This window comes from Pempheris klunzingeri, chromosome 24 (genome assembly GCF_042242105.1).
Source record: "Pempheris klunzingeri isolate RE-2024b chromosome 24, fPemKlu1.hap1, whole genome shotgun sequence".
Lineage (NCBI taxonomy): Eukaryota > Metazoa > Chordata > Actinopteri > Acropomatiformes > Pempheridae > Pempheris > Pempheris klunzingeri.
The window spans coordinates 6821691-6893779 of NC_092035.1; the positions used below are offsets into that span (position 1 = coordinate 6821691).

At 43.0% G+C, this 72089-nt stretch overlaps 1 protein-coding gene across 1 annotated transcript; it reads right to left on the reverse strand.

The window, feature by feature from the left end:
- Positions 1-2798: 2798 nt before the first annotated feature.
- On the reverse strand, positions 2799-32983 carry prkx (protein kinase X-linked). The gene is made up of 8 exons (XM_070855604.1): positions 32542-32983; positions 25922-26090; positions 20378-20641; positions 16517-16636; positions 12540-12635; positions 9574-9631; positions 5950-6027; positions 2799-5193 (listed from the first exon to the last, which is right to left on the reverse strand). Exons 1-8 carry the CDS (start codon positions 32687-32689, stop codon positions 5068-5070), a joined length of 1059 nt encoding a protein of 352 aa, XP_070711705.1. The 5' UTR covers positions 32690-32983; the 3' UTR covers positions 2799-5067.
- Between the last annotated feature and the right edge of the window lie 39106 nt (positions 32984-72089).

The following is a 72089-nucleotide window of genomic DNA, read 5'->3' on the forward strand; positions in this document are numbered from 1 at the left end:
CTCACCCTGTTGTTTGGCCGGGTGGGGCTTCACAGGGCGTACGACAATACAAGACAGGGTCAAATGATTAACAGTGTGCTACCTTGAAGGTCCGATTATCAGCCACTCAGCTTGCTTCTTCTTCTCTGATGACCAGGGCCGATCAGGAAGCCTGGTGGGATGAGTGGAGAGACAGAACACCAGACATGAGCCTCCCTCGGTGACAAAGAGCTGCTGACTCATATGTATGACTTTCATTAGTTTGGCTTTGGAGACTTTAAGTCCCGACTTGGTTAAATGCTGTTTCAGAGGAAGCCAGCGATGGTTGACACAGAAAAATAGAAGCTATTTGTACACAAAGACCAAGAATCTTTTCTTTCCTCTTTTACCTCAGACTCCAGTGAGCACCATTCATCACAGACTTGAAGGGTTAGTGAAACCTATAAAGTAGCTTTTCTCAACCTTTGCTGGTTCATGGCCCTGTTCTGACCTCTGGCAGGACCCCAGTGAGTCCATCAGACTCATGTTGTTCAAGTGCTGGTCGAACTCACAGAACTTTAACAGGGATTCTAGTGGAAGTGCCAAATCTCTCACAGATGTCTCCTGTGTCTGAGCCAACTTAGGAATGTGAATAAAACTCAGTCACTTTTATTTTCACTTTCACTGCAAAAGAATAAAGTCACAAGTGGAAAGCATATGTTCATTTTATGTCTGTTTCAGGTAAAGCACCTGATGCATGTCATTTCTTTGCTGTAAAGCACTCTGTGCTCTATTTCTTATGTGAAAGGAGCTATACAAACAAACTGTATAATTATGATCATAAGAAGTTGCAGGTTTTAGAATTTCTACAGCCTGTTTCATGCTTTGGTTTGGTTAAGAGGGTAAGATGTGAGGTGGACACCTCACCTTTTACTGGTGTGTACGTACCCCATGATGGCTACAATCAAACTTTCTGACTTGTTGCAGGCTGGTTAATGTGCTCTCTGCAGGCCGCTGCTTGAAGCTTGAGTGGGGTGATATCCATCTGCTTTTGTTGTTGTCCTGGTTATGTCACCATGATCATGCTGGAAAGTGTAGCTTGATCTAAGATGCACAGTCCACAGAAGTTGGCATGAATTATACTCATGTTACCTGATATTCAATTCATCACATATTACAATGGAGTAGAAAAGCGGTCATTTAGTGTAAATGCTGCAGTTTAGGTAGGTGCAGCTGATACTGGGACTTTTCTTACCTCCAGTTGTGAGCGTTTCCTGTCACAGAGGCCTTCTGGGAAGTATCCCCCTGCACTCCCACCGCCTCTCCACCAAATTCACCTTGAAAGCACTTCATAAGGCATTCATTAGCTGACTATTAGAGCTGTGCCGCTCCACCATCCTAACTGTCATCACTTCAAGCAAGACGAGCAGGCACTCCAGACAAAACATGACTCACTTTTCCACTGTAAACATAATAACCCTCCACAAATCACAGCGTTCAGCACATTAACACCAACCCTTCCTCTGGATTTTGCAGATGGAGAGAGGAAATTAAAGCTCATATAATTTACCGTAATCCAAGAAACTGATTATACTGTGATTAGACTTAAAGAGATGCAGATGAGATGAACTACTGGGAATACAGTCACACCTCTACTGGAAACACATGGTAATGGCGGGGAAATGCCACGTCAGGAGTTTTCTCATGAGGCAGTTAGTCAAAGAAAAGCCACCATCACCTTGCTGCGATCACCAAGTTCATTATAACCAAACATCCTTAATGTCAACCATCTGAGCATCAAGATGAGGTCTGAAAACACGAAGCATCAAAAGGGCAAAGTCACACTTTGGCGGCCACACACGGCAGTGCTGAGGAGGACGGCTGTAACGGCAGGGCGGCATCAGGGCTAACTCACTGTGAGCAGCTCACCATTACTCACAAGTTCCTCATCTCACACGCACATGAATTCCGCGGTCAGAGCCATTCCTGAGAGCCTCGCTCAGTGATGAAGTGGCCCCGTAGTCATACTGCAGATGAGAAACAGTCTACAAGTCCTTAACAAGTTTTAGGAAATCTAGTGCAAAATGTCTCATGATTCGTTCCTTTATAGAATTGTATATATTTGACTCTTTAAAGCTCCCCTCCACTCCAAAACCAGTTTTTCTTCTTGTTCCTACAGTCGACTGTTGGAGCTTCAGTGTGCAGTTTGACAACAGAAAGCTGTTTTCACGCTCAGCTGCTCACAGCGGAACATTTCTCTGTGCTCTCAGAGACTCCCATTTGAAGGGGCGGGCCTACAGGCATGATTTGTGACATCACAAATAGTTTGGAAGTCGATACTGGTGCAGTATTAAAGTGTGATGTGGAAAATTGAAACCTTCCATGCACAAACGCTGAGGATGACCTTCAGAGTGAAGTCAGTACAGAACAGATTGTGGAGGGAGGGAGAGGAGGAGATGTCATTCGGACATCTGAACAAGATACTTTTAGTGAGGATGACATGACAGACACTAATTATGCAGAATCATTTCTATACATGTTCAAATGTGTCTGGAGGGGATCTTTAAAGCCACCATGTGGTGAAGATCAGATGTATTTCATGTCAGATTTATTGATAGTAGCTCAAAGGTGGTATCAGATACTTTATAGAGAGGAGAACACTACATTAACCACACTACTGAACCACTAATGAATTACTTTGTACTTTACATCACTGTTGCATGGCCTCCTCACAGCCGGAAGGTGCCCTGTGGACTGCAGTGGGTCTGTGCCCTGTGTGGGGGGTGGGGGGGTGGGGAGCAGGAAGAACCAGGCAGAACAAGAGAAGAAGAGAACATCTTTCTTTCTTATCACATCCAGTTTTATACATTTCAAAAGACTCTTAGTCTTCATACAAACATGTGCCATTGCTTAAAGTTCCATAATTCAAGGTATAAAGGGAGTTACTGTATATTAAAAGGCATTGTTATGTATTGGGTAGAAAATGATGTATGATTGCACTGACAAAGCACATTTTAAAGGCAAAGGTTGAGAAATGGGAAACACATCGCTGTGGGGTACATAATAGGCTAAAGACAACACATGCTTTATACAAAAGCTGCTCTAACTGAAGGAGAAGTCCAGGTTAATGTACTCTGGTGTGTAATATCACAGGCATCGTGAGCAGTGGTTCTTTACAGTGCTAAGAGCTACTGATATGAAGAAGTTTGTCTCAGTGATGTGGAATCAACGCTGACTGTCTGGGTTAAAGACAAATGCAACTGATTTGATATGAAGCTGCCAGAAGTTCAGATTTTAAGCAGATACTCGATTTTCCACTAGAATATCTTTTTGTGTTTGTTGTTATTGACACCAATTTCATTGCCAGTTTACTGTTATATTTCCTATAGTGTTGTTTGAGACAGTCCTTTAATATCCAACTTTAAACGTTCCACATTGAAAACTGTTCACCGTGTGTCATGTGTTTATCTCTAGTCAACAAGTTCAGTATGTACATTACCCTCAGATGTCCGGTACTGACCGGGCTCTATTCAGAGGGGGTCATTCCTTTGGTACAAAACACTTTAGAACAGTTGTGATCTGAAAACAAAGTAAAGTAAGGTGTATCTTTTAGTGTTTTAGTGGTGAGTGTGGACACCTCAAAGTCGTCTTCTGCATTGTGAAGAGAACACACACAACACTTGAGGTGTTTCCTCCTCTACAGTCTCCAGTCTCCATCTCCCTCATCTGACCGCCCACAACGCCATGGTTGAACAATACACAGGAGCCCTGGACGACTTCCAAATCTATCTACAATTAGCAAGCAGTCATAAGTGAAACATGACCACCAATGACAGAGAGACAATCTGTATTGTAACAAACTAATGTTCCTTTCAAAACCATGGGTTTATTCTTCAACCCTCACTGTCTACACAACAGCTCACACTTCACATGTAGGACCATGACCAGAAGCATTCTTGCATGCTTCAACTGCTTGCTTCTGTCTAAGCCACAGGGATGAGCATGTGTGAAGACACTGACTGAGGTCTGAAGCTGCTGCTGTCACCCCTTCCTGAAACATCAGCAACACACTGGAGCTCTTGTTTTTGGTCTGACCACCGACGGGACCCTTTTAGTCAGCAGCAGCAGCAGCAGCTCCTCAATGAAGGTACAAAAATCACGTCACTTGGATTAATGGCAGCAAACTAAATCACGCCAAATTTATTTTCAAGGCCAACATTGAGCCAGATTGACAACAGAAATGCTGATGAATACTGACCACAGGTCAGCTGTAATGTAGCTCTATAGAGTGAGAAGCAGCACCTTTAGTCTCTCATGACTTGGCTTGAAAAACATGACAACAATGATAATGATCACGAAGAGTGAAGCGTCATGAGAGAGCGGACCAGCTGTGACTTTACGGTAATAACAAAGTCCTTTGGCTGTGACTAAAGCTGTTGTAGAGCTGCAAGAGGAAATAACGGAGCTGAAGCCTTCAGGAGGAGACATGGCAGCAGCAGCACCTCACTGCTGCTCCGTCCACCATTTCATTGAGCTTCTTGGAACCGGGACACATCATGGCCGAAAAATTGTGATGTAAGGCACCTTTTACAAGTGCAACTGGTTCAAAGAAAGTGTCTGACTCATGACTACATACAGTCTAATAAGTCTAACTGCACATTAATGAGCACTGGCCAGCTGACAGTTAGAGCACCAGTCTGGAGTCACATTAAACATGACTGCTTGAACATTTTAAAAAGAGAGAAAATATTGAACATGACAATATTAAAAAAAGACCTGACTTTTTGAACTGTCATTTTTTACAGTAACAGTCTTTTGGTTTCAAAGTTTTTTTTGCATGTGAGCAGGCTCAGAGAAAAATAAAAAAAATAACAGCAAAGGTTTGACTAAGTCAGATAAATAAAAGTATAAAACGCAGATAATCTGTGGTATGATACAAGTCACAGTATCACTCATCTGGAGTGCGTCTTCGTGGAGGCCATTATTACAGATAAAATGCGACTTCCCACTTTGATAAATAAGGATTTGCTCCATGGTAGTACCTCTAACAGTAACTTTACAATATGGTTTCTCAGGATGTTCCATCAATAAATAAAGTAGGCTGAGTGATCAGAAGTTTTTGAAGATCTCTAAGTCCTTCTGAGGCACAGGAGGGTCTTTCTTCCAGTCGTCCTCTGGGTAAACATCGAAGTTCGACGTGTCACCCTCATGGGACACTTTAGGAATGATGGGAGGCTGTGGACATAAGAGGACATTTAGGACATGAGCAGCTCTGAAACAACAAAGCTAACGCTAGTACATTTTCCCTTCACTGTCCCATCGTGAGCATTCTCCTTGACAAATAAACTGAAAGTATGTCATGTCCTGTCCTTAATAAGGCTGGTTCATTCTTTGCATGGACCAATTCAGCAGCATTGACATGGAGGAAAAGACAGAGCTGACTGAATCACTGTGGCTTCAGACTTCAGATGAACTCAATGGAATTCTTAAGCATGAACACAAAGAGAGATTCAACTAAACCATAATTGAATGTCTCTTTGTGTTCATGCTGCTGTGGACAACCTAGGTGTCTTTGTCTGGCGTTAGTGGGGCTGCCCACCAACCCCCCTTCATCGTCTGGCCTGCTTCCATTCATAACTGCAGCATGTGGCAGATGCCGTGCTTCGGAGTGTGAAGGTGTGTCAATGGCTGAATGAATGTATAGTAAAAGCACTTTGAGTGACTAGAATGGAGTACAGTATTTACCACTGAATATGCAGACGCTGCTTTAGGGATATCTGTGGCTATTCTAAAGCCAACAGTCCAAAGGTGCAATGATTCCAAAATCTAACCCTAAATAAAAACCAATTAGCAAAAACCAAAGTCACCAAACATAAAAACTGAATTTAATTTTCCAACTTAAAAGTACAGATTGTTTTAGAAGGGGGAGTAAACCTGAGAAGTGTTTCATGGGTCAGTGAAGTCTACCTTCAGATGTCGGGCAGCTCTCACCTTCAGTTTCCTCGAGGGAACGGCCTCCCAGTCCACATTCTTGAACCAGCGATGCTTCTTCACATCATCCGCTCCATTCTGAAAGAGAGAACATGGCTGTATACAGTCGTACTGTACAACACAGATGTGTCTGAACACTCTGGTGAGGACATGCTGAGAGCCACAGAGATCGGATTTCTGGCTTGTAGTGTCACTTCTGAGGGGTGATAGAGATCTCATGTTGATACAGATGGGATGTGTGAGCAGTGTGCTTGAGGTGGCTGTATTCCCTCTGAGACAGCCTGTCAGTGGTCTCCTTCCCCACGATGGTCTAAATAGTGCCTCAGGACCCCCCCCCCCATCCAAATAACAGACATTTTAAACCCCAAAAGGTTCAGATTCAAAGGAAAAACGAAAATTAGTGGTAGACATCATCTGCCAGCATCTTCATGTTAACAACAGCAACAAATAGCACATCTGTATACCTCTGCCCACTGACTTTGGAATTTGTGGATCTCCTGTTTGGGGAATAACAGAGTTTCAACTCACATGTTATTCGTCTCTGTGGTTTACCTCCAGTTTCCTTCATTATAAAGCAAGGTAAGAAAACTTGTCTGTATGGAGTCTGGAATGTGCCACGACAATTTACCGTTTACAAACTAACCAACTGGTCAACTGATCATCATAAAAAAGCTAGTATACATTTTGATTGCTTAAATAACATCTAAATCATTGATAATAAAATAAAATACTCACATTTCTTTGTCTTTAAATGATAAAATGGAGTTTAAATGGACCACCTAAAAATAAAATCAAGTGGAACGTGCGGAGCAGCAGCAGGAGCTCTGATTGGCCAGATCCAAAACTCAATTCCCACTAATATTTAACAGCTGGCCAATCAGAGTCCTGCTGCTGCTGCGCTGTGGGTTGCACATCGTTTTCATTGCAGTCATTGAGTGCTCTGAAGCTCTGGCTTATGTAGACGTGTTGAGATATTATGTGTGGTTGTGAGAACAGAAGCCATGAGAGTGGAGCCAGCAGCTGTGAGACCATGCCAGGCTGAATTCTTGTCAATACAAACAGCAGGAGCACGTCAACTAGTGAGGACTGTCCCTTTGTGCCCCGCCTGGGCTCAAACTGAGAGGTGAGGAGGTATAGCAGCCCGTGGTAACGACAGCTCACAGCCGTATGGGACACCTGTATTTAGAGCAGCCATGCAAGCAGGGCTCTAGGGGTGCTCATGTTGGCGCTCGTCCACCACTTTAGCCTGACTGAAGCCTGCAACCATGACAGGTTCATCCTCATGGTCCCAAGAGGATGAATCCTGATCACTTTAGTGATCCCGACTTCTTCTGTTGTGCCATAATCAGTTCAACATTCTTTATCTAATACTACATTCCCATCAGTCCCAGCTGTGACTAGTGTTCATTAGCATGAAAACTATGATGGTGGATATGTCCCCCCAACTCCAACTACAGCGTCACAGCCGCTGTCACGACTGGAAATGTTCTATTGCACAGTGATTCATATCTTTGGAAGGTGTGGGTCTATTTGCACTATTCAGAAAACAAAATCTATTGCTGGCCACAGTTGTTTGGCCATATTAGCCAGCTCTGAGTATAGTTTCATTTTATAATGGGGTTCTTCCCACAGTGCAGCAAATCATTTGCACTTAACAAAAATAAGCTTTCACAACTGTACAAAACTGTTTGTATTTGCTTGAGACAAAAGGTAACTATATCCAGTTGGATGACTGGATGACTACTCTACATGTCTGAATGCTCTGGCACACTTTATGCTTTCCAAATAGATGTTGTTTAGCCTCAATGGTTTGCCAAAAAATGCTTTGTACATGGAGAACAACATGCTGGACAGTGGTTCCACCAGACTGCAACTGAAAGAGACAAAGATCCGTCTGAGCACCAGTCCAGCAGGAACAGAACTCGTTGGTATTCTCCCCTGTCATGCAGTACTGTGGGGACGTTTTAATCACTTGTTATTCATCTTCAAGGGCAAAACTATTTGGAATGCAAATAGTGCATTTGGTTTCTGAATACAGTTTTTTCTATGTTCAAACAGCCATCTTTGTTCAATCACCAATATTATAAAAGGAGAAACATGAGAGTAACAGGTGATTACAAACCTTTGAACAGTGGTGGGGCTTTTTCCACAATTAAATTCTCAGAAGCACTTAATGAAATAATCACTTTTTTAAACCAGAATTTTTAACCTTTGAATTGAGGGAAAGGACTAATGAATCAAATGTAAATTCTAAAAGAAGATAATAAAGTACCAATAATTAACTGCATGGACTAAACTGCTTCCCCATCTTTCATTAAAAGCCATTTAAGTGGAAGTAGCACATTACGTTTGGGTGGAATAAGGTCGGTGGAAACATGAACAAAGAGTGTATTTTAACATTTTAAAAACTGACTCTAGGACTCTTAACATTTCTTTTGGGCTTTATCAGATATAGACAGTGGACAGAGGGGAGGACACACAGCAGAGGGCCACAGCTGCAGTAATGGTACGTACATTACCCCCACGAGACTTCAATTCAAAACTCAAATATGAACTCATCAATGCAAAGTCATACATTTAGAAAAGCTTTTAAGAATGTTTCAGTTTCTCAGTAGCTTGACATTAAACCCTGTCAAAGATCATCATTATAGTGGGACAGACCCGTCTCTGTACGTCAGCATCGCTGAGCGATGTGGCTGCTCTGCACAGTAATATTGGCAGCCACAAATCAATATCATCTTGTCTGGGATTATGTGGAGTTAATCACTGGGTTTAGAGGAGTATTTGTTTTATTGAGAGCAGCTCTCAGTCTCCTGCTCCTTTCACTAATGTTAATTGAAACGCTCAGTCCTCCAGTTTGAATGGGAATCTACACAGCCCCATTGATGAGTGATGAAGTGGCAGACTCCCAGTAAAATGAAACATGTACACACTATTTTCCACTCTATAATTCCTCCAAGAGATCATTAGAAAACAAATGTCTCTCATATTCCTGAAGCTGCACACAGAGAAATGAGTCTAAATGCGTTTCTCTCACACGTCAGACCTTCTTCTGCGTTCAGCTTCTTTGGTGTAGCTGTTAGAAAGATTTCACATGAAGTTGGAGCTCTAACGCTCGGGGTCAGTATGGGGTCAAATTGCTAAGGGCAGAAATTACTTCTTGCTGAATTGGTTATTTGACAACTAAATCTCAATCAGAGATAGTTGCTGAATGTTGGTTCTGTAAATATGTCCGTTCTCTCAAACTCTGCCTTTGCTGTTGTTTTGCTCTGACTCAATAAGTCATAAAAAACCTTCCATAACACTGCTGCTGAGAGGAGCAGGTATGTGGCTTTCATTGGGGACTAACAGTATGTAGATAGAAGTCAGACATATTACAACATGAAGCACCCACACAGGCATGCATCCTGCTGGAAGTGAAAAACATGAACAAGTCCAAATAAGCCTCCTGTAAATTTCACTTCACAATGACTAATTGGAAGCATGTGTTGCTACAGTTACACTGCGGGCCCTCCGCTGTCCCGGTCGGGCCCTCACACTGCTGACATCAAACTACCTACTGAAGCTATGAAAAATGGTGAGCTGCCATGTGGTTCAGGGAGACAGGAAGTCTAACCAACTCACCTTCATGTTGCCTAGCCGTCTGGCTCGGTCAATGACCAGAAATTTCTTGATGAGGTCTCTGGGGGGAAAAAGAAAGAGTCAGTGAATCCAGAGCTGTACAGTGTGCGTCTCTCTCTCTCCAGGAAAAACTGTCAGAGGCTCCTCCAGCAATGTCAAAATGACAAATGCATCCTCGCCGAAGGTAGCCAGACAGCATCTAAAAGGTGACGATGGTTGGCTAAGTGACCTGTGTCCCTTTGACAGTCCTTTAACTGAACTAAATGAGCACTACTTTGCAGACAGGAACTTTCTGAAACTTTAAACTTGTGTATATGATGTAGACATCAATGAGGGGGGAACGAGGATGATTCACAGGGGTCTTAAAATGGCAGAGTGTAAGCTTTCTGATGAAATGTGATAGCTGCTGACGAACCGAGGGCTTTAGATAAAGGTGCCGTATCTCACATCCGACGAGCTGCTGACGGGCTCATAAATACAGCAGCTGGATGTTGACAAGTCAGCTATTTCTCACTTTTTGTCTAAATCCTTCAAATACTTAAAGACAGGCCTTCGGAGCGATATGTCACAGAGAAATATTTTAATCAGCTAGGAAGGGAAAATATTTGTATTTATGGCTTTTCATGGATTTTGTAAAGGAGAAGTCCAGAGCTGATGGGGACAAAACAAGAAGCAGAGAGAAGGGGGAGGGGGTATGAAGAGATAAAAAAGGCCACTCTATATTTTGTTCCATAATTTATTTCTTTTTTAAGCCTTTCCCTTTTCCAATGACAATTTCCAGCTTGAGGTTTTCCCCTTAAAGCTGCACCAATCACCACTTCTTCATGAACAATGGATTCAATGACTGTGTGTCGCTTGTAGTGCCAAGCACCCAGACAATAGTCAGCACCTTTGAAGTTCCCCCCCAGCTCTAAAAGGTGTTTTAGCCTCTTTTAGCTCATACTTTTGGATTCATGGCCACAGGCTCTCATCTACCAAGTCACTACATACCACCCACTGAGCAGCACACAGCAGACATCTGCTCACTGGCCAATCAAAGCCAGTCTTTGTTGAATGAACTCCAAAAAAACCAAGATGGCGACAACTTCTTATATATGGTCTGGCTTCAGCTCATTCCACTGCCCCCAAGTGGACACAAATATCAACTGATTTCTTCTCAAACTGAGCCTCTCCATGTTAATATCCATTGGCTGTTCTAATGCTGAGAATTATTTTTCATTTACTAGAACATTTAATTATGGCCTGAATATCCTTAGAAGTAGATCAAAACATATTAGACATTCTGTCTTGTGATTTTCTTTCCATCTTAATTAATACTCCATAGACTTGAAGAGTTATTGCACTGCATTATTCATGAAAGACTGGAAACGTCCTTCATTAGGTTTCACACTCTTATGGTGCTTTCAAATACATGTTCACAACAGTTGGTCCTATGGCCACTCCACTGCAGCAGGTCAGAGTGTGGCTGTAGAGAGCACGCTTAGTGTTATTCATTCTCAGCCGCCCAGGGAGCAGAGAACATCCCGGGAATTGGACACACACTTCCCACCACATGTACACAACAGAGGCTGTAAGGTCGGGTCAGCACAGTGTCAACATGTCCATAACAAGTCCTTAACAACCAACTCATTTTATGACTGAAGCCTTTCAGGCCTGTTACTGCTGGGATCACACTGGGACACTCCTCTAGGCTGTTACAGTGTCTCTGCTCAGCAGCAGCTGCTGCTGCTGGACACAGTAGTCTCCCTGCATTCCTCTGCCGTGTCTCACCCTTCTTGATGGATGGGGGCGTGTGACGTGGAACAGTGTGAGTGTGATATAAATGGTGAGAATATTAAAAATCCTTCTGTCTGCTGGCTGCAAGATAGATGGCTTAACAGAGGGAAGCTGAATTATCAGGGGAAGCAGTGTGTGTCTGACCTCTCAGGGGCCACTGTGTCAGGATTGATTGTGTGTGAGAGTGTGTGTGCGGGTGTACACAGTCACTCACACACACACACGTACACACACACACACACGCACACACACACACACACACGTACACACACACACACACACGTACACACACACACACAGACACACACACGCACGTACACACACACGTACACACACACGTACACACACACGTACACACACACACACACAGACACACACACACAGACACACCCTGAGTGCACCGGGCCTGTAATCTTGCACATTCCTGTGCCCTCTAGCTGGTCTAATGGGCGGTGTGAGCAGTGAGGGAACTGGTCCAAATCAGCTGGGTGTGTCATTAGTGACTGCAGGAGCTCCTGCACCTGAAGCCCCTCTTTAGCTCCAGGGAGCTCATTGTCCCAGTATTTAAGGGGCGCTGCAGCACTTGGAGACCCCATCTATGGCCAATATGGTCCCTAAAAGCGTTTGAAGTATAATGCTTTAATAGTCATTGCTATGGTGGGGGAGGGTCGGGTGGAGTGTGTCAGCGACCCTCATTTCCTGTCTGGCCACAGTTGAGGAACATGCCCACCTGCAGGCCAGGTTGTGGTTTGAGATGAGTACCAGTGTGAGTCTTGGCACCAGGGCTGCAGCTACAGGTCAGAACACCACACTCATGGTCTTGGTGGAATTTTCTCTCAGAAGGTATTTAGAGGTTTTACAATCTAAAGTAAAAACTCATGATTCCAGCATTAGGAGAGTCGATGTATTAATCATAAAATACATAAATATAATGCTTTTAATACTTCACCAGATTTCAGCAGCATTTAGACCTTTATGGTGAGAAATACACTATTTACAGTTTACAGTGTGTACAAGACACATCTGTCACAGCGGTGTGTGTGACTCCCTGTGAGAACATATACAATGAAGAAGACTGTGCTGAAGAGTAAAATGATGCTGTGTTCGAAGTCAGACACACACACACACACACACACACACACACACACACACGGCTTGTGTCATTTGATCCTGCTCTAGTGTCCGGAGCTTACTTGACATAGAAATCCAGATGGCGTGGGAATTCCAGTTTTCCGGCCAGGATCTTCTGATAAATTCCGAATGGATTGTCATCAAAGAATGGAGGGTACCTGTGGAGGTAAATACAAGTCATCAACTGCAGCTGCACACACACTGTCACAGTGTGCAAACTCAATTTGTGCTCTGCAAAAACAGCATGATGCAAGGAACAGGTAAAGTAGGTAAGAGCTTACACACATTCACCTGGATGGGTCTAAAGGAAATGGTGAGTGAACATGTGCAGAGGTCACCATTTGGAGTGGGGGTGGGAGGGCATGATGACTTTCTCCTGTAGACAGGGCAGCCTTTGTTCACAGCTATTTGGATGAGTGTGCGTGCGTTAGTATTCCTGCCACCCACAGGCCTTCTGCTGCATGCCACTGAAAGCTTTCCCAGCTCTCCTGTTCTTCCCTCTGCTCTTGCCTGGACAAGTCATTACCCGCAAATTACATAATGGGACTGGCCTCTAAACGCATTACACACAGAGCAGACAGGCGCATAATCGCACCAGTTTGTCACACGCCGCTTGCCTTCCCAATGAAAAGCTCCAGAGTCAAGAGACTGTGGCACGGGGGCGTCTGGGAGCTGGCTGTGCACCACAGACTCCACTTGTGTTTTTTTCTTCACAACTGGTGCTGTCATAGGTGGAAAATCTGGGTCATTGTGGCAGAATGGGAGGAGGATGAAAGTGATGATTTAACAGTCGACAATGTAATCTCTGACATATTCATTAGACAAAAGCAGCATGGGGGCTAAATGGTTTAAAGGTGGAAACGTTTGCCTCTGTTATACAGACAATAAAAGTATTCAAACAACATGACATGAACTAACTGTATCCATGAACCAAAGTAGGATATTACAGTCTGTTGAACACGAGGGAAACAGATTTGGTCTTTTACCAGAGATGTCATTTATATTAGTTATTAAGTAGCTATTAATGGTGATGACTCCTGAATGTTTCTTCTTTATTCCAATTCACAGTCTGGATTGAGTTTTTACATTGACTGAGATGTGGTATGTGGCAGACTGGGTGGTTCTGTAAAATATATGTGGTAGATAATGAATAATGCTTTAATCAGCCCTTTTCAGTGCAGTGTGAAGCACTGGAAACACACACACATGCAGGCAGGATCCAAAAGTTAACATATTGAAGAAAATATCAAGAACTATAGTATTTTTATAGGAGTAGCCCAAACATTGTCAGTTTGAGACGCCAATGAGAAAAAGCCAACATGTGATGCCTCTTGCTTTGTGAGGCTCTGTGAACAGCAGAGCTTCCTCCCAGCTCCCAGGGATGGACGCCTGTCTTTGGACTGATTTATGTTCAAAGGCAGCACAGATGTTAGAGGAGGGAGTCCCACTAGTAACCTGTGTATCCTGAGTCACAACTAGTCCAGCTCCATGACACTTTGACTTTGTGGGCAGAACAGGACACAATGTTTCTCCTCCAGGATCTCAGTGTCTAATCACCAGGCTGACGCTCCACTGAGCTGAGGTGGATGAGAACTGACCGGGGAGCCAAGGAGAGGGAAGGGACAGGAAAGGGGTCAATTTTCATTTTCATGCAGTCAATCCAGAAAATTGAGTCCAGGAATAGACTCGCTTTGATTAAAATTCCAAAGTGGGCTTCGTCTTCACATTAAAATACTTTTTGATGTAGCTTATTTCAATAATAAGCATGAAAGTGACCCTGAGCCAAACTCCCAGGCCACTGGGACTGAGTGAAGCCCAATAAGTTGCCATGGCTTTCCTCCAAAATGAAGCAGGTTTCGTCTGGGAGGTAATGATAAATACAGGAGGCACAGTGTTAGTGTGAGAGGAGTAAGGCTTCATACACAACCACATGAACTACTACACACAGGATGATTGGTTTCCATCAAGACCGGAAATCTGGCCCTGAAGGCAGGATTATGGAGGGACGACCCATTCTTTTTCTTCTGCCTTCTTTTGGCTTTCTCCCTTGGGGGGCCTGACCCTTCACTGTTTTTTCAACTTGTGCTTCTCCCCAGAGGAGGAAGATCTACTGCCGCTTACTTTTCAGAAGCAGTCGCTACATTCTTGGATCCAGACCTCTGATGAACAGCTACACAATACTGCTAGATGAAGAGGGCTGTTTGTGTGGGGGGTCTCACAGTAGTACCTCCTCCCTGAACACGTCTAGTGATGTGCTGAGGCCAGCACAGTACTCAGTCTCAGGACTGAAACACTTCAAAACCCGCCCAGATGAATGCTGGGAGAAGGTCACAGTCTGTCCACAAATTCAAAGCCACTTTTCCTCACAGGATACAAAGATGATGGATGTAGAGCGGAGGGCAAGCCAGCCTCACACACAGGTGACCTTTCAGTCGGACTGGAGAAAGGTGCTCCACATCAGTTACAGCAGTAAGTTTGGACCAACGTATGCTGTTCGTATTCAACATGATGGATAGGTGTCATTTCATTGACTGAACACCCAAATATGAACGAAATCTAAAGGGACAGTTCATCGAAAGACATATTTTCTGTCTTCCCTCTTGTGGTATCCATCATTAGTCCAGGTTTTAAGATTTCTGCACATACCACAATGTAAGTGAGTCTGCACACATGCTAGTGGCCCTGTGAGGGATGATTCTTCAGAGCCACAGCGCTTCGGACTAAATGCTAAACTCTATTCTGTTAGCGTGATTGGTAATATTAAAGCTGCATTATGTGGCACATGATTATGTGAACATGAAAGTTGATACACGTAGTGTTGAACCCACAGAGAAGTACCACCACCTCTGCAGTCTGCTTGGCTCTACAGAGCTTTAACCTTTCTCAGCCAGCTGCTTTACTGGTTTGTTTCAGTCTCATCAACCTACTTTTAGAGGCCAAGCTGTGAGAAAGCCACTGTACTGTAGCTGCTCAGCAGCAGACAGCAGACAGACACAGTCAGAGAGCAGCTGGTGAACATAGTGGAGCCTTTAGCAGAAAGATACTTTTCTCAGGAGTTGGTGAAAAGCAAGACAGGGCTAAAAGAGAGTGAATATTGGACTTAGATTCATATGTGGCACAAAACACAGCTGAAGCTGAAGGAAATGGCAGTTCTGCAGGTATTTAATCACTACTGTGAGCACGTAGAAGAAACTTAGTGCTCTACATGCAGCCAAATTTTGAAAATTAATTGAATATGGGCAAAAGACCAGCCAATATTCAGATAGTGCCATGCTATTGAACTGATTCAATCAATTAACTACTGGATTATAGAATATCACCTGCTGTGTCCCTGAAACAAAGTCCCAATCAATGTTGAAGTCAATCTTAACCTTCAGGCCGGTTCTCTCAGAATGCCAATAAGGCGCAGACATTATTATTCATCACCAATGACGGAGAACATTAGAATAAACCAGGTTGCTTTCTGAAGGGGATCAGCATCATTGTTCTTCATCTACAACAATGATTCCCATTCACAGATTCATTTGTAGCAGCTCTGCTGTGTATAATCACACAATGAATAAACCCACACTGAGACAATAACAGCAAAATGATTAATTGAATAATTCCTCTGTTCCATGTACACAGGCTCCTGCACTGCTCTCTGCTCTCACTCTCTTTTACTTGCAGGGCTGCTGTGTTGGATTGCATCACTAGTGTCCAGGCGTTCATGTTCCTCTGTTATTGCGTATCATTATGAGAGATGATCATCGACTTTATTCCAGTCACGTGGACAGTTGTTCAAAGTGTTCGTTATGTAGGCTTCACAGAGGGATTGTTTCACCTGAGACAGGGCTAACTCCTCAGTGATCCCACCCTGTTACTCTCCACCACATCAGTCTAGATAAACAGCGTCTTTATTTGTCAAACAGCCTTGGGTCTGGAGCTCTGCAACAGAGGTGCTGTTCACTGCTGCTTTAACTCGGGGGCTCCGTAGATGAGAGTGCCCCCTGGTGTTGGGTGTGGGAGCGTGGTGTGTACTGTGCACTGCAGCACTTACCCAGCCAGCATTTCGAAGATGAGGATGCCCAGTGCCCACCAGTCGACCGCTCGGCCGTGACCTTTGCTTTGGATGACTTCAGGAGCCAGGTACTCAGGAGTGCCACACAGAGTCCAGGTCCTGACCACAGGGACACAGGGTATGTAAACACATTTAACACACAGCCAAGTTAAAGGTCCTTCACTGCTCACATGTACTGTGAGAGCATGTGCTGAGCTCCAAGAGGCTTTACCTTTTAGTTATCAGCCACGTGTTTGAGCTTGTGCTTAATCAATTAGTGGATTAAAGCATTGGTCAACTGAGTATTATTTAGTGTTTTTATGATTAATCACTCACACAAACATTCTGTGGTTTCCACTTCTCCAATGCCAGGAATAGCTCCTTTTCTTTGTTTTATATCATTGTAAACTAAACACCTTTGTGCCTTGGACTGTTGGTTGGACAACATCAGCTTGGGCTCTGGGAAACTGTGGCGGACATCGTTTACTGTTTTCTAAAACGATTAATGAATTACAATTAAAAATGACAAATAGCTGATATCACTATGCTCATGTCAGTTTATAATAACACCAACTACAATTATTAGCATTATTGTTACTGTTGTTGTTGTCCTCCATTTGTTCTCCATGTAACTTCATGGAAGTGCTGCACATGAATTGCTCCCCTGTCTGCCAGAGTGAATCCTGCAGGATTCTGAAAAAGTCAAAGCTTGGATCGGTTCTACTCACACAATCAGTACAGTCAGTGTTCATCACAACATCTCTAGCAGGAGAGTACAAACTGTGGCAGACTAATTTCTTATCAATCTACTACCGATTCATTAATTGACAGGATTTCCAGTTTTGGCAGGAGTGTGTTCTTCTTTTCTAATGCAGTAAGATTCTGTCATATTCTGCTCAATATACTGACACTGACATTCAAAACATGGTTTTAAAACATTTTACCTGGTAAAACACTGTCAGGAATATTTAAAAATGAATTAAAATGACTTGGGAAGACAGGCAATCTTCACAGAGCGTCACCACTGTTAAATGCAAGCTGCCCGCTGATTTTGTCTATGTAATATAAGCAACCCCCACATTGTTGGTTATTGCCTGCATGTTGAGTGGCCACACTGTGTGACAGGAGAGAAGTGATCTCTCTGTATACATCTGTACATTACACACTGTGTATAGAAAGGGAGACTCCAGCTGCACATGAAAGACAACACCCATAGGTAAAGTGATCTGCTCGTGTCACCTGACCCAGCTGTGTCATCTTTTCTGGTACTATGAGGACGTGAGACCTCTGTGTGGATACAGCAGGAACAGACTTGAAGGTGCTGTCGGTATGTCTGGGTGACCGCAGGATCAAAGTGGAATGAGGCCAAGCGTCCAAAAACAAGTACTGGGAAATAAGTGAGGGCTACCGGGCTGCCTGAACAATAGCAGGTAGTCCACAGAGGATCACTTGCCTCTGGCTTTCTGTCCTCCCGAATGACAGAGCAGCTGATTGACACTGTGCATGTGTAACGAACATGCACATGTTCCCTGTGAAAGCCACTTGTCCTCTGATGACGAACACTTGGCTCGGCATCAGCCTTCCATCGTCTGTCACTGATATCACCTGGTTAATGACCTCTTTCGGCCAGTTTCCATGGCAACGGTAATTTGTATGGAAATGATGTTGGAGGATGAGGAGGCTGCTGATGTTGGGGGAATAAAGTGCAGGATATGGAGGACAAGTGCCACGTGTTGTCGCTTTTCAGGGCATCATGTGTCATCACCAAGGGCTTCATGTTCAGATGTGTTGATGAGCACGTCTGCCAGTAGGGGACACTGCAGCAGTGTGGGGAGGACCAGGCTGTGATGACGCCCCATCACGTCTTCAGCTATGAAAGTGCAAGAGAGCTAGTGGCAATGAAGCAGTTGTCTTCCTATCCCGGGCAATTCTGCTGCCCTCCATTTCTGTAAGTGAGTCACTTGCACATCAGAGAGGTTTCTACTCCCCATCTGTTTTGCTCTCCCAGTCTGGGGGAAAATGCAATCTTACTCCATTATGTTTACATGTCAGCGGGGGTCAGCGCAGCACTGGGTGAAACGCTTGGGAGAAACACTGCAGTAGTGAGGCTGCAGAGCAGATATAGAGCCGTCTCTTCTCCTCAGTGCATCTTTTCAATTCTGCAGAGGTCACCGGGAGGCCTCGCTCACTGTATATCTAATTCAGACTAAACAACATCATTTGGAGGGAGTTTGTCCTTCGGTGGCCCTGCCGTGGCTTTCTTGGAGTTGGAGGCTACCTTCAAATGGCCACAAGACAATGTGAGCTCTCCAAGGACCGTGGACACACACGACATGAGCAGTGTGGCTGTTCCTCATTCCTATAATGTCAAACACTGTATTTGCCCAGAGTAGTTAGGGTTACCATGTCACCGTTCTCATATGTGAATGAATGCTCGGGTCACTTCGGGTCAATCTGGACTCCTGTCATCTCTGAACAGAAGATAAAGCCAAATGGGACATTCAGTAATGGACACCTCTGTGTGAATGACTAAAGGCTATCACTTTAAAAGAGAAGCTCAGTACTTTAAAACCTGGGCCCTACTTGTATATATTTTATGAATCGCAGGCACTCTTAAGTACAACACTTTTGGACTTGGTCCAGTAGATCGCCTTAGCGACCTGAGAACAGGCACTGAATGGGCTGTAATAATGTAATCCTTTGGGGCAACCGCACCCGATCAAAGTGCGTCCAGTGAAAGTGCTTGTTTTTACCACAGATTGTTATTCTAAGAGAACGGCTGTTGCATTGCACTATTCAAACTCAGAGTACAGAACACGGGAGTCGCTGCTCCACAGCAGCTCCCATTTTCTGAGGTAAGTGGTCAGTGGAGTCTGGTGGCTTCTAAGAGAGCAGTTCAACGGCTGTTTGTGGTCAAACAAAAAGGATCTTACAGCTATATCTCTTCTCAGAAAGGGATCCTTTCTGTAATATTCTCAGTGAGGCATGTAATAAATGTCATCTATGCTTTGATCTAAGAGCCAGTCGCTGTGGTACCCTGTCTGTCAGCTCAGAGCACTGCTGAAACAAGAAGACGCTATTAAACATCCCAGCAGCTAGGTTCACCTTTTGATCCGAGTAAGCCCTATGTAGGGCTGCCAATAATGATTGTTTCATCATCCATAACACTTTTGGTTATGTCTTTGATTGACTGATTAGTTTTATTAGTCTATAAGCTGCCAGAAAATACAGAAAATGCTCATCAGTTCCTCGTGCTACTTTAGTCAAATTTACAATGACAAAACATTTGCTGTATTTCTGTATTTTGAGAGGCTGGAACTAGAAAATGTTTCTCATTTTTTCCCCTAATTAATTACAAAAACCAATGACTTCATTATCAGAACTGGTGCCAAGTGAGCTTAAGTAATCAATGAATTGACTAATTGTTTCTGTTCCAGTCAGATCACAGCCCGATGTCCAGAAACAACCTGCACCTACTGGCTCGTACCAGGTCTGTGTTATGAACACGCTGCTCTTATTGGCTCCTAAAGAGTATGAACAAATGGCTTACATCGACTCCTGCAAATCCTTAACACAAACAAGTCCGGACTTCACACTAAAGCTGACACCTGTTTTCAGTCAGGCCCCTCAGACTTTGGACTAAACTGTCTGAGCTCAGACTGAAAATCAATATCATCTGTTAAATCTCTTCCCAAACTCTGTGGTTGGAGACCATTTATTAACTGATTTTCATGACCCTTTTTATCTTTTCCCAAACAAACTGTTCAACTGATTTGTTTCAGGAGATTTTAACCTCTTTATAAATCACTCTGTCAGTGGGTCGGTGGCTGACTAAATGGATGCTGATATTATTTGTGTCACCTGTCGGAGAGCTTCTTAGCGAAGCCGAAGTCAGTCAGGCGGATGTGTCCTTCACTGTCCAGCAGAATGTTCTCGGGCTTCAAGTCGCGGTAGACGATTTCTTTGGAGTGGAGGTACTCAATAGCACATACGATCTCCGAGGTATAGAAGAGGCCGGTGGCGTTGCTGAAGCGGCCGCGGCTGCGCAGGTAGCTGAACAGCTCACCACCTGGAACATAGTCCATCAGCATGTAGAGGAAGCGCTCATCGTGATGGGTCCAAAACCTGACGGACAACACAAACACAGATCGGAAAACATAAAGATGGTACAATCAGATAAAATGACTGTATCACTCTCTGGCTCTTTTATCCCACAGTGTGGTTTTGAGCGGTGTGCAACAACTTTCAGCTCAAAGGACACTTCAGAGGAATAAAAAGCAGACAGCACTGTCACTGATAAAAATGGAGGAGGCTCCAGTGTTTTCCATAAGTGCTGGCTGCTGGTCACCAAGACGACCACTCACTCTTTCCTGCACTCTTATGTTATCTCCACACTTCCTTCATGTTTTCTCAAGCTACAGATACCTCATCTAGAGCACGTAAAACCATGTGCATCGTGTTATGTACTGTGCAAAATCAACTGATGATCAAAGCACCACAGTTTAGTCTGACTTTTTTTATGATGCTTTCTTCATCTTTCTTTACAATAGATTAGTAGATTAGATGAGCAGGCCATCCAATAGGAGGTTGTTGTAGATAAACTTTCTGTACTACAATAATGTCAAAGATATGTTTGAGGTCATCTGGAAACAGTGTCTCCATTACATAGCTTGTTCAGAGCACTAACAAGTTGATGTTACACCGTAAAATGTCTCTGTCACAACATATCTCATTCATCATTCTTGAATAACTAAGTTTAGGCAATCCTTATCTAAAATGTTTTCTGTGTCTTCTGTCAGTATCAGTCTGAAAACCAAATGAGCCCCGCTTTAAAATCAACTATCAACTGCACAAATTTCATTGTTTTACAAATTTTATCTTCATCATTTCCTGAAACAGAATAGCGCCTCCCCCCACAGTAAATTACATTACATGGTGTGAGATATGTAACAAGATTTAGATCAGTGGCATCAATGTGACAGTGACATTTTGTATTTGTACCTGGCCACTGTGGCCACGAGTGGCGATGACACGGGGACAGCACATTGAACATATTGTTGTCCTCCAGAATAGATTATTTCAAGATACATACAGTTGACAGACACAGGGGAGAAAACTGTATTGTTCGGGAAACTGAATTGTGGGATCACAGTGCGCTTTAGCTCAGCATGTATCTGAACAGGAGGCATAAAATGCAACGTGGAACTTACCACGGGATTAAAAACAACTGGAACTTAAATGCTGTCGTGTTTAATAATCAGGAAGTAGAAGAGGAAGTCAAAAAGAAATAAGAAACTGTGTTTAAAAGAGCAAAGATTGCACAGTAGATTCCACTACAGCGCGGGATACAGTTAAATTGGTTATGAGGGGGAGGTTCATATCAAGGGCAGAATACCAAAAAAAGATGAGATGGGAAAGTACTAGGACAACAACTAAGATTCAATAAGCAAATCAGATTCTAAAGCAACTAAATATCTAGCGAGGCATCTCGGGGTGCAGCAAGCCTCTCTAATATACAAGATCACAGACCCCATACAAAACAATTAATCAGTAATGTACGTTTTTCGCAAAAATGACTTAAATTTGCATTCACAGCTACAACAAAGAAGAACACAAGATAAAAGATTCAATTCGTTGGGCTTACCAAGAACAAAACAGGCCAAGGACAAAAGAAAAAGCTCATTTCCAACTTTACCCAAAAGGAACTAGACAAACTGAATATATGGGGCAAAATTATAAAAGAGCGTAATACAATGGGAGACATCAAAATATGAAATTGGCCTGCCCTAGATCCCAAATTTATCCCAGGAATCAGTGATGCTGGACTCAGACAGTGGGGGAGAGCAATAACAGCAGCATGCACACTAACAGGGGAAGAAAAATTGCAAAGGGAATTTAACCTAGAAAACTAACATTTCTGAAGATACTTACAAGTCAGAGATTACTGTGAAAAAAGATAAAACCAGAAATATTTGAGGGGGTAATGCAGTGATAGATATTCTGACTCAAGCAATTTCCATTTCTAGACTACCAGGTTCCCCATGAGGCGAAAAGGAATAATACCAGATACATTGAGGCAAAATGGGAAAAAAAGATGTAGACATAGAAATATCACTGGGGGATTGCCGTTCTAACATTTGATCTGTGGAGGCAGAGATGTGCGGACACGTGGACGCCAACCACCCCCATATCTTTTGGACATGTCTAAGGAGTCAAATATTTTAGGGAAAATATATATTGAACCCAAAGAAAAATTAGGATATAGAATGAAGAATGATGTGACAGGTCTTGTGTCTTGGTGTAGTAAGAGAGGATGTGATCAAAAGACTGTTATGTGTGACAAATACAGTTGACTGCTGGTAAAGTGACTACAAAGAATTGGTAGAAAATCAGAGCATTTAAGCCTCCTTCAGGGACAATGGAGATGACTTTCTCTCCAAGATCTAGAGGGACACCTTCCAGAAAAAAGGAGAAATGGCATGAGCCCCTTCTCCCCCTTCCCTCCCCTGTGTTCTTTGTTTGGTTTTTGTTTTTAAGTGCATTCGTTCTATTTTCCTGCATGTTCTTCAAGCAAATATTAAAATTCATTTCATAAAAAGTATGCTGCTATGATGCAGACAAGGGGTGGCTGTGGGCCGTCCACCAATCAGAAGAAACTTGTCCAAGTGTCCTTGAGCAAGACACTCAACCCTGAAGCTGGGCCTTCGGTGTGTGTTTGTGCATGTGAGCGGTTAGTTTCCTCCTGATGATGGATTGGCCTGTCGTCAGTGTATGAATGCTGTGTGAATGTAGTGTCACAGTGCTTCGAGTGGTCAAAAAGATTAGAAAGGTGCTCCACAAACACAGCAATGTCTATCTAAAGCCTGCTAACATTGGGGTATCCTCTCAGCACTGCCATGTCTGACTTGTTCTATGGGCGTTTGTGACCATCTTCATAGCACTGAGGGTGAAAACTGTTCATATGCATTCTATCATCTGAAAACATTTTGGGAGCCACTCAATGTGACAGTGACGTTTTTTAATTTGAAAATTCCTGGGTGACAAAAGAGCACAGTGGCCACTGTAGCCAAAGGAGACAATTACAGAGTAACAGCACGCTGAACATATTGTTATGTCAGCTGGCAGCCTCCCAGTGTATGAACAGTGGCACAGAAGGAAAGACTTGAGCACACAGCTGAACACCGAGGTGCCTCTTTAGCATGAAAAGTGGCCGGACGAAAAGCTGCAGCTGAAACATTTACCAATGTTAATGAGGTCTGAATGTGGCTTTGTATCTTCACTACAGCTGACAATCTTTCTTCCCGGGAAAAGAACCTCTGGCTGAGCTTTAGTGGACCTGCTTTACGTCATCTGCACTAAACTGATTCAACACAATGACCTGATGAAAACACTGAGCACAGCCTGCTTTGGTTATGTGTGTACTTCAGGCAGAACAATTGAGATGGATTAAGTGGGTATTATTTTAACAAAGCCAACAAGCTGTTAAACATTGCAATTCTGTTGTGAGATTCATGGAATGTTTCTACTGCAACAGTCCTTTTGCACAGTTTAACATTATGCAAGCTGCTATTCAACTCAGCTCTAACAAGTTGATTAATGAGCAGTCACACACCACAGACTAAAGGACTCAAGACACAGACTCAAGGATAAAACTGCTTCCCACGTCAGTAAAGAATATGCTCGGGATCTACAGTTGCAGTCATTTATGAGACCAAATTAAGTCCAGTATGACTGACCTGTGCCATCCTGGTGCTGGGGGGGAACAAGGAGAGAATGATGACTTCATTTGTGTTAGTGTGGAGCTGGAGACCGGACGTGGATAGCTTAGCTTAGCCTCTTATTGTCACAATGAGGTTGCTAGATTTTGTACAGAGCTGTTGCACATAGTCAGCTCTATAGGGGACACTATACAGTGGCATGCAAAAGGATGGACCAGGATAGCCTAGCTCAGCATGGAAACAGCTAGCCTGGCTCAGTTCAGCTCGTCTGACTGTTGATTAATTAACATGTATCTCATTTAACCCAAATGAGAGACATGTAAAAATGATCTTGTGTGGTTTTAGGAGGGGTTATGGGCTGAATCTCAGTACTTCTACTACTACTACAGTGGCATGCAAAAGTTAGGGCACCCCTGGTCAAAATTTCTGTTAATGTGAACAGTTAAGCAAGTGGAAGATGAAATGATCTCCAAAAGGCATAAAGTTAAACATGAAACACTCTTTTCAATATTTTAAGCGATGCCAGTGTATTATTTTTGAGTGCTAGGCAACTGCTGAGAGGAACCCATGGCTGCTGATTGTGGGGACAAGGTTAGAGGAGTCTGGGTATTTATAAAGCTTTGAAATTTGCATCACCTGACCTTGTGAACAAGCCATGACCCTAACGGGCTAATTAAGGTCTGATACCTTGGTCAAAGTTATCGGAGAGCTCAAATCTCCTGGGGTTCCCATTCTTTTGCAGGGTGCTGCTTTCCCTTTTTCACTCTAAAATTGTACAAAACAAAAATAATACACTGACATTGCTTCAAATATTGAAAAGAGTGTTTCATGTTTAACTTTATGCCTTTTGGAGATCATTTCATCTTCCACTTGCTTAACTGTTCACATTAACAGAAATTTTGACCAGGGGTGCCCTAACTTTTGCATGCCACTGTAGTAGTAGTAGAAGTACTGAGATTCAGCCCATAACCCCTCCTAAAACCACACAAGATCATTTTTACATGTCTCTCATTTGGGTTAAATGAGATACATGTTAATTAATCAACAGTCAGACGAGCTGAACTGAGCCAGGCTAGCTGTTTCCATGCTGAGCTAGGCTATCCTGGTCCATCCTAAAACATTTCTATGCCTTTATTCCTATAAATACATGACAAGAGGGTAGATTTGACAACTTCAGTTTATAGGCGACAATTCTGTGTTTATTTGCATATCTGTATAAATGTAAGGGGTAATGCCTGACGAGGTGTCCATTATCAAAAATGAATGGACAACGGGGAGGCAGAGAACCATCCCACGCACAGCGGCCTCAGCCACCTCCACTGAGTCCATTAATTCCTGATTATAGACAGCCTGAAGGGCATTATCCAGCTTATACCAGGGTCACATTAATACCATTCATTTAATGCCTTTTGCAGTCAAAGTTTATCACAGGCCATAACACCGTTTCCCTGGTAACACCTGAGGGTTTGACTAATACCTGGAGCTACGGAGTTCTGATACTCTGGCCTGGAGATAAAACGGTCAGAACTACTCTGTAGTGTAGATCTGGATTTCTAATTGGAATCAATGTGTCAGAATGCAGAAGCAGACACTGAACTTTGACCTCCATGAGAAACGTCCACCCAGTGGACCACGAGCCCCGCCTCCCTCCGGTGTGCTAGTGGGTAAGACAGGGGAGCAGACTCACAGGCGGATGAGGAAGGGGTGGCTGACCTCTGTCAGCACCTCCTTCTCGTTGTGGACGTGCTGCTCCTGCTTCAGGCGGATCACATCAGGAATCTTCATCTGCTTCAGGGCGTAGAAGGCCCTGCTCTTTTTGTCCTTGACCAGGAAGACTCTGCCAAAAGTCCCCGTGCCTGGAGACAGGGAGAGGAGGGTGTGAGGATTAATCACCGTGACAGGAATCCACAGCACACTGGGGAACCAGACCATGACAAATAACTGCTTATCTGACAATGTGCATTCATTGATTATGTTTGTGTGCTGTACTACATAGATGTTCAAAGCTGTCATTTATCATGAATGCACGTTCAAGAAATATTCTGACATATCAGCCAGTACTCCATGCAAACAACTCAATCAAGTCTTCCATTGCACTCTTCTGAAAAAACTGCTGATGCATTTACATCTACAGCCACAGCTGGTGATTCTTTTCATCATCTGCTTCTCTGTTTAAGTCATCAGTACCAAATCATGTAATTATGATGTCAATTGAGCCCACTTTAAAATTTGTGAATCAATTTTAAAAAGTGTGACAGCTGACTCGCTCAGCAGTAACATCAACGTCCATTCCACTGAAGATTTGTTCTTGTTTTAAAAACTGGTATCAACTTTGTTTGTGATGACTCGCTCATGCTACCAGCAGCTATGTTTGCAGGCTCAGTCTGGGCCTTCAGCCAGCAAGTGTTGTGCTATTTATACTTGGTAAGATAGCTAACAGACCAAATAGGACTCAGAGTCTTGCCTAGTTTGTCCCATTTTTGGAGAGGTCAAAGACTTTGGCTGAACATTCAGATTGAAGTTCATTTTGAGCAGAAAAACCAGTTTTTACACACAATGGTAGGTTTTGTTGTGAAAAACCACCTGTACTACCATATATGCCATAAAGAATCTAAAATCTAAAATGACCATACCCTACCCAACCATTAACGGCTCTGACATCAGCAAAAGCCTGAAATGTAAGTTGGAAAAATTAATCAAAACCAAAAGCATGTTCCAAGACACATGGTTACATTCAGAACTCTCTTTTGTATTGCTCGAAAAGTTTTGAAAAGTTTGAAATTATGGGGGGATAAGGCATTCACCTGATAAAGACAGCGTGCTACTGTTTTTTGTGTTGCCATGGCAACCCCAAAAGGCCCAACACAAAGTTTCATTGTTGGTAAAGCAGAGCGACGAGACACGCAGCATTTCATTAGGAACAGTTTCTTATGACTCAGAGCAGCTGTTCTATTACATATTGTCATCAGCCATCAATCATCTCCCTTACTGCTCATCGGCACTGCAGGAATGAAATGCCAAATGCTTCTCTTCGTCTTCAGGAGGAAAACAAGAGAGCTCAGGGTATTATGGGGCCACAGAAACTAGTCTGTCTGCCTCAGGCTGAGTCATTTTTCTGTCCTGGACCTGCCTGCTCCTGCAGCATTTTCCCATCGTTACTGCCTACTCCACTGCATCGCCTTCCCACTCTGACCTTGTTCCAACTGTTATCTTCAACATCCTACGGAGACAAAGAGTATTAGGATTTGTTTCCATAAAATACCTGCACAATTGTGATTATTTCTACTAAAGGTGTTCGTTGCATAAGGCTTACAGTCAAAGCTTTTTTATAAGCAAAACTGAAACTCAAGAGTAAAAAAAGAAAAGAAAGTAGAAGATGTGTGTTTTTCTTAGTGACAGATGTAAACCAGATGTTTCAGAGCATCAATGATGCTGTCAGTCTATTCTCATCTCATCACTGATGTGCACAAAAGTCATGGACAGGAGGAGAATCTGCTGGAGCCACTACTGGCACTGTTGCCTTTACTCCCCACATCTTTTCTAGCTCCTCTTTCAGGTCTTGTTCCTTCTTCCTGATGCTGCTGTCATGTGGGACTGCTACATCTATCACCATTGTTTTCTTCTGTTGTTTGCCAATCAGCATGATGTCAGGTTGGTTAGCCATCACCACTTTGTCAGTCTGGTTCTGGACACTATGATGCATGTCAGGCACACTGTGATGTGTAAAATTGGACAGGTCTGTCTTTTTGCTCTGGACACCATGAGATCACATTTGTACTCACCTGGCCCATTATGAGGTGTGTGCCATTGTTTTGTGGAGGTATAAAAGGTTAGCTGTCTCAGTTGTGGGGACATAAGGTGTGGGAAGAGGGGGCTGCAGATGCCCTCAGACCATCAGTCACTGTGTTGGAAGCATGCTGCCAAAGTCAAAGGGTGGCAGAGGTCTTCACGTCCAAGTGAAAATAATGCGTGATGATTAGATAGGAGGGGCTGTCAGGTATCACACCACACTGCTTCTCTGCATAACAATGTGCTAAACCAAAGTAACATTTCACCTTGGTGGCAGCCCCCTCGCTGTACAAAGCCTGCTTTGTGTGAGTGTGTTTTCTCTCCCCTTCATGCAGAAAAGGAGAGAAAACACACTCACAAGATAAGCTCTTCTCTCTGCACACTTAGTAAAGTTATAAATCATGGGGCTGCTTCTTTGGTATTTCCTGAGCCTGGGTTGTTATCAGAAACCAAGCTGGGACAAATGCTGACAATGAGTCTCAGCCTAGAAATGTTTCAGTCGGTTGTGTCCTGTAACTGATATTTACTCATCTGGAAACTAGGTCATCCCTGACTCCTTTTCCACCTGCGCTCTTTTGGGGGCTGAGGAAAACAAATGCACTGCAAGCAACTCTTGCAATTCCTGTTGTACTGGCAGGATGCAACTTTTATGAGTAGCAGAATGACACAAGCCAGAGCAACAAATCCCTAAATATCATGTTGGGGATGTTGCTTATGAATTAATTTGCTCTGCCAGGACTGCAGCTAGTGTTACCATCAAGTCATATTCTTTGGGTCATATAGGCTACCACAGCATGAGGCAGCAGCAAATAAATGTAATGGCGCAAGAGAGCAGCCTCATGATTTCAATGACAATTGAACAACAGCAGGCAGATAAAGAGCTTTAGCTGATTTGTTTTAGGCAGCAAATCCCTCTCATCAGACAAAATGGCTTGGCAAATTGGATTTTTATGCAGGGCTCATAAGCTTGGAGCTTTCTCCCAACAGCCCAGGATGAATGCCATTCCCTGCTGCACACCTCCCTAGCAGGCATTAGGCTGAGGCTTTGTTGCCCTCATGTAGCTTAATGCCTATTATTGAGCTAGATGTCTTTCACCATGCACGTTAAATCTGCCTGTAGAATCAAACTACGGGGGATGCAACATCTTCACTCTGTGGTATTTGCTATCAGCTCCATCACCATCTGGCTTTTCTTGATCAGTCTGCACCACTGTTAAACTGTCAACTACAAAACACAGAAGACCTAAGACTGGACTGGGACCTGGGCTAGCCTACGATCTATGCTTCAGGGGTGAACTATTCAAATAATCTTTGAGTGAACTATTCAAATAATCTTTGAATAGTTCACTGTGACTATCAAATAGTATTTTGGCTTGAAATGCACATCCCTTGAAAATATGTGGCTTAAAGGACATTGTGAAAACAAAGCAAAATTCAGCTGCTACTGAATCAATATAAATCATGGCCCATATCAAAATAAGAAACAAAAAAACCATCAGCGGATAAAGAAGTCATTAAAGCAAACATCCAACTACACAAATCAGACATCACAATCAGGAAGAACAACTCCACTTTTCATTCAATTCAAACTGTGGGTATACATTACAAGTTAAAATCAAATCTGTGCATTCAGAAATTTCATGAACGAAGCCCAGTGTGCTCCACTGCTGGAGGGGGCAGCGTCTCTTGCAGTGGTCATCGGCACTGATAAACTGTGCCTTCATCTATTGATTGCCGTGTCCAGCAAGTAAAATTCCCTTCGGACAGCCACTGTGTCTAGGCAACTGAGAGCCAGCTGGGGTCCTTCGCTTCATGTCAGACCCCTCTCACTTTCTCCCCAGTCCTAACGACAATCTGACTTGAATCCTACGAGGATGCAACTTAAATGAGATGTGACTGTACACAAGCAGCCAGCTTTTAGGCTACATGGAATTGCCTTCAGTGAGTAAAACTAACTGGTGTTCAAAGAGACAAAAGATGTAACAAATACATGACACTGCAAGTCATTGCATTCTAACAATTATTCCATTCATCCATGACCAATTAAAGGGTTATGTAAAGGGAGATTACAGGAAGATTTACAAAAGGATGGTCAAAATGAAGAAAGTAGTGGACGAAATAGTCCTGACTTCATGTTTGGCAAACACTGGAGCCTACACTTCCCATAATTCAACTTGATAACATCATTCATTAGACCACGCCTGCCTGGTTAACACTCACTTCTTTAAAACTCCAATTGAAGGTTGGGCAATCAACACAGAAGGACCTGAAACCAACTTTGTGACTCCAGCCAACCTAATGTTATATGTTCCATAAATTCATTCCCTCATATTGGCTGCCAGCTACCCCAGACGTACAGCAGAGAATCTTACTCCAGTTTGTTGTGTGGGCTCATTTCATGTAGTCAGTCTGCACTTGTAAGCCATTTAATGAACCATGCATGGCCAATGGAACTTGAATAGACAGAAACACTGAAAAGTTGGAGAGATGCAGCTAGGTGTGGTTGCAGATGAGAAACAGCTGGTGCAGAAAAAGATGTCAGATGTATGATCACACCTTTTCCTCCACTAATGCATTCATTCAAATACATAGATAATGTTAAGTATTTTTAGAGTCTAAGCAGATATGAAATATTCAGCAAGTATTTAAAAGTGTCAAATAAATACAAAATCTGTTTTGTTTTTTTGTGTATTATTATTATTTTGTGTATAAGAGCTCCAGTGAGAGCAGCCTGGCGTTGTTTCTTAAGAATTCCAAATTATTTGTGCTCTTACCTTTCTTGCAAAGTTTTTTCATTGGGGCAGATGACTCTTACAAGGTCATACGAGGTCCTCCCTGAGTATGTTTTCGTGAACGCCCATGATACCGGCGTGATTCAAACTTTAAACAAGTCAAGCTGTAATGACTAAGTTCCTGATGGGCAGGCTGGTGCCTGTACACGGACTAACCTTGGCATGTCAGGTTCTCTGACTGACAGTGAACATACCTCTGACTGATGGAACATGACTTTCGGCTGTCTCTGAACGCTCACTGTCTTTCTGACCTATTGAGCACCCAGTCTGGAGAAAATCTTAAGTGGTTCACTGCTGTTGGCTCAGGTTGTTTCTGTTGTGGGTCCCGCTGATTGCTGATTTAAGAATGACACTCAACAGAACATATACAAACCTGAGCTTGATTGAGGCTGTTATGTAGTTTAGACCAACCAAATGTTAAACCCTCAATTTGAGGGTAAATGGTAAATAGTCTGTATTTGTACAGCACCTTTCTAGTCATTTCAACCCATTCACACATCATTCATTCAGGAGGAATCTAAGTTGGAGGAGACTGTTCTTTCACACACATTCACACACTGAAGCTGCTTCAGGAGCAAGAGGCGGTTCAGTGTCTTGCCCATGGACACTTCGACTTAAGCTGAGTATCCTCCCTTTTTGCCCTACAGTATTTCTGTCATAGCACAGTATGTACAGTTTCCCACACAACAAATCTATGTGCTGGTTGGACAGATTGCGGTGGAGCAACCTCAGCCAGCAGGAGTGTGCATACAAAGAGAGATAAACCAGAAAGTAGGTCAGACGTGACTAGGTGACATATTAATAAAGTAATGATGTCCTGATATCAGTTCAGATTTGTGCTATGGCAGCAGGGCTGGACGATATGATGCAAAATCTGTATCACAATGTAGCTGCCACATTCATCTCAATATCAGCCAATGAAAAAATATTTTCCATATGTGTATGCATGATGTTTGTCTGAAATCATTTCAGTATGACCCTGCTTACCTCTGGACTTCTGGACTAGACCTCCAGCTGATTGGCTGGTTAAATGTCTGGTCAGATGTAAGTAAAGCCAAGGCGTTATTGAACACTTTGCTAAGAGTGAAATAAGGTATAGATTGCATGGTGTCTCTTCTTGGTTCATAGTGATCCTGGCTTCTGAAACTAATGACCTCATAGACCAGTGTGAAATACTACTTCCTTGTACAGGAACAAATAAACCCCAAATATCAGCCATAATCAGCTAGCTCGACATTCACTTTTCTTCTCTTTCTTCCTCTGCGCAAAACTTTGACACTAGTTGTGTCAAGAACTGCTTCTGCAGAATTCAGACTCAATCCCAGATGTAAAGAGCACTGCTCATGCACTGTACGAGGCATTATTTCAGGTTCACACTGCAGCACCAGGACAATATCACAGTTTAAGTGCATGAATGTGATCACTATTCTATAGAAAAACCTTTTTGTCATTTAATAACATATTTAAAGCAGAAACAGCATTATTGTCTTTAGACAAGCAACTGAATGTTCCTTCATTTGTACAAATCTGACCAAGCATTCAATCTCAGCAACTTAACATAACAAACCCTGTCATTAGGTGCAGTCCTGCCTGACAGCTGTTTAGTACAGAGCCTTACTGATTTACTAAGTAATGCTTGTAATGCTAAGTAATGTCCTGGACTCTGGGAACTAGTGGAAGTCACATCCCTGGGACCTCAGTCACCAGACATGTCCTGCTTACTCACCCACTGTGGCAATGGTCTCCAGGTCATCGAGGCAATATATCCGGTTGTGTGCTGCAGCCTCTCCAGCTGAACCGCTGGCGTTGCTTTTGCTTTCTTTCAGGGAGTTGGTCTCACAGTTAGCTCCGACCTTTGCTTTGGAGGACGCCATTTCTTGTATTCGTGACGAGCTGGCTGTTTGGGTTCAGAAGTGTCCAGCGGGACGCAGACAGAGTGTCATGTCTGGAGGGGGGCTCTCCTCACTTCATCTTCTTTGTCTAGCTTTGGCAGGGCAGCTGGTTCTCGGACAGTGGAGCCTTCCTCATTGGAGAGAGTGAGCGGAAAGAAGTAGCCACCGTTTGTGTGAACAGACTCAGTCTCTAAGTTAGCAAACAAAAGGAAAGGTAACCGCCGACATGAGTGAGACAAAGAAGCCGGTGACAGGTGCGGTGCACTGGCTCTGACAGTTAGCGCTAGCAGCTAACAACCATGGTGAGCTAATGGGAGACGCAGGGATCCTGTGGAGGGATGTCAGGGAAGCGGAACAAACGTTACTCCGGAATAAAAACACCTCTCAAAGCTCACAGGCTCGATCAATCTTAGCGCTTTTCTGACTCAAATGTACTGTTTTCCTCCATTACTTTCTCAGCAACGACAACAAACCTCTCCCAGCAGCTCTTCCTAGTGTCCACATCAACCAGGAAGAGCTTCAGTATCAGCGTCCGCATGGTTTCCGGTCAGGACTTTCGAAATAAAAGAGGTTAACCAGTATGGAGAAGTTTATTGAGTAAAGCACGCTCTTTGAGAGAATGCCGTGATTTTCTGTTTGGTTGATTGTGATCGTGTTGAAAATCAGTTCATACAGTTGTTGTAAAAAAGTTAGTGAGCTGGAGATTTTTTGCTAAAATTACATATGCGTTTTGTGCTGAACTGTTCCACTTCCTGTATTCCTGTATCCAGTCCATGTGACTGTAAGGACTTTGACACATAGATGTACAAAGATATGTTTTTACTTTTCTGTACTTAAACTTACTTGTAATTGTACTTTAAAGTTTTAAGTTGATAACAGGGCTACATTAACCAATAATGTGTGAGGATGGGTGTGGTGACAAGGAAAGGTTTGATTAAGTTGGGAAAAAAAGATCCAAATCAAATATAAATTAAAAGATGTTAAATATCAAAGAAATCTACAAAGAACATTTTGCTCTAAATATACGTATACCTGCCCATCCAACACTTCAGAAACAGATCTCTAAAAGTAGTAGCCAACCATAACAGGTCCTTGAAATTTGGTGTAAATATGCATAGTCCTTAGACATTGATCCCCTTAGTATTTGGTAACCCCATGTCAACATGTCTTCCACAGTGGGTTTATCAGAGCGTTTTCACTGAAACCAGCTGCCTGCTGCTGTTGGGATCCAGGCTGACAAGAGCACTGAGACTGAGCCAAAACACTAAAGTTGTGGTTTTTGTAAAGTTAAAACTATTGAGCTGAAGAGGCCTAGAGAGCTCTGCAGGGTGGGTTTGACACTATCACCAAAACCTCTTAAGACAAAATATATGTTAGTGCAGCTTTAAACATTGACATTTATGTTGATTTCAATGCAATATTGCTTTTCAAATACCCAAATGAGTGTAAGTGTCCTTTAAAAAGCCTATGGCTGGGAGGACTATACTTGAATGAGGGTTGTCAGGGGGGAGAGGAAACTCAAGACATGTGTGTCACTAACATGGACTTAAAATACTCCACACTGAGTCAGCTGTCTCAGCACTCACTTCACTTCTTCAAGTCAGACTTGGCAGAAGAGAACTGAAGTTCTGGTTGGATGCTTTAATTTCTGGGACATTTTGATTTGAATATGGCTTAAGGTGTAGTTACCCTGCTGGCTTTGAAGTCCTGTCTGTCCTGTTAATATATAGGCAACTGACAGAAGACATATCTCTCAGTCAGTGTGGCATTAGCCTGCTGCATATATCAGCACAATTCTTCACGTCAGAGCTATTTAAAAATACAGAAAGTATAACATGGGCACATTCATTTTAATCAAACATGCTTCAGATTTCCTGATTTGCACATTCAGTTATTTCATAGTTTTAAGTTTTGTGTCACATTAGCAATGCAAAGCAGAGAGGATCCCATCAGTATTCATGCTGCAGCCTGTTTTTTTTCCCAGACTGTCTGCAGCATGAATGGAATAAAGATGCATTTGATTTAGACAGAGGTGGCCTAACATTTGCACTTGTGTCCTCAAGCTGTGAAACTATTTGGCACTCCACTATTATACAGCAGCAGCCTCTCTGAGGCCGCCTGTCAACCACAGAAAGGGAGAGGGGATTTTAGGAGGATTTCAGTGTGACAGATAAGGTTTTGTGGAGTGCTTCAGATTCCTGATGTGCTTGAAAGAGTTATCTTGATGAGTTAGACTTTAAGTAATTATGTTAACAAAGAAAGTCGTATCAGCTCATGATCTGCTGTCATGGACTAAGTTTATTAAAATGACTTCAGTGATCAGGAGAAAAGAAAGAATTCTAAAACTTAATTCTGGCATGTCATTCATGAGGAAACCTCTCCAAATCTGACACTTAGCAAATGTCAACTTAAAATAAAAAGGGGGAGAGACCTAAATGAACCCGCACACTACATAATGAATTGAAATCTACTTAAGTATCTGAAATACTCTGGAACTTAAAAAAGACAATGCAGACATTCTTAGATAAGCAAACAGATTAACCACATTAAGTCCCCTGAATCTACAATGTTAATTACACCTCACAATACTAAACAGAGATTCTAAAGCTCACGGCACCACAATAGAGCTTTACATACATTTGTCCTAAAGGCAGTTACAGAGGAAAGATCAAATTAAAACGGTTTATCCAGTGGAGAGCACACAAGTTCAGTTCAGTGGTAATGTGGCCCTCAGATCCTGTGACATGTTGGACAAAGTAAAGATTGTAACCACAAGGGGTGAACGTATAACATAATATTAGTTTTTACTGATCACAATCCCCTTGTGTTTTCGAATCGCATGTACAACAGTATGTAAGTAAGTGTGTGTCTTTCACTGTGTTCTGTGTTCAAGGTGCAGCTGGAGGTGTGGGCAGTCTATATAAGCAGTTCTTCCCCCCCACTCTCTTGCTCTCTCTCAGCTCCCTGCATGTTGGTTGTGTTCTTTTGGCTAAATAAGTGATATGCGTTTGCATGTAATTCAGTGTTGTGTTGCTCCGTGTGTTGCGCCTCAGAGGCGGTCGTAACAGTATAGAAGATATATGACTGATAACTCACAGGACAGTTTTGGTGGCCATCGTCGTCTGTTTTCTACTCTAAATAACGGCAGGAAAAACAAATTTATGACTAGAACACAAGTGTTTATTCAAGTATTACTGTCAAGTGTAGGTCAAGACAAAATGGTGGCACTAGATTAAAGGTCATGATGTCACTAAAATCATTAGGACTCCTCCTGCAGTGGTTGTGAATATCTTACCTAAGGCAAATTAATTTGTATGGCACATTTCAACAAGGCAATTCAAAGCGCTTTACGTAGAACATAGGGACATTACTGCAGGAGAAACACACTATAAAATGACATTTAAATTCAATAAAGAGTCAAGATCAGAGAAAATAAAAAAGCAAGCTAAAATAGAATAAGTAGTTTGCAGTTCCATACTGCAGTACAAAGCTCCACCCAGTTTTATACACTGAATATAACAGTGAATTTCATATTCTGATCGTGTCACTATTATTAATAACGCAGTGTGTTATTCTATTCATTAGGCTAAATGTTTCAGGGAAATTTGAAATGGTGTAATCTAATGCTGAGGGATGATCAGTCTCACATGTGACTGGATGGAAAGTGTTTCCTGCTGACAACCACACTCTCCAACTCTCTCTGACCTTGGCTGTGTGCATCAAAAAAAGACACCGATTTTTAACTAGATGGTGAATCAGGAAAGAGATAAAACATAGAAAACTTGGGGATGACACGCATCTGTCTTCACTCTGGTGTGAAACTCCCTGGTACTTGGAATGCAGCCATTGAGACAGACATCGTGCCACCATCTGTCTTCAGGTGAGTGTCGATTAAGGCTTTAACAAGTGTCGTCTGCTTCGGTGTGGTCAAAATCCTGACTGGAGGACATCAAAACATTGATAAATAGATTTATTTTTTAATTCATTTTATAAACTTGCACAATAGGTTGAGTGCCTCTGTGATCGTGATGATTGTGTGAAGAGTGGATGAGGACTTGAGGCCAAAGGTGGAGAAGGACACCTTGGGAGGAAGAGATGGGGGCATAGGTTTAGTCTCAGCAGTGACCAACTCTTTCATCTGATCAGTGAGCTCCAAGAGGGGGGTGGCTGGATGGATTCTCACTGGGGGTTATTGGTGACGGAGGAGGCGGTGAGCTCTCTACAGGCGGGGGCTGAGGCGGCTCTCGTTCAGGGTTTCTGCTGTGTTGTAGCTCATCTTCCTGCTCTGATTCCTCTTGTCTCATATCCTCGGCAGAGGGAAGGAATGTGTGACACGGGGAATAAAATGGTTAGAGATGAATAGTTCTACTTATAACCTGTGAAGGCACCCATCTGTCTGAAGAAGTCCATCTGCCTTGAAAAGATGTCTGCAGTCCCAGAGAAAGTTGAAATGTTCAGTAAAATGAACCGAGTGGATGTAGCATGCAGTTGCAAGCCATGTGTTCAGATTCACCAGTCTGCTGAATCTCTGGAGTCCTCTTCTGACTGGTGGGAGGGGGGGGGGTGTTCATTCAGCAGATCAGTACCTCTCTTCAAACAATAAGCAATTTTGTTGGGCCAACTCAATATACTAAAGTTAGAGCAAGTTAATTCAAAATGGTTGGATCAACCTTGTTAAATTGTGTTAACCCAACCAGAGTAAATTAAGTTGAATATAACCCTTGAATAGATGTAAGTAAATTAAGTTAAACCAACCCGAGTAAATTAAGTTGGACCAAATAAAATGTTTAATGTTTAATTGAAGAAATTTAATAATGTGGAAATACTTTCCATGATTTTTTTAAGTTCATCCAAAGAGTACATTTTTTGAGTGTAGAAAACAATACAAATAATGAATATTATAGTGGTATTAAATGGACACAATGTCTAGGTTTCATTTATGCTCCCCATGGGTGCTCTGATGTGTGAGGCAGGTTGTTCTGAGTGTCATTCTGTTAGTCATCCACCCATACAGTGATATGGCTGACACAGAGGCCCTTTATTAACATGTATCGTCTGGTCATGGGATATGTAGCCAGATGAGGAAAAAAAGTACAGAAAAACCGATAAAAATAAAAAATAGGCGAGATATAGAATGCAGATTAGCTGCATTCCACCAGTCATGCACTGAAGATCGCCGACTGATGAACAGTGATTTGGGGTAGATTCACATTCACACACACTCATCCTCAACACAGACAGGAAGCAAACCGAGCTCGACTTCTGCCAACATAGAGAGGAAGTGTTGTTAATTAACATGCTAATTGAATGTTGATACTGATCAGTTAAATGTTCACTGACACGGGGGGAGTGGCAGTGGGTGCGGATGGTGAACTGGAGGGAACAAGCTGGCAGGTGCTGACTGGACTGCCAGACTTGAATATCAGTTCCAGTGGAAAGTTTGGCGTGACTGGGAATGATCTAACTAAACAGTCTGACCCAACCGAGTCACCTCAAAACAAAAAGGAAATATTGGAACGAAACCACAAAATCACAAAGTACATTAGAATTCTGTTTGGCCCTAAACGGAGAGTAGCTGGTGGCAGTGTGTGTGGTATATGTGACTGTGGCCGTGACTGACACACTGAGTGGACACAGAGCAGGCTGTGTTCACGCCATCATAAGAGAGAGACTGAGAGAGACTGCACTGTGACAAATATAGGCATATGAGAAAAAAAAATTGCACATATCCTGAGATAATGCATCTCCCTGATCCTCAGGAAGTGCCCTGTCTATGTGGGGGGGGGGGAAGTGCATCCACTCTTAGCACACAGCTCTGTAGTAAATTTCATTCCATCTCTAAAATATTTACATTCCATCATTAATGTCTTCTATTATATATTTGTCCTCATCATCTATCTAAGTTAATAACTTTCTGTGCTGCCGCAGCAGTATAGATTTCTGATCTGTCGTGCCAATAAAGCTGATTTAAATTTGGGGTGACAGGTGTGAATATGTAGAACATATACATTTTCCAAGTATTGATTTTATATTGGGAGGAAATTATGATTAATCACATGCCCACTGAAGTGTGGAAGTGAAGATTTCAACTACTGGACATGTAAATATATCTTTAATAAAAACACTTGAGGTTATCATAATTCATGCATGAAAGGGTGCAGAGTACAGTATAATGCTAATTGTAATAGCATAAGAATAGTTGAAATCACTTCATTTCTTGGATTGTGAGAAGCTGGTGTACTTGATTCTATGAGGGTGGTTCTGTGTTTACAGTGTCAGCGATGAACCATGAGATTAGAGTGAATTAGGATAATAACTGCTCTTTGCATTCACTGATTCATGAGTTAATTGCTATATTTGTATTATCATTATGAATTAATGGTGAGTCAGTTCCTGCGAATGCTTTCTCAATTGTATGCTTTCATTACATAATCATTGACTCATTTTGCAACCTTGCATGACTTTACTGAGGGGGCACATCACCAGTAATCCAGCAACAAGAAGTGCTTAATTATTGCTCAGTGATGCCTACTCATGTATGCACAGTATAAGACAGAATTACATTTGAATGTGTTACACCAGCAGTGTGGTATAAAATAAAATGCAGCTAATAAACCTGAAAGTGCCTCCTGCCTGGGGTGGTTGTGAACAGAAGGATACGACCCAAATGTCTCTGTGGAGTTGCAGACTCTGTGGACTTTCTGTCTGAGAGTCTGCGTGTGTGACAACGTCTGGATATGTGGTCTTTTTCCAGTGCTTGACTGGGACTAACCCATAAGCTGAGCTTGTAAAAGCTGTGTGAGGCTTTGGTATGAGGGTTATGTGTTTTCACTGTATTTCAGATAAACTTAAGGCAACTATGAGACTGACCTCATCATTTCCATGTGCTGTTTGATCAGCCAGTGGGATAGGCATTTGTGGAACTTTTTCTTTTTGCTGCTTCCTGCTGGGGTTCTCTGGTTCCTGTGGATCCTGGTCCTGGTTCTCTGGCTTCATGAATCACTGCTGTGGATTGTCAGCCACCGACACTTTTTATCAATATAGGTCCTGTTATTATTATTCATATATTAACTATTCCCATGAATCAATGCTACCATATTGCTAATTATTAGTCATGCTCCTGTTGTCAGTGCTGGTATTTTGGTTGCTATTTGCTTTGCCTCTCTCTCTCTCTCTCTCTCTCTCTCTCTCTTTAACAGGGAGAAACCTTGAGAAGAGGTGAGAGAGAGACAGACAGAGAGAGTTGACTTTCTAGCCTGTAATAAAATCTGGCTGTATAAGGCCTGGGTTACATATGCAGTATCTAAAGACGAAGCTTTGGCAGCTGTCTTTTGGAATTGTCAGAATAACAGCACAGTTTTTTGGAACACCTTACTGTTTGTGTGGGTGGTGGCAAACTGCTCTGTGCTCATTTACATAGCCTACACCATTAAACTCATTGACAGCAGCATGTAGATTTCTGAGGGCAGCATCAATAATAACCTTCTGTATCTGAACAGAAAATGAAACAGCGAGCATAATGTCAGTATTTTCAGTGCCATCAAACACACGCAGGTGTAACACTAGCTGGTGCTCTGAGCCGACTTGAGCTGGAATGACTGTGCTTGATCTCCAACAAAACCAATTTGGTGTTCTTGCTCTCACATCTCCAGCAGCAAACGCAGCAGGACACAGTTGTCAGGGCAGCAGAAGAAAAGAGCAGCCCTGACAGCTGAGGGATCCAGACTGACAGAGCCTGAGGCCAGCAACTCTCATTATCCATCTGCCTCAATTTGCCCAGAAAACAACACTTCTGTAATTCTTTTGGCCTTTTTACAAACAGAAGTGAAATAGGAGATGTAAGTCACTGTGGTGATGCCTAAATCATTGGGAGTTTTTGTGGGTGTGGCCCTGAGGTTGTCCTTTGATGCTGGAACGACGGGATGATTCACAAACCTGTGTTTAAAAAGTGGGATGTTATTTAAAGTAAAATTCCAAACTTTATAGTTTTGGCCATTGCTTGTTTTATAGTTTGCATCAAAACTTTTGATTGTTCATAAATCTTCAGTACACAATATGGCTCATGTAAAGTGATCCATCTGTGCTTTTTCCACTCTCTGACCTACTTACCTGGCCGCACCTTCCAATCAGTGGCAGTCGCCCTTACCTGGTTCTCCAGCTGCACTCACCTGCAATCACCTGCCTGTTTAAGGTTCAGCCTGTCTTAGCTTCATGTCTGACCTTCCAGCATCAGTTTGGACTGATTTCCTGGTTCAGACTCTGTTTGCCCCTGACTACCGCTCCTCGTCTCTGCCCTGGTAACTACCTCAGCCTTCTGTTCCTGACCACCTGTGTCCTTCCTGGCTTCACTGTCTGCCTGCCTGTTGCCGACCCCGGTTCTGGATTTGGCTACGAGCCTAGCCTGTCCCACATAAGGCTTTTCTCAATACCTAGTACGCCAAGTTGGAACTTGCGTACTTGGTAGTTCGGACTCGGCAAGTTTGACACTAGAGTCCAGACTCCAGGACGCAGGACGGTCACTCTGCACTTGGAACTGCAGCGACTTGATGACGTGCCCATCTTGGCTTTTAATACGTATCTAGTCCTGATGCATCCTGGATAAAATGGGCAGAGCAAGAACACATCCGGGCATTTGGAGTGTATTTGGCTTGACTTTGAATTGGAACAGTAGTTGGGCTGCGAATGATGACGTTTCACAAAAACACAAGAACATAAGTACGGACAAGAATGCAGATTGAGAAAGGCCCATAGTTGAGATAGATTGCATTATCAAATATTCAGAGGAAGAAAAAGGAAAGAAAACATGAGGTAAAACTTCAATGACATACTGTTTGCTATTCTTCAGTCAATACCTTAATGCATATGGTCTTACATAGATCAACATCCCAGTTATGACAGACACATTAGTGCCAGTCTCTGTTTTTTCCCACGGAGTCACACCAGCATATACTGCAGCTCTGACACATGCATAGGGAAATGAATAGGTTACTCCATTTAAAGCCAGAAGGAATGGCATACCTCTACAGTATCAAGTGGCACTTCTTAATGTGGAGCTACTTTAGGGAGAGTCAACCAGGCCAGGAGAAGGGAAATATCCACTCACACGTCACTGTGAGGGATTCATGCACCGAACATTTTAAAACCTTTCATACGAACATGCATGAAAGACAAAAATTGTGATTCTTCTGTGAACAAAATGTTTCATTCTTGAACGGTGAAATCTTCCTCTTAGCTTTGTGTCTCACATTTATACTGGTCTTCATATGTGTTGAGTCTGACCACTCGAACTTGGAACAAGGAAAATGACTTGTATGTTGTATGCATGTTGTCCTGAGACAGGAGGCCAAAACCCCTCGCATCACTGCAAAAGACCTGCAGCAAGACTTGGTTGGAGCAGGCACTGAGGTTTCAGTTTCCACAGGAAAGAGCAGACTAAGTGCTGAAGGCCTTCCAGTACAGTAATAGAATTAACTGTCACAGTTATATGTATATGTCATGTATCACAGAAATACATGATATATCCATTAACGCTTTATTCTGCGGTGGTGGCACGTAGTGTTAAAATGACGTGCCATCATGGTCCAAAATGTGTCCTTTATAAGTCAAATCATGTTTTTTGTCAGTGGAAGTGGCTGGATCGTTTGTATGGAAGTGAAGACACTCTGCTTTTCCTCACTGACATCACTTCCTGTTACATTTTTTCAACATAAAAAATAGAACTACCATTAAGGCCATCCGTTTGAATTATGTCCTCCTTGATTCCAAAAACAATCAAGTATTTTTCATAACAGGAGTGGTGTCGTAATCCAGCACCTCATCAGCTGCTGCTATGCAAAACCTTTACTATTAGTATGATACTAATATATCACTTACATACTACATTTATTCATAGATCATCTAGACGCGGTTATTACTAATTCTGTTACTGTAAGAACTGTAAAACATTATTTTCTAAAATACTAGCTAAAATATCCATCTAAACCATGATATTTCATTTTTTTGAACATAGATCATCTAGATGCAGTGTAATTGCATGTTCGGGTGTATAGATGTGATATATTCAGTAGATGTATCTTTTTATGACCTAATTTGTAACCATAAACTGAGAACTACAAATGTGTTTCAGAGAGCACTTCAAAGACATAAAATGAAGTAAATAAAGTGGGCCCAGTATTGAAATGTATTTGCAGAGTGGAATAGTTATGAAAGAGAGAAACTTCAAATGAAATATTGACCATACAAAATCAGAATCAGAATCAGAATTCGTTGAATAATCCCCAGGGGGAAATTGCTTTTTAAAAAGAAATATAGACTGTGCTATGGATAAATAAATTAAGTTTATTGTGAAATATATGAAGGTAACAAAAGCACAAATTTAATGCAGTAATGGCTGGGGGGGGCAGGCTACACCCTGGACTGCTCACCAGTCAATCGTAGGGCCAACACAGAGAGACAGACAATCAATCACACTCACATCTACGGCCAATTGAACCTGGATGTCTTTGGACAGGAGGAAGCTGGACAAACCAAAGAAAAGCCATGCAAGCACGGGAAGAACTACATACAGAAAAGTTCAAGGATCAAACCACAAATTTGCATCTGGAACCTTCTTGCTGTGAGGCAACAGTGCTAACCACTGCACCACCATGCTGCCCATACAGAAAGGAGTGAAAAAGAGAAAACGAGTGGAGGAACATTGATAAATAGTTACTCCTACAGGACACAGGGGGGCGCTGTCTACTCAAAAATGCAAAACACCTGAACCCAAACTTCTACCTGCTCTGTGGAATGACCTCCCTAAAAAGAATTGATTACATTTTGTTTATGATGAACACATCTATAGAGTTATTGCTAAACTTTCCTGGCTGGTTGTGTCACTACGCTGCCACGTTTAGGAGCCTACAACAAGTCACAGTAAAACATCAACATTTTTTTGGATAGACAGTTTTAACTTGACAACATTAACAACCGATAACGACCAAAAAGAGACAATAGAAAAAACTGTCCATGGCAATGAGAGAAAATGATGGCAACCAGTCTGGCCCTAATTCAGGTTCACAGTTTGGTTGTTTCAGACCCCCCACAAACACACGCTGTGCTGGCTCACAGAAAGAGCAGGTCATCTTCACTTTGGTCAAGGCTTTCTACGGCAGGTTCATCAACTGAGGGAGCTGACTTAAATGAGGAAGCAGCTGATGTGCCAAAAAGCTGCAAAACATTATCAGGCAGCTTGTGCTCATAGCAAGCCTCAGCAGACAACTTCAGACCAAACCTGACATACAGGATGGAGTTCAGGGTCTGAAGTTTGCTTTTTACCAAACTCATCTGGCTGAATAATCTCTCCACTTCAGCCATGGCAAGTTCCTGACACTTGATATCAGCTGCATCCCTGAACTTCCAAATCTCACCCCAGAAGCCCACGCCATTGCTGGACAATCTTGTCGATCTCTGCAGGAGAGTAGCCAAGGAGCTTGGCTAATTTTCCTCTGTGAACACATGGGTGGCTGTGGCTCAGTGGTAGAGTGGGTCTTCCCTCAATCTGAAGGTTGGGGGTTCGATCCCCAGCTCCTTTGGGTCAACATGGCAGCATGGAACAGTGTTCAGCAGCAGCTAATGCTGTGGTGGCTTCAGTCAGTGTTTTTCCTCATTAATGGCAGCTTGCTTTGGGTGGAACTGTTGTAAGGTTTTGTCTTTTCAGTATGTTTTAGAGTTGTCATGTGTTTTTTTATATCACAAAGTTTGGTGTAGAAATCAGCCTTACAATCCAGGCAGTATGCCTGTGTATGGTCTCCAATAAACACCTTCAACCTGCTTTTGAATTCAGGGTTCTCCTTTCTCTATGGGCAGCATGGTGGTGCAGTGGTTAGCACTGTTGCCTCACAGTAAGAAGGTTCCAGGTTCAAATCCCAGTTTTAAACTGGAGTTTTGCATGCTAGTGTGGGTTCTCTCCAGGTACTCTGGCTTCCTCCCACAATCCAAAAGACATGCAAGCTGGGTTAATTGGTGACTCTAAATTGCCTGTAGGTGTGAGTGTGAGAGTGAGTGTTTGTCTGTCTCTGTATGTGGCCCTGTGATTGACTGGCGACCACTTCAGGGTGACCCCGCCTCTTACCCAAAGTCAGCTGGGAACAGAGTAGGATCATACCATTATGTGAAAGTAGGAAGGGAGACACTCAGAAGACAGGTAGTGAGGTGGTACAGTCCAGGTACAGAGCCACAGAGAGACTTAAATACATAACACCTGACTTTGAGTTCAAGAAATGAGCGAAAACCGTAAAAGAAGCAGCAATGTAACGAAATTGTTCTTATTGTTCCAGGAATCATTCCAGCTGTGTCATAAACACTGATTTATTGTATGTTGATGGATATAAGAATAAATGCAGGATGTCAACATACAAGAATGATGACAACTGAGATATTTGGTGGGATTATTTGACCTCTGCTCTCCAGAAACCTCATAAGGACCTTTGCTTCTTACATATCACTGCCAATGACCACATATATTAAAACAATGAACATAGTCTGCACATTATCACACAACGTTCTGAGACTCCATTGATGTATGTAAATAGAGATGTGATGGATGTAATGGAAAGAATAATTCAATGAAGTATGTTGCTACTAGATATAAAGCTATTATTCTTCCACCACTCATTGTAAACCAGTTCACTTGACCTACATTGTACCTTTGAGACTGCTTTTACCATAAATCTGGTAACATTTACATATACACTGTTTTTCCATCCATGTCATTCCATTCCTTCATTCCTTCATTCCTGTCCATACCTGTACATTTCCGAACCAAGTGTAAATATCCCATAGTGTAAATATTTATTTCATCACAGCCATATATTTATATTTATTTGCTATTGCTATTTTTTCTTCTACTATTGCTTCTTTTCACTCTCCCTGTTCAATTGTTGCTGCTGTAACATGAAAATTTCCCCCTATGGGGGATCAAATAAAGAAAAGTCTAAGTCTAAGTTTAAGTCTATTCATTACTATCACCTGTCCTTGTACACAGTTCTTACATTGGGTACGATAACTATCCAGAAAATGTGGAGTGGACATATGGAGCAGCATAAAGTCCTGCAGCCTGCTCAGATGGCAGCTGCACATGCAGTATCTATTCTCTGTGAATAGATTTAGATATTAGATGAACAAAAATGTCGACAGTTACCTGTGTAACCACAGCTATTTATGTGTATTGTCAGCATGGCTACTCTGCTGCATTTTACCCTCAGTACTAAGTCATTTTAAGGGCAATTTGAGTTGGCCTATTTCTGACAAGCACCATTTGGTCGCTCTGCAGAAAAATGGCCATTGTTTCAGTAACACAGTGATCGTCTGGCCATCTGTCGCAGCAAAGGAGTCTGAGGTGGCACCCTCAGTGTTTAATAAATAGGCCCTGTTCTCTTGCAGGGACTGAGCTGAATGCTGAGCTGAATGTACCTCCCCTCTCCTGAGCAGTCAAAGAGGCAGGATGGCTCTGGGGCCAGACGTGCTCTTCAGAGCGTGCGCGCTATCCGACCACCTCTCGAGACGAGCGTCTCAGATAAGCCCAGAGTGTTTGATGGGAAAAACTCTCTCCCTTCCTTTATCAATCTCAAACAGAGAGCTTCTTTGCACCATTATTCTGTGCTCTAACTGATAAGGTGTGGAGAGCCCAGAGTGGCGTGAAAGACATATTGTGCAGGCCTGTGGTTTGCAAAGATAAAGTGAGACTGAACCACAAAGGTCAAAGGCACCCTGGAACACGCTGAATGAGTCTGTCTCGTGTTCAGGCTGCTCACTGGAACATCCAAAGATCATGTTTAATTCTAAACCTGTATCAGTGAAACGTGTTTGTGGGGTAATACATTACAGCGACGTTGTTAGTACCTGAGTGCTATTTTAGTTTCAGTGATAATGTTACATTCAGGGAACAGAAACTCAATCAACCCAAACAGCTCTGATGTCCAAACAGTGGACAGAACCGGCATTTACATAATTCAACTTAGATTTGAACCTTTGCAATAATTTGAAACAATAACACTTAAGCACATGATACCACATTAATGTAGCCAGGACGGCCTTTGTAACGTAAATCCATGTGGGCTGTTTGTGCCCATGAATGTGGGAATATATCAGTCTGTGAGTGTACAGTCACCTGATATAGTATCAGAGTAACACAACGTCTCCTTTGGATATATGAGGGTTCAGTATGCTTGAAATGATCTGGTACGACATGTTGTCTGAGCATAAGTCAAAGTGTTTCTATACCCGCTCACCCCCACTGAGGGGGGGTGGAAGCCTCTCTCCTTTTGTGTGTCTCTGATAATTCCTACAAATGGCGATAATAGCACAGTCTCTCCTCAAAGACTAAATGAATCCAAATTGGCATTTCAAAAGAAGTTAGACTAAAAGCAGCTGCCCACTTTTTAAAGGGAAATTCTAGGTTTTAGAGAGAGTAAGCGAGAGAGTGAGAAGCATTTTCTTTGTCATGTCTCGTGTAAAGTTATATGTATTTGCAATTGTGGAACCTGCAGGTCCACAATCCAAAATAATTCCAGGGCTGTAGTCAAACAAACAGTTTAAGCCGGGGGAGGCAGTTCTCTGGAAAAGGATTTGGAAGATGAGAATTTGAAAAATGCCAGTCTGCTGCTGCAGCTCTGTCCTCTCTGTCCTAAGCCCCCCACCCCCACCAGACAACTTTATGCACGCACCTCACACGTGCAGGAAAATAAGGTTCGCAGCTTCAAACAATCGTCTTTGTGATCCCAACGCAGTTATAGTGTATAACAGTTATTCATTTATTTTTCATTTCACCTTAGTCATCAACACCCACATCAATATGCTGCACACCGTGTGTGTTTCCACTAAGAGTGAAAGGTGTACACAGTGTAAATATCTATTATTATTACAATATTCTTCTACTATTGCTTATTTTTCCTATTGTTGCTTATCTTGCCCCTGCATTTGGTGCTGCTGTAACATGCACATTTCCAAATCAGTGAAGTCCATCTTATCTTATCTTCTTATCTTATCTTGTCTTATCTTATCTTATCAGTAATGACAATTACCGTCTTTGCAAATGTATGGATCCGTAAAGCCCTTTTAAATAATGTACTGTGATTTAATGTCAGCCAGCTAATAAAGTGCAACTAGCCACAGCCTTTGGCTACGGTTAGCAGAAGGTTAAACTATACTGTACTATAATACTCAACTCATCGCCTATTTTCCTGCTAAAGCACTGCAACACATTTAGATGATACAGGACATACAACAACATTCCACATGGCCACTCGTCTGCTTTCAAGGTAAACGTATACATACATGTGTATTATAAACTGTCTCATGAGAATGGTACATCTATGACACAATCTGACGACCCACTGCAACACATGTAGCTGCAACTTTAATCCACTACAGCTGATGTATATCTCCTCACCTCTAGTGGATTAAAGTTGGCAAAATTAATCAAATGTAGGTAAATGCTGCTTGATAACTGAATATGATTCAAGAAAAAAAAAAACAGCCTTTCCATCAGTGGGCTTTCATTTATTAGCTGTGGTACAAACTGGTCTTTGCCTTGTAGGCTCTTGTTCAGTGTGTTCAGCCCCCCCCCCCCAGCACCAGCACCAGCACCAGCATCAGCACCAGCACCAGCATCAGCATCAGCATCAGCACCAGCACCAGCACCAGCATCAGCATCAGCATCAGCACCAGCACCAGCATCAGCATCAGCATCAGCATCAGCACCAGCATCAGCATCAGCATCAGCACCAGCATCAGCATCAGCACCAGCACCAGCACCAGCATCAGCATCAGCATCAGCATCAGCACCAGCACCAGCACCAGCATCAGCATCAGCATCAGCACCAGCATCAGCATCAGCACCAGCACCAGCATCAGCACCAGCATCAGCACCAGCATCAGAGAGGGAAGCTTGAAATAGTCTGTACCTCCACACAGCTCGTCCCATTTAACTCACCCGTCGTGATGCTCTTTAGCCTGCTAACATCCAGCAGCTCCTCCGTAATGTAAAGTGATCTTCATTAGTTATTAGCTGTGCTCTCATCGCACACCGCGTCTGAAACTTTCTACACTCACTTGCTCTCTTAGGTTTTCTTATTTCTGCCATTTTGGGTCACCTGTAGCACATTTCTTCTTCTATTACTCATTTTATAGAGAAGCTGCCTCCTTTAAGACCTTTACTCCACCTAGCGGTGAGACTAAGAAGTACACTACAGTCCAGTGCAGGTTCCATGTGTGGGCCGCATTCCAATACATTTTTAGAATTTCCTGCGGGCTGCAGTTGGCCTGCAGGCCGTAGTTTGGACACCCCTGATGTAGGTATTATCAGGTTAGCAGCATCGATATCGACTTGTATTGCGTTTATTGTCGCCTCTTCAGACTTTATCTGCCATTGAATCAGGCTTTCACCAGCATCTGAAGAAACGTGCATCTGCGTTTGTAGAACAGCCAATAGGAACACGCTCTGTCTGAGAGGTCCTGTGAGTGGCACAAAGTCTCCCGTCATAGACTTCTAGGCTTAAAGATAGTCTAAAGCCTGAAATCAGCCACGAGGAGGAGCAGACGTCTAATGTTCTCTCAGACCACTTGAATTACAACATGATGAAAAGTCGACTCCACGTTTATTCCAGACGACTTGTGGAGGGGAATACATCTGAAATGTCATCAATAACAATGCTACAGTATCATAACCGATGGCCAGGGGTACAGAACTAGGAAAAGAAAACGTTATGTGACACTAGATTTGTGTAACTGTACTGCTGTATTCAATCAATAACATCAGAGCTGTGGAGATGCCATCAGCTACAGCTGAAGTACACAAGAGCAAGTCTCCATGTTGCTCTGCTGTTATCCGGGCCCTGGCTCACTCTGGCAGCAGCCTCAGTGATGTATCCCACATTTCCTCCTCTCCAGCTATGTGCTACAGCTCTTCTTGGGGCTAACTGTCAAATTGGTCCCACGTGAGGAGGCAGACTAACTTTGGTTTCAAAACCAAGTTGCTGCAGTGACCTCACCTGGATAAAGGAAACTTGGCTGTGCTCCCAGGGAGGGAGGGAGCTCCCAGTGGCCAGGCCTGGACTTTGGGACTTGAATAAGAACAATATGGGAACTGGGAACCACCTCCCACAAGGAAAGGAGTAGTGGCAACATGTAACACAGTAAACATTGAGCTAGCAGTGCATCACTGTGAATGTGAGCTCAGTCACCTGAAACATATCAGAGGGGAGACACAGCAGCATCAGCTCCTGTCAGTGCTCGACGCTCTGACTGATGTGGATGCTGACATGAGGCAGAGCAGGAGCACAGCGACTGGTGCCACTGCTAAACAAGCTTTGCTCATTTACAGTGTCTCCCCAGGAGAGCAGAGGGGCTGCCGGCTGCCTGACCTGAATCTGCCGTCTGATGGCATCTGATGCCCCCAGCTACACTGTGGGAGAAACACACGTCAAAAACTGTTTTTTATTCTTTTTTTAAAAAAAATGGTTATTTTAAAATCAGCTCGCTGCTTCTGTCTGACAACTGGAACGATGTGACAGTGGAGTTTCTCAGGTCAGAATCCTGTCAGCTCAGACTGCTTCAGTCAGCTGTCATCACCTCTGATACGATACACATAACTTATAACTCAATGATTCGCCCCTCAGACTTAGGTATGGAGAGTAAGACTGTATGCAGGACAGCTGTTTGTTTAGAATATTTTGAATGAAAAAACCTACAAAAGACTCACAAGAAATCAAACTATATATCTCTATGTCTTCAGTAGGGACCAGTGGGCTCAGAGCTGAGAGCCACAGACATGGGAGGGAAGTCAGGACTAACACAGTGATGCTTTTGGCCAAACACTTTGGTCCAACAGTCATTTCTTGATATGCATTTCCACTGCACATCCAGAGCTCTGAAGGTTAGGCAAACACCAATTACACCAATTCCAGGTTAATAAACCAGAGCAGAGTAACTGCTGTACAACTGTGTGGTGTTTGGATGGTTTGTGTGACAGGAGATGTGACAAGGTGGAAATTGAGATTGAAAACAACTGAAACTTTATTTCAAGGTGTACAGCAGAGTGGTGGAAATGACACGAGAAACAGGGGAATGACATGCAACACAGACCCCGACTGGAAGTGAACCCTGGGATGTAGCGAGCGCAGTGTCTGACATGCTTCTTACCCACCATGCCACCATGATGCCAACTGCTGGATACTACTGGATGTTTTCAGCATTCTGTATGTCAACAGTGAAAAAAGTTATTGCTTATTTCTGAATGAACGCTGTGCACATGTTGCATTGTTTGTCTTGTTAATGAGACATTCAGTTTTGCAAAATTCACCTGGAATTCTGTGTGATAATTGTGCTGGACAACAGCAGTACTTTGGTGGACTACAGTACTGGACTGCTGTTGAGGTTCCTCCTGTGGACATGCAGGACGAGCTCTTTAGTCCCTGAGTGCTGTCAAAAGGTGGAATAGTTCCTGAGGTTAAAAATGACTGAGGTGAGATTAAACACAGAGCCATGCATCTAATTTGGGCTATAAAAGGCCACAGCACAGATGAGAGCACCCTCTAATAGATTGGTACTTTGTGCTTTTCTGCAAAAGTAAGCCCAGTGTCCCAACCCCCCCGCAGACAAGACCTGCTAATGATGCAAATATTCTGTTCTGTACAAAGTGGCTCAAAAAGAGACACAAGAGGAGTACCAGCGTGGTGAGAGCTGGAGATAAAGATATCCAAGTGTTCTTTGGGAAAATGAGTTAATCTGCTGCAGCGTGGCTCCATGCAGGAAGCTGTCAGAGTCTGCAGCCGATGATTAAGATAGGGAGCTGCTGCTTGGATGTGTTTTTACCCACTTTTCTCCTGCTGCTACACAATAACAACATGATAAATGTGCAACTCTTTATGGAGCAGGTTTTGCTCGGTGGTTGCAGTTTCAAATTAAGATCATTGACGCCATGTCTTGCAATTATTTATCAGTGTAGTTAAAATCATATAGTTTCTGTTATTTCCATCTTTTTCATGTGGTATACACTGAACATCCCAGAGGTCACTGGCTTGTCTTCCTCTGGAGATGAATTTGAGGTTTTATGTGAGGCAGCAGAATTCAATTTATGGGAAACAAATTTTATTTGTGAACAATAAATAAAGTATGTATGAAAAAATATTAGAAAAAACATGTGAAATGTGTTTATTTATGCAGTTTTGTGCAGGGATGTGCAGGGGTACCGTCGAGGTCCTGGGCCGTGTCAGTGAGGCAGGCTACAGGCAGGAAAACTGTTCTTGTGGCGTGAGGTTGTGGACCTGATGGACGGGGTTGACAGTGGAGGAAGCGGGCTGGCACATAGCATGTCTCTGGTGAGGTGTTAAAGATTAAAAAAAAAGGCATCTGTTACAGGATTTGGCTAGCTAAAGTTATTCCTACGTGAGTTCTTTCATACTTTATTCAACCAGGTTATTCCCATAGAGATAGAGTGCAGCAGTATGCTCTCAGTAAACATGCAGGCTGCTGCTGTGTGGCACTGCAAACAGCAGCACTCTCACTGAGGTTTCACATGTTTGTTTAATATCCCTGCCAGATGAGGGAGTAGGGGAGATAATTTGCAAGTAAAGGAAAGCAGAAGAGAAGCGCCAACGTGTTTAATCCTGTGGAAACAGACCCAAAGTGTGCAGCCTGCAGCCAATCGTTTGCTGACCATCTGATGGTGATGGTGTATTGGAGTGCACTGAATGAGGCTCTTAACAGGATTTTGACATAATCTGCTCTCCTCGCCTTCACACTGAAGCAACCAAAGCCAACTCTGCCACTTTTCTCTAGTTGTGAACCCACCATTTCACCAGCAAAGGCTTGGCAAAGAAAGGCACATCAAGACCAACAGGCCAAAAACACACAGGGAAGCCAAGAATATAACATGTCCCAATATTCAGCCAGACTAAAATATACTCATGTCCTACTCATTTTCTTTGTTTTGGAGTAACTGCCTTGATTATGTTCTCTGCCTGTGTGTTTCCACTCCAGGAAATATTACCTCCTGTGCTATAGATGTAGATTGCTCAGTAGTTTGACATCAGGCTCACATCCTGCTGACCACGTGCATTTAGGTTTAAGCAGCTACATCAAGCTTTTGATGGCAGTTTTAGACAAATCGTAAAAAGTGAGCATGTCCCACGTGTTGCTTCAATCCAGTTTTCACTTCAGTGTTTTGAAAGGCTGTACCTGACCGTGTGGATACATAGAGCAGCACAGTGGTGCAGTGGTTAGCACTGTTGCCTCACAGCACGGAGGCTCCAGAGCCGAGCCTGCTACTGTGGTGCTGTGTGGAGTTCTCCAGCTTCCTCCCACTGTCCACAGACATGCAGGTTAACTGGTGACTCTAAACTGCCTGTAGGTGTGAGTGTCTGTCTGTCTCTGTGTGTTGGCCCTGTGATTGGCTGGCAACCAGTCCATGGTGTACCTGCCTCTCACCCAGTGTCAGCTGGGATTGGGCCCAGCCCCCCCTGCGACCCTTGAAGATAAGCAGTGTAGACAGTCGATGGATGGGTATATATATATATATACATGTACAACCATTGGGATCGCTGTTCAACCAAATCTTTCTTTCCTTTTCTTACATTACTAATTCTTTGTTAGCAGGAGTAAGCAGACAGCAACACTGTCATTTGAAGTCATTGCGTGTCCAATATTCATTTGGCTTTCAGCTCTGTTTTTACTCTCCACCAGCTCCTGAGAAAAATATCTGTCTCTTTAGCTGCTAAATGCTCCTCTTTGTTCACCAGCTGCTCTCTGACGGTGTATTCTGCTGCTTGCTGCGGAGCAGAGAGAGTACAGTGGCTTTATCAGAGCTTTTACATCAACAGCAGCTGCCTGCCGCTGCTGGCCAGACAACCAAAACAATGACCTTAAAGACAGCAAATAGCTGCACTGAGCTGAGGGGGGCTGCAGAGTTCACCTTTAACATTCCGCATAATGATCTGAACCTGTATTAATAGAAAAACTACTGATCAGCGCAGCTTTAATTAATGACGTATTCCTGAGTCTGCCCCCATATGAAGGACTGTCAGTTCCACCTCGCTCAGAGAGAGTGATGCAGCACTAACAATGATGTTGTCATAGAGAGAGGATGAAAGAATCCATCCAGGATCAGCTGGGTGGCGTGTCCCTGTCAGCCCCAGCCTTCACTGCAGAGGCCTCAGTATCTGTCTAATCACACCGCTGACGCCCCCCACCCCGCCCCCTCTGCTCTGTCTATCCGAGAATGTGGGGCGGAGGGGGGGGTTGTACGTAATGACAACTTACAGAGTGGCTTCCTGACTAAACATAGCAAAGCCCCTCTGGCTGTGGCTGAACTGCGCCTGCTGAGTCTTACACCTCCTTAGCAAACAGGAGGCTTGTCTCTTTTCCACGTCTGGCCACAGGGGACGGGACATCCCCTTCATCACCATGTGGGGGCGCTGTGGAACTTTGCCTGCTGCAGGTGTGACACATGCTTGTTGATTCTGCTCTGCAATGGAGGTTTAAATTAAACATTAAACACTGAGGAAAATGAGAAGAGGGGAGCGGCAGGATGAGTGAAATGGAGGGAAATAAGGGAAGGAGAGAGAGATTCTATTCATGAAATGTCTACAAATTCTGACATAACATGGTGGGTGGATGATTCATTGCTCATGAGGGACGTTCTATTTCGGCAGAGGATGAATATGTTGGCATCTTGAGACCTTTTACTAACAGACCTGTTGTAAATATATGCGCTTCACCTATCGTTACATTTCACCTATCAACCTATGCACAAGAGCGAGAGGAGTGGTTCGGGGTCGGAGTTTGGTTTTTAGGGATATGAAAGTTTAGCGTCAGGCAGGATTTTGTCTTCAGACTTTTTTAGAGTGGCTAGGGTTAATCTGAAAAGGTTGCCACTTATGACAAATACAGCAACATTCAAGCTTTCTTTCCCATTTGAGGCCCAGATGTGATGTAATCGAGTGGCTGAAATGTCAAAAGTGGGCGCAAGCAGACAGAGTGAGAGGATTAATGCAGTGGCTCTGAGCCATGCAGCCAGTTTTGCGATCATGACCTTGTCGACTAACTGCCAGTCAACTCAGACCTCCGAGGGTTGCTGCTTCCTTAGCTGAGGCCGACGCCATGTCTGTCACGCCACAAATCCTCCTTGCGGCCCCCCTGGAGACGCCACATGGCAGGTAGGAGACTTTTTTCTGTGAACTCAAAGAGGCAACCGCCCCCCAACTCCCACCCACACTGAAAGCAGAGACAGATTAGAGACCCAACTCAATCAACCTTGGCTGGAGTTCCCTCTGAATTAAGAAATCTGGTGGGGACAATTGGAGGACTTACTCAAAGACACACACAAAAAAGTGATTTTCTCATAGTGTAGCCAGGGGTTTTTGTGTCTAGAAGAAAGTGAATAAATTAAATCACATTAGCTAGCTCCTAAGTACTTGACACCGGTGCCCAATTAAGATCTGTAAGGCCTGCAGCACAGAGCACAGAAGGAGCCTATAGCTTTTTAATAGCAAATATGTGACAAAAGCGCTATGCTTTTGACTTTGATAACCTTGTTTTAATTACGCTGTTACATGGCCGTCTTCTAACCCTACTCTCTTTGGTGCATTTAAAAGCAGCCTCCACAGTCAGGGACATTTGTTCAGCATAACGACAGCTTTGAACTTGCGGGAAAAAGTATGCAAAAATCTCTCCTTTGATGCAGAGCAAAGTGCGCTAATTAAACAATTACCATAGATGTTCTGCTGGTAATCATCCAGAGAGAATGCAAATCGGCAGGAGAGGTTAAAAATAGTCCTGTTTGAAAATGATGTGCTGAGTGTTTAATACCTGACAGCGTGCCCTGGGGCAAACATTGCTACTGTGTCTCCAGTGAATGTAAAATACAGATATACGTTCTTAAAGGCAACAATAGAATGTATGTCTTCAGTGTTTCCTCTCACTATTCTGTCATGAAAGCTTATTAATGTTGCGCAGAGCCATGTTTCCAGCCACGGGAGCAGAGCTGTGAGGAGGAAGGCATGACAGCAGCAGCTCGCTCTCATTTGATTTGGGATAAAATACTGATGAGGCAAGAGCTTTTATTACCTTGAGATGCTCCAGTGATTGGAGTGTTTTAACCAACATCCCACTTGCACAACATGAAAGCGCTTGTCCTTGAGATCACTGGTTTTCTTTTCAGTGTGTCTCCATCTGTGGCGCTAAGATCCTGTTGCTTTGGTGTTCCGATGCTGTGCATCTTAGACATCCCCTGTCCGTCAAAGGGGTTGTTTGAACACTTGAAGTGCAAACTCCAAATGGATTCAAAGATTCAAAGGATTTTTATTGTCAATTTTCCTGTATGTTCGAGGACAAACAGAAGATCGAAATGCTTTTTCTCTCTCACCTTAACATATATATAAATAAAAAAAAGGAAAAAAAAGAAAGAAGATAAAATATAAAGAATACAGAATAAATAAGAATCGACCTATGTACAACAGGAACTTGGTACTGCTCACCCTCTCCACAGCAGCACCGTTGATAGCTAGTGGTGGGTTTGCTTTTTTATTTTCTTCAAGAAAATGTGGTGATGTGCTCCACAGAGAGGTAGAAAGGACTGTCTAAGATTTGCTGCATGTCACAGTTTTATCTAACATACACAGATTGTATTAAATTCAACGGTCAGCTATGTTATGTCTGTGTTTCCTGTTTTGGACTGGTTGAATGGAACTTTGTGTTTCCTGTTTCAACATGACAGCGCCCTAGTGCACAAAGACAGCTCCATAAAGAAGTGGTGGAATGGAAGAACTTGACTGATCCAAAACCTTTAGGAGGAACTGGAACCCTGACTAAGCGGGGCCCTGTCCCCTAGCAGCGGTGTTGGACCTCAATAATTCCCTTGTGTCTGAATGGGAGAAGCACTGAGTTCTTAAATATTTAACCAAATATTACCTAACTGTAACCAAGGACCAAATAGAACCAGAAAAAACCTTCAGTGTTGTAGTTGCCACATGTACATACTGGAGGAAAAGTACTGAAATACATTAGTTGTATATAATGTAGGACTTTTAGTAGACAGGGCTGGACCATGGCCTAGTATGGAAAGGATATCCTCCACTGGGTCTCTTCTCCTGAGCAGCACAACGTTGATGTTGTTAATGATGATGTTATCACCTCCACACCATTTCTTTTTTAATACGGCATACATTCAAATTGGCAGATTTTTGTTTATCAACTGTAAAAGTAACATACACACACATAGCATCCATGCAATTATCACAGTAAGTAAAGTAATACACCTTGAATTCAGTGTTTTAGGACGATACTGAAGCATATGGCTCTCCAGCATATCATGTCAGTATGTGTGCACTCTGCAGGCTGGAGCTGGAGGTGAAAGTTTCAGGCCTGGAACTGTGGTAAGGTGAGAGGTGTGAGAGTGAGAGAGCAGTGGGGGAGCTCTGGTTTTGTTGACCTGAGGTTGTAGAGTCATGTGCCATATATTGGCCAATGGTGGCTGTAGATCTGGATCCAGGGGTGTGTTTAGCACATATGTGTGAAAGTAAAGGACTCTGAGTTCAGAGAGGGAGCCCTCACCACATGTAGTCCTCACCATTTTCTGGCCCAACACAACATAATACACCTCCTGGCACTATCTGAAGACAAGTCTGCTGACCTACTTTACATACGACGTCATTACACAGACACAGAATGCTAATGCCTTCAAATAATTCTGAAAGCTGGAATCATACCCACCATAATCTCACTGCATTGTGATCTGTCCTCTAATAAACATACAGTAGTGTGCAAAAGGTTTAGACAGTGGTGAAGAAATGCTGTAAAGTAAGAATGCTTTTCAAAATATAACATTTAATTGTTCATTTTTTAGCAATTCCCAAAATAGCAAACACTAAAAGGTGGGACCACCCTTTGCCACCCATTTTTTGAAGGAACTCAGAAGGTAGGTTGTTCCAAAAATCTTGGAGACCTGACCACAGATCTTCTGTGGTTCTTCATGTGATCCCAGACAGACTGATGATGTCTGATAAGTATATTTCTCAGTATTCAGGACACCATTAATCCTGACCAGTCTTGAGGGTTAGGGTTACAGTTAGCAGAGTTTGGCTGTTCCTCACCCAGTTTTGAACTGTTTCTGTTTCAGTTAATGACTGTGTTTCAAACTACATATGAAATTGATGATGAATTGGTTAATTATACACCTGAATATGGTCCTACAAAATCCCTGACTTTGTGCAAGTATACATAGAAGAACTGATGGTGTTTGAAGGCAAAGGGTGGTTTTATGACTCCTGAGCATTAGCTCAGTGTAGACCACTGTGCCAGGGGGGAAAGATGAGATGAGGAAGATTAAACAGCAAGGATATTGGTTGCCTTATATGCAAGCCATGGTGGATGAGGTGTTGAGTCAGTGTGAAATATGTGTCCAGAACAATGTGAGAAAGAGCATAAAAACACCTGTGGGACATATTCCGGTACCAGAGGGTCCATTTTAACACCTGGTCATTGATGATGTGGACATGATAAAATCAGTGCAAGAGATACATGCTTGTGGTGATCGATTGGTTCAGTTGTTGGGTTGAAGCCACCCCATCAAAGGACCTGAGTGCTGACACTTTTGTCAAATTTCTGGTGAGAGAAGTAATCCCTCGGTTTGGCATTCCATCAGAAATCAGCTCAGATAATGGGGCTCTGCCTTTGTGCAGAACACACACACACACACACACACACACAGTGGGACACACCAGTCATTACCACACTCATTGATTTTCCTGCTGCATTGTAGTTAATTTAATCTGGTATATTTATATTCCTCGCGATCTATTCAAGAGTCCTATTCTGTCTCAGTTACCCACCACGTTGTTTGTGTCGTCATTCAGATTCTGTTACTGATGCATTTGTGTCGCAGCCCGTCATCCCGATGTACTTATTTTTATCTGGAGATGCTTCTGTAAGTCCATTGTAACTTTTTTTAATTTAACTTGCTCACATGATCGATTTCATCTCTTCCCCCTCTTGTTTTCCCACCCTATCATTTTATTAACTGTATTTACTTTGTCAGCTGCTGTTTTATCACTGCACAAACAAACTCAAATGTGTTTTGTTTGTGCAGCTAACACATGTTTTCTGCTGCCACGTCTCAGGATAATGATTAAATCCTTTGGCTTATTCTTCTTCAACATCATAACCCATTTGGGTGAGATGGAAAAATTACCACCTGTCTCACACACACAGGAAAATGTGTAGCAGTAGCCCTGTTCAGCTGCACATCTGTTTTGTTTTCATCTTGTTTGCTCTGCCCTGGTGTTGTTGCCCACCTCCTTGACCTAGTGTCTTGTTCTTGTAATTATTTGTCTTCAGTGTATGGGTGGTTTTGGTTCTTGTAAATTGCACGAGTGGATCTTCTGGTACCTGTACCCTGGATTGACAGGGTACTAGGTTTGTTTGTTTGGAATTTTCTTATTAAAATACCTGAATATCTGCCTGCATCTGTGTCTGGGTCCTTTTCTCTTGTTCGCTGGAGCAGCTGTGGCTCAGAAGGGGAACAGGTTGATGACAATCTAAAGAATGGTGGTTCAATCCCTGGCTCCTCCAGTCCTCACTTCAAAGTGCCCAAAAATGAACCCCAAAATTGCTCCTGAAGCGTAGCATCGGTGTGTGAGTGTGTGTGACTGAATTTGTATCTCCTGTAACTTAGATTCCTCCTGTATGAATGAATTATGAATGATTGATAGTGTAAACATGCTTTGAGTGGTTGAAAACACTGAAAGGCCACTATAAAAATATAATCCATTTACTATTCCACTTTGCAAAAGCCATCTCTTGATTCATCCATTTTGAATATCTTCCACCCAACGTCTGAACCTCCCCCTGGTTAGAGTCTTGGGTAAAATAGCTGCTGTGCTGCTTATCAACCATACAAATGGCAACGGGCTCAGGCCAAACATCTGTTTTATTGCTTTAAGATCTTACTGCAGCATTGATACAGTTACTAATATCTGATGCTTTGATGTAAGCGCAGTCCTTCAGGTCAGATATGAATAAGGAGAGCTTAAGAGTTCTCGGAGGGCAGATGGGAGGATCTAGTGGTTCACCGTGTCAGACGCTGCTGAAAGGACCAGTTGATGACAATGGAGAAGAAGAAGAAGCCTGCTTTAGCAGTGTGAAGTTCCTCTGTGACGGATCACAGTATACACAAATGATGTATATCAATATGGATGAAGAGGTGGCTATCGGTGTTAGCAGCTGGGTGGGGAAATGAGGAGTGCATGCATGCATCTTATGTATCTTTGAAGTATTTAACAGTGTTGCTTGGTTGAAACAAGGATGGAGGTGTGGGAGAGGGGGACAAAGAAGGGCAGAGATGATGGTTTTTGGGATTGAAGAAAGATAAAATTGTAGCCCTTTTAGCTGTAGATAAGGGGGAGGCAAGGAGATCCTCAGAGCACTTAGATTTCCACCGTTGTCTTTCAGCTGCCTGTGGAGGGGTTCTATCAGCATGCACTGCCGAGAGCTGAGGGGACAGACAGAGTCCAGAGAAGAAGACGCAGTAGAGAAGAATGTCTATGTCTGTGGTGAGCAGGAGTCAGGTGAGGGGAGAGGAGAGGAGGGACACAGGGAGTGAAGGCTGCCGTGGATAGGGACAGTATATGTGGAAGAGAGGGGAGAGAGTGTGATCTGAAGAAGTGGTCTGAGACATGAGGAGGTTGCTGATAGAGCAGTTCTTGGTGAACATAAGGTGTGAGATCCACAGCTGAAACAGATGTTCTCCTGCACGTGGAGAGGCTTGTCAAACCTTTCATTAAATGGTATCTTTTGCTGAACGCACTGTGGACACACGAGGTAAAGGATGACACTGAATTTCCTTTCTCAACATCTTGATGAGTCATTGTTATAAATACATCATTATCAGCAAACCTGAGTGCAGTGGGGAAGTCTGGGCATCTCTCCTGAAACTGCTGCATCCGCAACTCCACTCCGGATAAGCGGTTGAAGATGGATGGATGGATGAGTGAAAGCAATTGGAATTTGACCATAAGATGCATGGACAAGGCTCACAGGATGGAGCTGAGGAAACAGTTGTGGCTGTTGTGTGAGGTCACACAGGGAAAACACAGCACGTGTATTCATGCGTTCCACACTCTGATGCTTTTCCTTGTGTGTCAGTGGCAGCAGGCTGAGTATGTTAAATGTTAGCACAGGTGCCTCTCTCCCTTGCTACATCCTCCACCAGCTTACCTTTCTAACCTTTCGGCTGCCACTGTCCTAAGGTGTATACGGTATGTCATTCTTTTGGTCACTACCCACAGGTCACGAACATAAATGAGTGTCGATTACTTAGCGAAACTGATTACTTACATGGGATGTAATATCTGTTTCCCAATGTCTGCACCAGAGAGAACCGTCATGGAACCGTCTGGGTTAATATTTTTTCTGACGTCTTGTTCACCCACTCATCCACCTAACCACCTCCCCACCTGGATGCTCTGGAGCAATGCCACCTGGCTTCTTTCCGTGCCCATGTTGTAATTAACATGGCCAATAGAGGGCTTTATCACCTAAATGTAAACTTGACAGCATGTCAACTACATAACACTTGAAATGATGTGCTTTATTACATGGTAAAAACACATTAGGTAGATTATTAAGAAAATATTTTCTCTGATTCAAAAATGGTGCCAAATATCATCTCAGTCATCTCAAATCCAGCGTGTTCATGTGTCACTCTTTTGTGTTTGAGACCATCAGCAACAGCGACACAGAAGTATTGACAAAGACAGAAAACTTGTGAAACATTGGAAGTCGTCACTGTGATGTGAGCTCATGCATTCCCCCTCTAGCAGGTAGTGAGGACTGCAGCAGTGAAGTCATGTTGTGTGACTCTGAGTCGGGACTTTCACACTGACAGAGAGACACATCAGTTATTGATTGCAGCCGTTACCAAACCTCAAATGGGTTATTTCTGAAATCAACATAGGATAAACAGGCTCCAGAAGAGCCCTGATGAGCAGCTGCCTTTGTTTTCCACGGCTCCAGCTCTGCAGATGGAGCTCCAGGGTGCAGCCAACACCTGCGTGCTGATTGATTAGCACCTTGAAACAACAGTCTGCTTTAAATAAACAGGCTGTGATGCTGTTCAGGTGATGTTTCCAAACTGCCCTTTCATGATACACATGTGCCATTTCAATGTCAGAAGGACTTTTCTTCAACTTCATTGCTTTTTATTGGAGCTTTCAACCGCATCACATGGTCATCATTGGATGGGGTGATGACCGAGGCGGCTAAACATCACAGAAAAAGATTCAACTTGGAACTTGAGTTAAGATTTTTTTTCAAACTACTACTTCTACTTTTTCAATCAGGAAAACTTGAGTATAAGGTTCATTCAGTGTAGCTTCATTAGCAGCTAATGACCAGTTCATTGTAGGTATTCAAAACTCCCATTTATTCGGACCACTTTAAGGATCACATGAAGAATGATCTTTTCAAACCCATGTTGAAGAACTGACTAAGAATCTTGTGTTTAAATTATGCTTCTTTGTTTTTTTTTTAGAAACAAGCAGTGCCTGTCTTGTAGCAGTGGACGGCAGATTGTGTACATCTTTCTCAGTACGTGACTAAGCAGATGTAATTTACTTCCATTCCTGCTGCCGGTACCCTCAAGCCTCACTTACCACTCAAAGTCTTTTATTTATCCATATAATCACTTTTAAGACTTGGAATTATAGGATATCATACACACTCACAAGAATGCATTACCTTGGATATCCCATATATGCGTTGCTATGAAGGACAGACTACATTCTCTTATTACAACCACTTAGAGGTGGAATAAGCTTCAGGATCCCTTTTGAACTCTAGAACAATTTTGTTAAGCGATGGTTTATCTGATCTCAAGACGCTTTCCATAAAGAGCAGGTGGAACAGGATGACAGGAGCAGGAACATGATAAATATGTTAACCACGAGTAACACGACAATAATGATTATATGAATAATAATGGACTTATGATGGATAATTATCACTAAGGAAGGTCTTTAGTCTACTCTTTAATGTAGAGAGGGTGTCTGCCCCCCCGAACCCAAACTGGAAGGAGGTTCCACAGGAGAGGAGCCTGATAGCTGAAAGCTCTGGCTCCATCACTACTTTAGAGGACTTTAGGAACCACCAGTAGGCCTGTGTTCTGGGAGCACAGTGCTCTAGTGGGGTAGTACGGTACGATGAGTTCTTAAAGATATGATGGAGCCTGAACATTAAGAACCTTGTAGGTGAGGAGAAGGATGAGAAAACGGAGGATCTGGCGAAGAGCGGAGGACTGAGCTGCTCTTTTAAAGGCTGGGGAGGTGTAGGTGGCTTGATTGGTAATCAGGAACAGGTGTGTGGAGATTGCAGGTGCGTGGGCTGATGACCGGGAGTAACCTCCTCGACTCCCAGACAGACAGACAGGGGGAGACAGGGGGAACAGGGAAAAACACGAGGATCCTAACACCTCTAGAGACTTGTTGGGCAGCCTGAAAATAAATGTTAATAATCCAGCCTGGAAGCAACAAATGTGTGGGACAGTTTTTCTGCATCATCCTGAGACAGGATGGGTCTGATTTCTACAATGCTACATCGATGAAAAAAAGGCAGTCCTGGAAATGTGATTTTTTTGTGGCAGCTAAACAACATAAACATAATTTACAACTATACAGTGTGACAGAGTCTTAAAAATAGTTAAGTACACTTGCTCTTACATTGTGAAATGATCCTCTATAGGTACCATTATAAAACAGAATCTATTCAGAGTCTTCTCAGATTATTTTGACTAACTTTTCATTTTAGTTACAGCTGCTTCAGACAGTGTGAGTCGGCCTTTCTGAACACCATGCACTTTGAATTATTGTAGTGAAGTACACATTAAAATGTGTCTTCGAATAGTTTAGGCTGATCATTCTGAGAGGGAAATATAGAGAATGTCTCTCTCTCTCACACACACACACACACACACACACACACACACTAATCTTCTTCACATTGCTTTAGAAGGGCTCAGAGGCGGGAGAACAGAAAGTTGATTAAATAAAATGCAAATCGGTGTGAGATTTTACACTTGACTTTTAATGTAACTCTGAGACAGTGGGATACAATTTCTCCATATTAGAATTCAGCCAAGCACAGGCTTGTGATTACAATGCTCCTTACTGCATGACCACAGATAAAGCTGGAAAATCATTTCTCAGCAAGACTACACATGGGGGAATATGAGTCAGTGACAGGTCTGTCCAGAGTACTCCGTTTTCTACATCATTATTTACAGTCCACCACTGTAACGTGCTAATATTTGGAATCTTAACAGTACGTACCACAGAGACATCCATTAGTGGATCATCAGCCAACAGGGGTGTCATTATTCTGGGTGGACATCAGCATTGTAGGGGGGGGGCTACATCAAATGAAGTTAATGATTTAACGTAGGCTCGGGAACAGCCACACCTCTAATCCTTCTATTGGAATGATGCTCCGTGCTGTGTGGCAGTTCATCCTTGCAGCTCTTGTAGTTTATTATATTACACAAATTAAGTGTGGGTTTCTTCACGTGTTTTTTCGACCAATGATACGATACACAAGGGAAGCACTCCTTGCATCAGATTAGACATGGAGTCATGATTAGCTGCTGCTGGCTGTTATTACCATGTAAATATTATTACTATTACTACAGTGGTACCCTACCAGGTTGTTGCCACTCATTGTCATTGCTGAGCTGTAGTGTAAACTTCATCTAAGCCAAAGCTAAGGCTAAGATTAAACGTTCCCTTTAACTCTACTTTAACTCTTGACCAACAGGCATTCTTCCCAAACTGTATTTACTGAGTGTGTTTGATCTCCTGTTCATGTAGAGCCCCTGGGTGATGGTGGTATTTTGGGGCTATTGTCAAATCACAATAGATTCCCTCTTTGAGTGCTCTGGCCTGCTGATTTGTTCTTCTGAAGAGACACACTTTCTCTCAGTAATGATCCGCTGTCCTGAAAGAGCAAAAGGCTGAATCGTCTGCAAAGAGTGTGCAGCCCGAGGCCCTCTCGCTCTCCTCACATCACTAAATGATTGATCTCTTTATCCTGAAAGGTAAAGGTAGCCCCTTCAGCTCAGACTCACATTGCTTTCAGGTAGTCAGTGACCAGCTAATTCAAATCTGACATCGTTTGGTCAACAAGCCAATTAAGCTTAAGAAAAAGTTGATTCACCAGCCCAGTTTGGGAGGGGTCACTCCTTACTGAGTCTCATAATGTTCCCACTTTGGATATTGTTATATAGTTCTGTATCCGTCTGATACACTCCAGGACTTTCCTAACCCGAGTCCCGGTTCTGCTGACTGCTCAGCGTTTACAATGGAGCTCCCGGCTGGATGAGTTAACGTGCTCATTTTTCCAGTTTAATTCATGTTATTCGTTCAACTTTATTTATTCAGTTGTATTAAATGCATATTTTCATAATCTACTACTGCACTGCAAACAGACGGAAGTCAAATGATGTCATGATGACATGATGAAATCTGTGGTGTCTACTTGTTTGAGTGGGCTAAAATCCTACTTTTTAAAAAAAATCTAGTTATTACCACTTACACCTGTTTAAGTTTACACCTGGTTTGTCTATTGTTACAGAGAATGTAACTTGAATTCTTGAACTGAATTGACTTTTTTCCTAAATTGACTGTATTTGGATTTGGAGGCCATAGAGAGGGACTTTCTGGTGGCCTCAAGGAAGTTCTGGCAAACCGTGGCTCAGGAAGGGAAAGCAGGGAACTGCTGACCCGGACTGTCGAATATCGTCGGGCAGTGGAAAGAGCACTTTTCAACACGTCCTCTGTGGAGGATGCAGTGTGGAGTCTGAAGACTTGGGGAAGCCTCAGCCATATCCCTGGCAGAGGTCTCCGAGGTAGTTAAGAGGGTCCTCGGCGGCAAGGCACCAGCAGTAATGTGGGGGCTGTACCAATTCATCGTGAGGTTTGATGTTTAACTAGAAATGAAAAAAGAGAAGTCCAGGGCAGACACTTGGCTGGCACCCCGACCCAAAGCAGAACAATATTAAATAAAGACCACTGAACGTCAAAGTGTCACATCATGTTTCCTTTCCGTCAGTAATGCACCAATGCTGTCTGTGTCACACGTACAGGATTCTGGGTGTAGCACACAACAAAGAAAGGAAGAGTTATGTTTTTGTATTTGTGCAGCCAAGCAGTAACCTGGTGCAGAACAGAGAGAAAAGACAGGAGTCGCAGCTCATTCTGGGAGAATGTTGAAAACGTCGCTGTAGCACAACGTGTTCAGCTATGAAGCTGTGTTTGAAGAATAACAATGGTAAATTCTCTACGCTATCATTCACACTAGTTCACTTAAACTGTGAAAAGTGTTGATTTTTAAAACAACAATGAGCTGTGAGGAAATTCAGGGATTTAAGAAAATCTTTCAGCCGTCCACAGGGTGATATTGATGCTGCACTGAGCGGCAGAGTTTGTAAAATAACAGGAAGCTTTGAATGCTGTCTGTCTAACAAGCTGCACAGTGACCAGAGAGACACCTATATGAAAAACACCTCACATCATCTGAGCAGCATCAGCTTCACATAACTGAATATTTATTGCAGGGGAGCATATGAAGGTGAGACTGCTTGTGTGGGCTCTGTATGTCTCATATGCATATTCACTTTGCTTTGTTGGCATGACATTTTGATCAAACATGTTACTAAAGCAAAAAGTCACACAGAGAATCGAGTAGAAATATGTGAGATTTTAAGTGAGTAAGATTTTAGATGGGAAATGAACTGCACTTATGGAGTAATTTGAGGTACAGTGTCATGTCCAGGGACACTTAGACATGCAGGCAGGAGGAGCCGGGGGATTGAACGCCAGTCATCCAATTGGTGGACAACCCACTCTTCCTCTAAGCCACAAACAAGCCAAACAAATTGTATTTATTTCCTTTTCCTTTTGCGATCTGCAATTTGATCCATGAAATGAATCTTATTGAATTCATGACTGTGTATCATTATTACTGAGCCAAGTCAAACACACGAGGATGTCCACCATCCAAGTTCTCCTCAGCCACTGGTGTCTGTGCCTGTCCACTGGTTTGTGTTTGAGTATTGTTTGAGTATTAAATCAATGTAAATAATATAAGCACAATGGAAAAAATAAATCAATAATAAATAAATAAAACTACTCTATGAACTGAAAAAAACCAAAATAAAACCAGATCGACAAATATAGTCTTTTTAGACTTTCCTGCAGGGTTCTTTGTTCGTACATTTTTTTTTACATAACTAATGTTCATATTTGAATGAGATGACCAAATACTGAACAAGTATGAATGCTCATTTTTGACCAATAATTTGAAGGAAAGAACATGGAGAACCTAAATTACATTTATTCCACAACAAGACAGACGGACGGACGGACGGACGGACAGATAGATAGATGTACTTTACTGTGTCGTTACAGCAGCATCCACAACAAATATAGTGCAGTTATATAAAATAACTACACAGAAGGAAAACAGTAATAACACTGGAAGAAGGAATATGTGCATCGATGTAGAATAATTAGCAGGATGGAGTGCACACAGACATCAGGATGAGAGGTCCCTGCTCGGCAGATGTGAGCTGTTGAAAAGAGTTACTGCTTTGGGCAAGATGGTTTCCTGTATGTGCTCCGCTGTCTGTCCAGCTGCTGGTACAGAGGGTGGTCAGGGTTGTCCATGATGGTGAACAGTTTGTCAGAGGCCTCCTCTCTGCTACCTCAGTAAAAGAGTCCGGTTTGCAGCCAGTGACGGAGCCGGCCTTCTCTTCTTAATCAGATTGTTGAGTCTGTTTCCATCTCCGGTTCCAATGCTGCTCCCCCAGCAGACTACAGCAAAGAAAGGTGCACTGGCCACAACAGACTCTTAAAAGATCTCCAACATCTTGCTGCACACGTTGAAGGATCTGAGCTTCCTCAGTCTGCCTACCCCCCTCCTGTACACAGCCTCAGTGTCGTGCCCGTATCAGGTGCTTGTGCTCCTCCACCGTGGTGACATCCTCTCCCAGTGTACACATCAGGTCACAATCGCGACCACAGTTTGTGTCACAGTGGTGAATCCTCTTCTCTGTATTTTTCCACTCTCCTGGCAGCCACTCCCACAATCAGCCGACTCCCATCACCTGTTTCACTCGCCTGCTCATGATCACTCAGTCACTGCCACATTGTTCTTCTCTCCTCGATGCAAGACTGTCCAGCACTCATCCCCAGACTGATGGCCTGTTGCTGATCCAGCCCCTCTCTGACAAACCCGCCTCGCCTCTGTCCCAGTTATCAGCTCAGCCTTCGTCCCTGTCCGTCCTGGATCCTGTCTGCTCGTGGCTTCCTGGCTTCGGCCGCTTTGGTTTCCTGGTCCTCTGCCTGGCTCCAACTCTCATCTCAGTCATAATTCTAAGATTAGGTTATATTAATGGATATTCAGTTAGTGTTGATGGCATCCGTTATCAGTTTACTTTTATCCCTCCTGTCTTAACTTTTTGGATTGTTTTTCCATGCACTCTGAGAGCAGTAAAGTAGGCAGAGGTGAGACCCTGTGATAGATTCTTTCAGGCCCAGGATGGACCTAGGGTTGGCTCTGTAATGCTTCCAGGACAGTGCTGGTGAAGCAGCTGCCCTCTAATGAAGGCTCTTTGAGAGGCATTTGTGGTTGAAAATATCTTTCCTTCCCAAACTGAGCATGGAGTAATTTCTCTGATCCATTACCCTTCACTCCCTTGTGTCTGCTTGGACTGGACTTCTGGCGGCTTGCTCTTAATCTGTTGGATTTGAAACATTAACTCACCCAGTGCCTCCTCCCCAGGGTGTCTCTGATCCTCTCACCCCTGGCCAGGGAACACAAGTAAACACTAAACTGATACTCCCTAACACTCCATCAGCCCCAGGCATTATGTCTTAGTGTGTGTATGTGTTCATATATGATATATGGGAGTTGCTGGTGCGTCACATTGACTATTACTGCAAGTACATACCATGCAGCGAGTGCCACGTCTGATTGTGTGTGAATTTTGAAGTAATGTGTAACAAAGTGATTGATTTTGTAGGATCATGATTGTGTGTAGGATTAACCAGTTATAGGTGGGGGAGGAACAGCCAAACTGTGCTACCAAGGTGAGGCTGTGGAAGACAGTTTCATGTCACAGGTCATCATGACGAGACTGAGACACCAGGTAGTTCTACTGCATCAGCAAGGTCTCTCCCAGGCAAACATTTCAAAGCACACTGGGGTTTCAAGATGTGCTGTTCAGGCTCCTTTGAAGAAGCACAAAGAAACGGGAAGCGCTGAGGACCGTAGACACAGTGGTCGTCCAAGGAAACACATTATGCTCACTTCCCTTAGAAACAGGAAGATGTCCAGCAGTACCATCAGCTCAGAACCATCAGAAACCAGTGGGACCAGGTACACCATCTACTGTCCGGAGAAGTCTGGCCAGAAGTGGTCTTCATGGAAGAATTGCAGCCAAAATGGCATTATCCCAGTGTGGCAACAAGGCCAAGAGGCTCAACTGTGCCTTAAAACACAGGAACTGGGCAGCAGGAGCTCTGGACTGATGAGTCAAAATCTGAAATATTTGGCTGCAGCAGAAGGCAGTTTGTTCACCGTTCGTTCATCTTTATATTCAGTCTATGGTTCTGACAGACATATTTCAGCACCAAGGACAGCGCACATTACTTACACCGTGTCCTAAGAGCAACAACACAAGTTCCTGTTGGACTGTCCAAACTGGTGATACATGCCGGTGCTGGCGGGAGGGAGATTGCATGAAAGCTGATATCGACAATAACATCGTACTGCTGTTAGCTGGATTGTGTCATTTCCACACACCAAAAACATAGAGTGACTGTCCAAAGAAAGCAATGAATGCTGCCACGTTTTGAACATGAGCCCTACTTTGAGAAATCAAACCCTTGAAAGCTATAAACACAGCCTATCATGCCTTTACTATACTGATGTTAACTACACTATAAGGGGTAATTACATTGTGCACACAAGATGAAAAGTATCACCAGTTGGGAATTTGTGGGCTCCATAAAAATGTTTGTGGTACAGCTGACAAGGATTTAAAACTATATCGAAAAGGCTTTACATCTTCATATTGAGAAATAAGTTGCATAGACAATAGAATTGAGAATTTTACTTTATAAATAAATTAGAACAATTCAATTATCTCATTACAGTTTAGGGCCAGGAGGTGGAGCAAGTGTAACAGGACTGTGTTAGACCATCCTTCACCTGACAACTCTGTGTGTCCTGGTTCGAGCACCCAATTGTCAAAAGCAAGATGAAGTGGTTAAACTGGGCAGTGCAATTGCAGGCTACAAACTAAGCCAACTGTCCTATTACCATAGCAAAGCAGTCTTTAGATGACCCCAGCCATCCCCTAAATTACTACTTGCAGCTCCTGCACAGGTGTATGTACAGGTACAAGTCCCCTGTGCAAAAAAAAAAGCAGCTACAGAAAATAGTTTGTCCTTGTTGAAATAAAATGTTAATCAGGAAGGCCAGCTATTTTGTGAAAGACAAAAGTGGAAGCAAAAATTAAGACCTGCGGGCAACAAGGAAAAAGAACTCCTCATCTCACAGTGCCACTTAAGTTTGTGTCAATGATACTAGACCATGTAAAGCCAAAGTAGGAAATGCCCTGGGAGAGCCACCTGCAAGCTATGACTTGTGAACTGTGCAGCCTCAGTAGCTAATGGGCATCATGGGAGGTGTAGTGTCTTCTTCTTAAAGACAAACTACAACCACTGTGAGACAAAATGATCATGAATTGTTGATTGCAGTTATACAAAAGTAGCACAATGATTAACTGATGTTTTAAAACTCACTCAGTCACTGGATGATGTGACTTTGAGCAAAAAGAAATTGAATGGTAAAAAAAAATCATATTCATAGTTTTGCAAAAAGCTCCAACCGTCAGTGTTTCTGTCCACAGGCCTGGAGTGACGGCTTATTCTGTCCTGAATAAACCGTCGTGTTCACAGTCACATTCAGCCCAGTGTCGGCTGTTAAGAGGCACAGTGGTACAGTGAGGCTCCTCAGCGTCCCTCATGCGGGCAGAGTCTGTGATTCAGAGCTTTTGATAGCCCAAATAAAGTTTTCATGTTTACAGTACTCCTGTCACCGTGCCTGCTTCCTGGTTGTCAGCTGGTTTTCAGCTGGCCTCTTTTGACACCACTATAGAGAGGAAAGAATAATGTGGACTTATCAGTTCAGCACGGCGACAAAGAAATCAAAATGTCACAAGGATCTTTCAAGGCGGCCCCCCCCCCCAGGCAGCCTGTCTCAGTTTCCTTCCTGCTTATGTATCCTCAGATGGTGTGATAGCAGAGTGATGAGCCAATAACATCCACCTCCATCACTCACGCCCTCCCCCACCCCACCCCATGTACTCCTGACTGCAGCATCTGATCACTTTCTATTGGTCAAAGGTTAATTTGCCTCTGAACAATCTGTGTTGCTTGGCAACATTTGGACAAAAGTCACTAATTAATCCGAGCTGACACAGATTTGAATGTTAGAAATATTTTCATATCTCTGCTTCACAACAATCACATTCACATTAGCCTCAAATTGCCCTCTGGTGTTTCGTTAAATCAAACTGTATGTAGTATGCATTCTCATTTTGACTGAAGAAATATGTTTTGCACTGTCATTGTGCACTCCACTCACTAATGAACCCAATTTACGGAGTCCAATTAAGTTCAATTGGATGTTGCCAGAATTAATGTATTCCAATTAAAAAGTCTGTGACGTCAGGCCACTTGTCTGAAGAGGTTTATAATTGATTCTGACAATAATGCTTGGTATTATTTTTAAGTGCATGAAAATGTCTACCTCTAAATGCCTTAACAAGATAAATATTCCAGAGCACAAATTGATCTTTGGAGAGCCACATGTGGCAACTATAATGCTAAATTGTTTGAAACCACAGAAGCAGAGACTATCACAAACAGAATCAATTAAAAACAATAATGACTTTTTCAAGCTAATTGTGCTGTCAAGCCTGATTCCCTCATTCCACTGTCAAGGGAAAATAAACCTCTTTTCACTTTAAGGGGAGCTGGGGAAAAGTCCATTATTGATCTTCAAATGTATATCTTTAAATTTAATTTTCATGGGAGCCAGTAGAGTGAGAGACTATAACAGGTAGAAATATTTACTACTACTACTTAGAGTAGTTGAGATGACCAGAAAGCTATACAAATACAGACCATTTAGCATTTAGGAAATAATAGACAAGCTACATGGTAGCTGCTAGATGGTGTACAGAGGTTTAGGGTTGGACATCATTTGTCTGTGACTCCCAATCATCACTGAT

What these genes read in the sequence shown, in the direction of transcription:
- prkx (XM_070855604.1), bottom strand. Translation starts at nt 32,689, where the DNA reads ATGGCGTCCTCCAAAGCAAAGGTCGGAGCTAACTGTGAGACCAACTCC. An exon ending in ATCTTCGAAATGCTGGCTGG is followed by an intron (nt 12,636 to 16,516) that starts GTAAGTGCTGCA and finishes TTACCTCCACAG; the next exon opens with GTACCCTCCATTCTTTGATG. An exon ending in TTCCCTCGAGGAAACTGAAG is followed by an intron (nt 5,194 to 5,949) that starts GTGAGAGCTGCC and finishes TTATGTCCACAG; the next exon opens with CCTCCCATCATTCCTAAAGT.